The sequence below is a fragment of the Sorghum bicolor genome, chromosome 9 (assembly GCF_000003195.3).
Source record: "Sorghum bicolor cultivar BTx623 chromosome 9, Sorghum_bicolor_NCBIv3, whole genome shotgun sequence".
NCBI classification, from domain to species: Eukaryota; Viridiplantae; Streptophyta; class Magnoliopsida; order Poales; family Poaceae; genus Sorghum; species Sorghum bicolor.
The window spans coordinates 24,525,856-24,597,944 of NC_012878.2; the positions used below are offsets into that span (position 1 = coordinate 24,525,856).

At 46.6% G+C, this 72,089-nt stretch overlaps 1 protein-coding gene and 1 long non-coding RNA gene across 12 annotated transcripts in view; both read right to left on the minus strand.

Annotated features, from left to right (window-relative positions):
- Nucleotides 6,815–46,655, minus strand: LOC8066757. Of its 11 annotated transcripts, none has more exons than XR_002447621.1 (15): nt 46,357–46,654; nt 42,682–42,809; nt 42,459–42,591; nt 35,629–35,785; nt 35,384–35,462; nt 35,131–35,171; nt 27,465–27,581; nt 27,252–27,332; nt 21,979–22,041; nt 21,805–21,891; nt 21,566–21,640; nt 18,467–18,514; nt 14,370–14,405; nt 13,595–13,669; nt 6,815–7,254 (listed from the first exon to the last, which is right to left on the minus strand). XR_002447621.1 is itself a non-coding variant. In XM_021447705.1 (15 exons), exons 1-15 carry the CDS (start codon nt 46,514–46,516, stop codon nt 7,186–7,188), a joined length of 1,317 nt encoding a protein of 438 aa, XP_021303380.1. In that variant the 5' UTR covers nt 46,517–46,652; the 3' UTR covers nt 6,815–7,185. The 11 variants fall into 11 exon arrangements, 7 of the variants coding, with proteins under 7 accessions (XP_021303380.1, XP_021303379.1, XP_021303384.1 ...); XR_002447620.1 differs by having other exon boundaries at nt 21,560–21,640; XM_021447705.1 differs by having other exon boundaries at nt 21,805–21,859; nt 46,357–46,652.
- Nucleotides 71,738–72,089, minus strand: part of LOC110430099 — a 2,198-nt gene continuing 1,846 nt past the window's right edge. Inside the window, exon 3 of the long non-coding RNA XR_002447313.1 lies at nt 71,738–71,996. This is a non-coding gene — a long non-coding RNA (uncharacterized LOC110430099). The remainder of the gene's footprint in view (nt 71,997–72,089) is intronic.

Genomic DNA, 72,089 nt, shown 5'->3' on the forward strand with positions numbered 1-72,089 from the left:
GAAGCAGCTGGAGACAAGAGGAAGATGCAACTCTCTGAGCTAGAAGAGTGGAGAGAAAAAGCATATCACAATGCCAAGATTTATAAAGAGAGAGTAAAAAGATGGCATGACAAAAGGATCAATAAGAATGAGTACACCCCAGGCACATTGAATTTAAGCAAAGGTCTAGTTTTTGCTTGAAAACCAACAGTCTAGTTATCATATCATCATACAAGTTTTATAACTAGCACACACCACACAAGCATGCATATTGAATTTTAAACTTATGCGATGCAAGCAAGCACATGAATTTCCGCAACTCAAATGCAGACAACCAATGTTCATGAGCTTGCTCCCCCTACTTGTGTGCTTCTGTCCAAGAATTTTGATCCATCTCTTTTTCTTAATGTTGCTCCCTCTTTATCCATGTCTATGTCTATGTCCAAACCAACTTCCCATATTTCATGTCTTTGTACCAACTTCTCTCCCTTTGTCATCAATTTCCATAAAGAGTGTGATACCAACTAAAGTTGATACCAATTGAAAGAGTATGCATCTCATTGTGACAAAGGATTGCATTAGGGTAGATGGTTGAAGCTTGAATCCTACATTTTTTATGGACGTCGCCATATGTGTTGGAATGACATTACTTGACTAAGCCATCTAGCAGCTGTAAAAGTTAGAGCTTCATTGGACTTCTAGATTGCTACCAGATTTCAATTCTTCCACCACTGCTACATGCTGAAAACTACTGCACTATAGCTGATAAGATCCACTCCAAAACCGAAGTATCCCTTATTCAATTCTCATGAAGTTTTTATAGCATCTTATATGATAAGTGTACAGCATGCATACCAAATTTCAAGCCATTCCAAATAGATTCGACTACTCAAACTCAGACTTGATCTCAGCCAGCTCAGTTTTCAATATTGGATAGATTTCAAGCAATTGAGCTATACTTGTTCAAATTGAATCAAGGTTGAAATTAACTTGATTGAATACTTTCACAAGACATATATTTCACTTACTGAAAGTCGTCTTATGAATTTATCCAACTCAGATCAATCCAAACTTGATTACTATGCATTTAATCCATTCAAACATCTCATAGCAAGCAACATTGCATATATACCCAATTCAATAAACTTATATGCACCCAAATAAATTAGGTCAACAAAGATATACCTTGGTTAGCTCATGATCATCCATATAGCAAGCTTTTACATAAATATTTGCAAGCCATAAAATAATCTAATAAATCACCACAACTTGGATAAAACAATTGTATGTTGTAGCACATTTGGACTTCACTAACTTGTCATGGCATTAGGATAGGATATGCACTAAGCTTCAATACTTGACTCAATCATATGATGAACAACATGAGACCAATGGAATCAAGCCTCCAATGCTGACGGTACCTACAAACAATCATCCACTTTTTGATGGTACCCAAACTTATTTGGGTCCTCTCAAGTTAGGAGCAACATACTTAGGCAATGCCTTAGTATGAGTAGCGGGATGTTTTGCAATAGCAACGATAGAGGTACCATTATCATCCTTTCAAAGCACATTAGCATTATCAATTGAAATAGGCTTAGAAGTCTTACCTAGGGGACATGAATGAGCCATGTGTCCCCTTTTCCGGCATAAGTAGCACCTTCTCTTTGATTGAGCCTTATCTACCTTACTCACATATTGCTTCTCATTGCCTTGCCTCTCATGAGTTTCTTGAGCCTTCTTCTCAAAACACTTGATGTGGGTGAGGTCTTTTGATGATCTTGATTTTCTACCTCCCCTTCTTGTCTTCTTCATCATCCCCATGTCACCACCATCTTCATGGTAGATCTTGACTTGAGCTTGGGGTGTCTTTTCAAGCTCAACTTGTGGCTTTGGTTGAGACTTCACTTGATGCTTAACGAATTGCTTGGTTGGGCACATTGAGGTGAGATGACCACAAGTGCGACACTTGAAGCATTTAACATGCTTGAGTCTCTCTTCTTCTTTCATCTTCTAGAGCTTCTAAAAATTTGGGCAACCATTTGCATGGTGTCTCGCTTCATGGCACCGATAGCATATGGTATGAGAAAGCTTCTTTTGATGGAGCTTCTTTATCTTCTTTTCTTGCTTTCTCTCACCCTTTGTTATCTTCTTCTTGAAGCCAAGGCCACACTTGTCACCATAGTTTCTTTGAGTCTTTATTATATGCTCAAAGGTGACTTTTGAGTTGTAGCGCCTCTCTAACTTGTTGCTCAAATTCTTCACTTCATTTTTGAGCTCATTATTCTCCTTCAAAAGGTTAGTCTCACAAGACATAGAAGTAGAACAAGCATTATGAAAAACATGACATAGATAATAAATCATCACAGGAGGTGGATACATACTTCTCTCCTACATCACAAGGGTTAGTAAAAAAATATATGATTGATCATTTGACCCGAATGATGAGCTCTCACTAGTTTTAATTTCTTTATTGGAAAGCTTCTTAGTGAGAAAAGCAAGATCTTTTACCAAGTTTTTATGAGCAACACAAAGTTTCGCATGAGCCAATATATGCTCATGTGAACTAGTAGTAACATAGAGTAGATGTTTTTGTTGTTCACATGTGGTCTTTAGAAATGAGTTTTCATTTTCCAGTTTACTTATTTTTGCTAACTCATTTCTTAAAGCTTTTGGGAGTCTACATACAAGCTCAAAATTTGCATCATCACAATCAATAATTACACCACTAATCGATACCTTAGGTCACCATGTGACATGAAGCAATGTGGTGATGTAGTGGATTAGCTTGTAGAAGCATCACTCTCATAACCATCATCTTCACCATCAAGTGTGCATGGAGTAGCATCATTGGTTGCATCACTTGTGACATCATCATCGTCCTTGTCAAGTGATCTCATGGAATGATCATCATCACCATCACTTGACCATGAGGTGGAGCAATCCTCCACAACCACCATATTGTGGTCATGCTCAACATCCTCATGTGCATCCACCTTTGGCACATTATCTTCTTTGGAGATCGCCTCATATTTGTCAATGAGAAATACCCAAATCTCATGGGTGGACTTCATGTCCATGATCTTACCAAATATGCTATCATCCATAGATTGATAGAAAATGTTAGTAGCTTGGCAATCGAGATGTAGGAATTTCTTTTGCGCTTAAGTTGCAACCTTTTTATCAATTGCGGAAGAAAAGCCCACATATACGATCCACCATATTTGAGGAGAAATAAACTTCAAATTTCATACCATTCAATTTCTTCACTGTGCCAAGTGTGTGCCATCAAAAAAGTGTGGACACTCAACATCTAGCCCATAAGTCACCATCCTCTCGTGTCGGAGAAGACCACAAATGAGAGACCTCGGCTATAACACCACTTGAATGGTTGAGATGGCGGACTACAGGGGGTGAATAGACCTTTCTAAAAAACTTATTACGCCGGCTAACCGAAATAAATGCGGAATTAAAACTATCGGTCTAGCCAAGACTACACCCCTCTATCTAAGTTCCCTAGCACCTTGTAAAGATCATAAACAAGCAAACAAGGTGCTACCTTAGCAATAGCTCACCTAATCAATTCTAGAAGCAAGGTCACACAAACCTATGCCACTAGTCTTTGTAAAACAGGGAGCTCCTACACAACTAGTAACCGAAAGCACAAAGCTCCTAAGCTCACTAGCAATGATCAATAACAAGGCAACCAATGCGAAATTAGAGAGCGCAAATTACTTAGCTACATAAACTAAGCAATGTGACTAACAAGGTTACACAAACCAAATTAGTCACGCAAGGGGAACTACTTCTAGCTACACAAGCTAAGTAATTTCTAGAGCAACTACACAAGCACAACTATATGAAAGTAAATACAAGCTTGTGTTAGGGACTTGCAAACCAACGGAAAGAATAATATTGACATGATGATTTTCTCCCAAGGTTCACTTGGTTGCCACCAAGCTACGTCCCCGTTGAAACAGGCTCCAAGGTTGCCACCGATCCTCTTGCTAGTGGTGACCCGCAAGTCACACTCTCCCACTTGGAGTGCTTACCACAAGCTCTAGCACTTGATCCAGCCGGACCACTTGTCGCCCTTCACATCTCGCTCTACTAGAGTTGCTCTTCGCGATCCCTATGGGGACAGCATAGTACCCCTCACAAATCCTCCTCCAGAGCACCACGCAATCTTCGCGCGTGCTTCAAATGGAGTCATAATCCACCAAACCGTCTATGTGATGGTAATCACCAAGAGTAACAAGAAATCCCCAATCACAAAGATTTCCTAGTGCCACCAAATGCAAATCCCAAATGCACACACTACACTCTCACTCCCTCACTCGAAATAGCAGTAAGCATGACAGGGAGAGGAAGGGGAAATGGTGGATCTTCAACCTCTCATCCACACCCACAAAGGGCTCTCAATCTCTCTAAGAAATTTCAGCTCAAATCCATGGGAGAGAGTAAGAGTAGAGGAGGAGGAGAAAGAGTGTTATGTTCTTTCCAGCCAAGAAGCAAGAGGAAGGGGAGTCCCCTTGGTTTAGCCAAACCGAGCGGCCACCCACTCACACGGCCACTCACCAATGGCAGGAGCAACAGCAACAACGCACCCACGCGCGGCTTCTGACCGTTGGAGAAAAGTGGATCTGAGTTGTATGAGAATTTCTCATACATAAACGACAATTGCTTTTGAGGGTTTGGTTGCATGCGCAGCACATAGGACGGTGCGGAACAGACAGAGACTAGCCATATAAGAATTTCTCGTTCACAAGAGAGAATTGTCGAGAAGGGTCTTCGGTCTAGACAAAATAGATATCAGAATTTCTCATACAAAAATGAGAATTGCCAGGATGGTGTCTCTGTCTAGGAAATAGATATCATACAGAAATGAGAAATGCCTGGATGGTGTCTCTGTCCATGAAATAGATATCAGAATTTCTCATACAGAAATAAGAAATGCCAGGATGATCAATTTGAGCACCTCTTCAAGTATCTAATTTCACCAAAATATTCCAAAATAAATTGGACACTTAAGTTAGCTTCTCACTGATATTTTTCCATAACTTTCTCATGCATCTCACCACGTCACTAAGCTCTAGGTATATGCAAGTGAGACTCACACTTAGAGGCACTAGATAACCATTGCAATTAAAGATTTCCCCTCTTTATAGTACGGTTATCTATCCTAAATTGGGTCAAGCACTTCTCTACTCAACTTAGACCGGTGAAATTAAATGCCCTATAGGTTATACCTTTGCCTTGCGCTTTCCATTCCATCTCCTCCAATGTTGATGCAACAAATCCACCAACCAATCACCAAATGATATGATCCACTTCATATCATCACATGACCGTATTGGTTCATCGACCTTGACCCCACTTGCTCTTCACCGTTGCTTCGGTGCATCGACGCCAAGTCTTGCTCAAACTTCACTGTCACATGCGGTCCCTCGCTTCAAAGCCTCCGACTTGCCCTCTGTCTTTATATTTTGTTTTGTGTGTGTTTTTGTTTGAGTTTTTTTTTAAAAAAAAAATTGACTTGTTTGTTTTTTTGAGGTTTTTTGCTAGCTGTACTCTCTCTCTCTCTCTCTCTTTTGTGTGTGTTTGTGGTGTTTTTGTATTTTATTGGCTTTATTTTGGGGTTTTTTGTGTTTTTGTTTGAGTTTTTTTGTTTTTTTTTAAATTGACTTGTTTGTTTTTTTAGAGGTTTTTTGCTAGCTGTACTCTCTCTCTCTCTCTCTCTGTGTGTGTGTGTGTTTGTGGTGTTTTTGTATTTTATTGGCTTTATTTTGGGGTTTTTTGTGGGTCTTTCTTTAGGCTGTGCATGTTGTGTGTGTGTGTTTCTTTGTTTTTGTGTGTGCGTGTTTTTGTTTGTGTCTGATTTTGTGGGCCTTTTCTTTTTAGTTTTTTTCTTACTATCTCAGTTGTTTGTGGGTGTGTGTCTCTGCTTGTTGGTTTGTGTGTGTGGGGGGGTATTTTTGTGATTTTGTATTTGTAGTTGATTAGATTTCATCTAAGCCTGCGGTAGAGGGGTATAACTTCACCGGAGAAGACGGCCGACGGCTACGAACTACGTAGCCGAGGTCCGGCCAGTCAGGGGTTTGACACCCTTGACATCAATGGAGATATCATCTTTGTTTTCTAGCAACAGCATTGCAAGTTCAAGAGAAAAGTGCGATGACCTCTTCTACAAGCACAAACTGACCTTGACTGAATCTCTGTGTGGCTTCTAGTTTGTTCTGACTCACTTGGATAACATGTAGCTGCTGATCACATCAAACCCCAGTGAGGTTTGTGAAGCCTGGTGGGTGATCTAAACATGAAAAGATCAGCACATGATTCTGCCTTTGTTCATTTTGGCCAATGCTCACTGTTTATTACAAATTTGTGCAGAATCCTTCAGGGCGATTATGGTTGTCTCTGTGGTTGGTATGGTAGCAGTGGTTGGCTCTATTTTGATTGGATAGCTGTGCAGTAGTCTGTTTTTCTGCTACCCTGTACTTGCTAGATGATTATGGGGTTTTGGATCTTTGTGCTAACGCTAACGGGTTTTGGATATTTTGTTGATTTGTATGTGCTATTGAAATCTGACAGATAAAAGGTTAGCAAATCTGTCAGTTTTTTTTTTTGCTGATGTGTCAGTTTTTGATTTGCCAAAAATTTGACAGATTTTTGTTGTGAAAATCTGTTGACAGATATTTAGATAGTCCCATACTATATTTGGAAGAGGAAGGGGCTAGTCAACAGAAGACAAGAAAAATACCATACTATTGGATTTTCAATGGGAAAAGAAAGCTGAACTCTTGACATCCAAACGGAATCGACATCCGAGCCAAAATGAAGCACTAAATTTGGAGTTGCAGCTAATTTCATCATGAAATTCTACAATTGGTAGCCAAACTGGATGCTCTTTCCAGGGAACACGTCCTTCCAATCAGACATGCTTTTATTGGTCGATATAATACACTTATGTTATATTTAGGCATTCGTCAGTGGCAAGTGGCCACAGCCAAACATGCACACGAAATACATATCTTGCGCCCCGACAGCGAGCTGTATGTATCAGGGAATCCTGCGATCAGGACACCACAAAGCATTCGATGAATCAATTGGGAACAACACCGTGTGGGGCCTTCAGATACATTTTGTTCAGCTACTGCATGCATGCATCGGCCCTCGTTACATTACATCATATTAAGACAGACCTCTTCAGAGCACTATGGCTGGCAAGGCCGGCTCAACAACTGGTGGCACAGCATCCACCTTGTAACGTAGGATCTGTCAATAGGCAAAATTAGAAGAATCAATTACTTTGATAACCCCATTATGCAGTTGAAAGAGGAAACCAATATTTTGCCTATGGGTTCAATTCTGTGTGTACATTAAGGAAATGATTCAGTTCATTGGTCAATTTAGGTACAAGTTCAATTGGTTCTAACTGGGATGCTAATTTAACTAGTTAAGGCCGTGGATTTTCCAGTGGGGCATCAGAGCAGTGGATAAAAATTTCGTCAAGGGTATGTATGGCAAGATCGCAAGGAAGCGAAAGCTGACCATTGCCTTGTGGCATGGAGTACAGTTTGCCTGCCAATACAACTTCAAGGCCTTGGTATCTCTCGTCTCAAGAATATGATGTGGGATAAGAATGAGATGTGTATGGCTGCAAGAAAAGGAGCCTCATTGCCCGTGTGCAACTTTGCCTATACAACCACCAGCAGAGGTCAAGGCCTTTTTCTCAATCACCCTCAAAACAGAAATAGGTGATGGCTCACGAACTTTATTTTGGACTGACTGTTGGATTTCATGGGCAGTGCATTGTCGATTTGGCTCCTTGCTTATTTGCTATAATTCCAAAGAAAATAATTCAAAGACATACTGTGCAAGAAGGCTCACAAACCACATTTGGGTTTCAGATTTACAGGGACCACTTTCAGTGGGAGTTTTAATTGATTGCTGACATCTTTGGGATCTTTTATTTGATTTTGCACTGCAAGCTGATGTCAAAGGTAAACACATCTAACAATTCTTTTCGGGTGGGCAAGAACAAAGTGGTGGAAACTAGAAGGGGAGGCATCAAAGGTCTTCAATGAAAGAGTGGTTGAAGAGGGCCCTTGGAAGGACGAAGGGGATGCAAACAACATGTGGAAAAAGATGGCAACATGCATTCGGAAGGTTGCGGTAGAGGTAGTTGGAGTGACTAAAGAAAGTGGATGCCTCTTGAAGGACGTTTGGTGGTAGAATGAAGATGTGCGAAAGCCTATCAAGGAAAAGAAGGAATGCTACAAGCGCTTGTACCAGGACCGGTGTGCAGACAACATAGAGAAGTACAAGGTGGCAAAGAAGACTACAAAACGAGCGGTGGGAGAGGCAAAGGGGCGGGCTTACGAGGGTCTTTACCAATGTCTAAATACGAAGGACATCTATAGGATGGCTAGGGCTCGTGATAGAAAGACGAGGGATGTAATGTCTATCAAAATGGAGGCGGGACGTTACAAAATGGTATCAGAGACGACTCTCGCGGTTTCACGGGCGCGTGTGTCGCAGTTTTGCAGGCATCGTGTGCATGGCTGGTGTGGACCCGGAGTGGTCACACAACATGGCACATGCGCTGGCACTGGACACATGGATGTGGCCAAGAGGACGTTCCTCGTCAGACGTAGATGGCAAGAGTATTTTGATAAGCTTTTCAGTGGGGAGAATGAGAACTCCACCGGTCGGTTGGACAACTCGGTGGATGACACCAATACGTGCTTTGTGCATAGGTTCCAAGTGCAGGAGGTTCGGGAAGCTTTGAAAAGGATGAAAGTGGGTAAAGCGTTGGTCCCTAATGGTATTCCAATCAAGGTGTGGAGGTGTCTCGGGGATTAGCTATAGTATGGCTAACGAGGATGTTCAACAACATGTATCGATCGAACAAGATGCCTACGGAGTGGAGAAGCATATTGGTGCCAATCTACAAGAACAAGGGAGACATCCAATGTTGCACTAATTATAGGGGTATTAAGTTGATGAGCCACACAATGAAGCTATGGGAGAGAGTTATCGAGCATCGACTGAGAGGAATGACACGGGTGTCTACTAACCAATTCGGTTTCATGCATGGAAGGTCAACCATACAAACAATTTTCTTAATAAGACAAGTTATGGAGTGGTTAAGGGAACAGAAGGACCTACACATGGTTTTCATGGACATGGAGAAGGCTTATGATATGGGAACTGGACAAACATAAAGTCCCAACAAAGTATGTTACCCTTATCAGATAAGATACCAAGGAATGTTACGAGGTGGGCATTGGACAAACATAAAGTCCCAACAAAGTATGTTACCCTTATCAAGGACATGTACAACAATGCAGTGACTAGTGTCTGAACAAATGATAGTAACACAGATTACTTCACGATTAAAATAGGACTTCATCAAGGGTCAGCCTTGAGCTCGTATCTCTTTGCCTTAGTAATGGACGAAGTGACAAGGGACATTCAAGGGAATAACTCTTGGTGTATGCTTTTTGCAAATGATGTAGTGCTAGTTGATGAAAGCCAAGCAGGAGTAAATAGGAAACTAGAGTTGTGGCGGCAAGCCCTTGAGTCCAAAGGTTTTAGAGTAAGTCGAACTAAAACAGAATACATGAGATGCGACTTTGGCAACGCTACACGAGGAGGGAAAGGTGAGTTTGGAATGCTACAGAAGGATGGAGATATTGATGTAAACATTTGCCATACGATCAAAGTCGGGTGGATGAAGTGGCGCCAAGCATCTAGCATTCTTTGTGACATGAGGGTATCACAAAATCTTAAAGGCAAGTTTTATAGAATGGCAATTAGACCCGCTATGTTGTATGGAGCAGAATGTTGGACTACAAAAAGACGATACATCCAACAACTGAGTGTTGCGAAAATGCATATGTTGCGTTGGATTTGTGGTCACACAAGGATAGATCGAGTTCCGAACGATGATATACGCGACCGTCTAGGGGTAGCACCAATCGAAGAAAGCTTGCTCAACATAGGTTGAGGTGATTTGGCCATGTCCAAAGGAGACCATCTAAGGCACCAGTACATTGTGGAGTCCTAAGTTGAGATATCAATGTCAGAAAAGGTAGAGGAAGACCGAAGATGACATGGGAAGATGCAATAGAAAGAGATTTAAAGGGTTGGAGTATACCTAGAGATCTTTGTTTAGATATGAGTGCTTGGAAAGCAGCTATTGACGTACCTAAACCGTGACTAGGGGCTCATGTTGGGTTTCAACTCTAGCTTACCCCAACTTGCTCAGGACTAAAAGGCTTTGTTGTTGTTGTTGTTGTTGCTGGTGGCAGAAGAGAGGTCTGATTCGGTTCCCATGGGGAGGGGAGGAAGAGGGCGGCGCCCAGGGGGAGGGGGGGGGCTGAAGGGAGAGATCGCGAGATTAGATCGGGATCGGGACCTGAACTCGTGATACCATGTAGAAGATTAGAATTTGGGGCAATTGGCCACACCTCAATGGGAGGGGGCGCCTTCTATTATATAGGGCCGGCTGGCCTTGCTTTACAAGGCAAGGGTAATTCCCTTGATTTACATCTGCTAACTATAGCGACTAATCCCTGATTTATAGCTGCTAACTATAGCAACTGATCCCTGATTTACAGCTGCTATCCCTGATTTACATCTGCTAATTATAGCTATGATATGCCGCACCATATGGTAAGGAGCTGCGGCATATTCTATTGCCTAACACTGTACAATTGGATATTGAGCTGTGTCATAGGAGGGGATAGGTAATTCAAACAGTCCTTCGTTGTGTTCCTTGTTGATGATGCACTGAAGGAGGTCTGCAGCCAAAACGAAGAGAAGGGGAGAAAGAGGATCCCCCTGTCTCACCCCACGCCTGCATGGAAAGTGCTTTCCAGGCACTCCATTAAGAATGATGAAGTTCCTGTGGCAAGAATTCTTTGGATCCAGTTACACCAAATTTCATCAAATCCGAGATGTTCCATCGTCTTAATGATCACATTATGCTCAATAGTATCAAAAGCTTTCGTGAAGTCTAGCTTGAGAATAATGATTTCTTTCTTGGATTGCTGGCATTGATGAATATACTCCTAGGTCCATGCTAAGCAGTCCTGAATTGTCCTGCTCTTGATGAAGCCATACTGGTTGGTATGAATGAGAGATGTGATCTTGCCTTGGAGCCTGTTAGCTAGCAGTTTTGTGATAATTTTGAGGACACAGTTTAAAAGTGAAATGGGCCTAAAGTCATTCACAGTGGTAGGGTTGTTTGTCTTGGGAATCAGAGTGATGAAGGAGTTGTTTATAGATTGCAGGTCTATGGTTCCATTGAAAAAATCAAAGCAAAGGTTGTAGAAATCTATTTTAATTGTTTCCCAGCAGCTTTTGATGAAGTACCCATTAAACCCGTCTGGGCCTCGTGCTTTATCTGTTGCCATTTGCTTGATGACATTATCAATCTCCTCAATTGCAAAGGGTCTAGATAGTTGCCATAAATTATTGTTTGACTGAACCAGCTGATTCATATTGTATAGCATGTCAGGTCTAGTGGTACATCCCATTCTGCGTTTGTATTCTTCAAGTAGCAAAGCAGCCTTTTCACTGTGTTCGCAAATAGATCTTCCATCTTCAGTTTCTAGAGAAGTGATAGTGTTTATCCTATATCTTTCAGTTGCAGCAGCATGAAAAAATTTTGTGCTCTCATCTCCAAATTTAGTCCATCTGATGGTATATCTCTTTTTCCAGAATTCTTTTTGATGCTCAAGGAGCTTGAGGATGTGGTTCTTCAGGATCTTCCTAAAGTTGAACTCCTGAGGAAAGAGGGGCCTTTGTTCTTCTAGTGTATCTAGGATCTCCAGTGTAGAGTTGCAGTTCTTTATCAGGCATCTGAGATTAGAAAGCCCTTTGCTCCAATTTTTTAGGGCAGCCCTTAAAAGTTTAAATTTGGCAGTAATTTTAGTGGCACTGTTAGTTGCTGAAACATTGGAATTCCAAACGGAGTTTACTAGATCAAAGAAACCAGGGTGCTCTACCCAGAAATTTTCAAATCTGAAGACTTGAGCTTTTGGAATAGAGGTCCCAATTTGAATCTTGCAGGGAATGTGATCGGAGGTGGGTCTAGCCATTGGAAGGAGCAAAGTGTTAGGGAAATCACTGGTCCAGTTTGATATTATGAACACCCAGTCTATTTGCTCAAGGAGTGGAGCACTTTGCATATTGCTCCAGGTGAAATTTCTTCCTTTGAGAGGGATCTCAAGTAGGCCCAGATTGCTTATGATTTCATCAAAGATTATCATGTCGTTCATATTAGCACCATCTCTATTTCTGTCAGATATAGATCTGTAGAAGTTGAAATCCCCAGCAAACATCCAATTCTCATCTGTTCCCCAGGAATTGTTGTTCAACACGGAGCCAAGCAACCCGAGCAGTGACAACATCGTGTTCATGGATGATGTCGAGGACATCGGTGCAGATGATGTTGAAGATCCAGGAGATGACCACGCAGTCCATGCGGTACCAAGCCAGGTCCGACGGGGCGGGAATCGTCGCTGAGGACATGGTCCTTCAGGGAGTACCAGCCTAGAGCAAGGAGAAGGTAGTCGTGCCACTTGGAGTAGTGGGGGACTTGAGGTCGAGGACGATTGGAACCTGACACTTGATGTTCTGGACGGCGCAGGCCTGGCTGTGCAAGTACGCAATAGCAGCGGCCTCGGTGGAGACGGAGCGCTCGTCGTCGTCGATGGCGTCATCGTCCGGGATGGCCTCGCAACGGAGCCGCTCGTGGATGGCGGTCGGTTGCGCTACCAGGGCGTCGGCCTGCGCACGCTCGTGGGACAAGGCGTCGGCGGCGGCGGCGGCGCAGACGCGCTCCTAGGCAGCGACAACAGACTTGAGGAGGTCCGCCTCCTTTCGAAGCTAGTCCACGCGGGTCACGACGGCCTCGTCCTTGAGTCGGTGGGTGGCTGTGTTGGCGTTGTCGCACAGCTGGGCCGCGGTGGTGGCGGCAGACGAGCCGGCTGAGGCTGCCAATGACACGGGTGACGAGGACGCGCAGGGCGGATGCAGAGTGCCGCGCAAGCAGAAGCCGAGGAGTCGATGTCTAGGCGACTGATACCATGAAAGGCAGAATTGCCTGTTGTATTGATAATGATAGTGCAAAGAGATTACAGATAAATAGCTTGCCCACATAGGGTGGCGGATAGCAAAGTAATTAGGAGATTAACTAGCACAACAGCCTAGGAGATAATTAGAAGTAACTAGCACAATAACTCAGGGGACAATAGCACAATAATCTAACACATTCTGTCTTCTTTTTAATCGGTGCGATTGTAACTATTAAGTGTGGCGTTTGGGGTGTGTGTTGTAACTGGGTTCTTGTCCCATTTTCCTCTAAATATACTGAAGTGCAGATCTCTTGCGTTTTCTAGAAAGAAGAAACAGTAGGCAACCAACTACCATGGGAATAGAAATTAGAAAATGCTTCGACATCATGAAAGGTAGTTATTAACCTATAAGATTTGCAACACATTGAGGAAAATCCAAACAGCTTAATCTGTGAATACATTGTAAAAGAGACCTTGAACATGACATCAACTGTAATGATATGTGCCAGACATCATTTATGAATTACCTTTTTGAAGAATGAAGAATATGAGTTGTCCCATACAAGTTTGTATGATCCCGATGAAACAGTGCAAAAATTACCCTATGTATGGCAAACCAATGCATAAGAATCATTAGAAGGACAGAGGGGAAGTTATTAAAATAATACAATTTGTGGGCTAAGGGTTCAGATGTGAGATGAGTCAAACTATAATCTTGAGTACTCCCTTCGTCCCAAAAACAGTGTCGATATAGGATTCTTCAGGGTCAACACTTGTATTTTCAAATAAGTTTATTATAAAAATATGTTCAGCGATTCATCTAATGATACTAATTATGCACTACAAATATTAATATATTTTTATATATTTTGCCAAAGTTGAAAATGTTTGACTTCTCAGGAGGAGAGAGTGACACTCTATGAGACGGAGAGAGTAGAGATTTTAATTTAGAGAAAGTTAAAACCACACAATTTGTTCGAAGTTACTAGCAACTAGTGTAGGTATCAAGAATGAGAACATAGGCTAACCTCGTTGTATCCATCTTGACTATTGTCTACTGGAGAACATAGGTTAGTTTTATACTACCTCCGGTCATCTTTATTTAACATTTCTAACAATGATTCTGACTTGCACATAGATTTATTTTCTTGTATGAAACATGAACTAAAACTGACAGCGAGAGCATGTCTGCGAACATGTCACTCAATGTGAAGCCTTAATTCCAAAACCATTTTTGTACTTGACACAATGGAAATTCGTTTATCTGAACCAAGAAAAGCACAAGCATAAAAGAAAACTTACTTGGTCGGCTTCATACCGTCGGTGTGGAAGAATTAACTGCAATACATACAGTTCTATCAGATGACAATTAATACAATATGAGCAAATGAAATATTTATTGAGAAGCAACAATCAAGGACAATACACTTCCATAAAACCAGAGGTACAAAGGCAAGAAGGTAAAGAAAATGTTGTTACTCCAATTGAAGGCAACTGTCAGAACATTTTGTGTGTAAAAAACAAAGTTCTTCTTGAGCCTAGCCATGGCTTCTCTCGCTCCCAACCCTCCTCCTCCCGGCACCCTTCCATCCACCAGCCCCACGCCGGAACTAGCCCATGGTCCGTCGGCCACCACTGCAGACGTGAGCCCTATCCTTCTCCCCTCGGAAGTGCCGGCTTCCTCCCCCTCCTTGTCCCCCCTCGTCGAGCCTCTACCTCTCTCTGGGCGGTCCAAGGCGGCTAGGTGGAGCGACGCCAGCCCGTCGTCTTCCGCCGGTGCCTCTTCCACCGCCCCGTCGTTTCGTGACGTCCTGTTAGCACGCAGCTAGGTATTCGATCTTGCAGACCCAACACTGAAAATATTCGACACCAGAATTCTTGTGCCAAAACACAAGTGGTCAGGATATGTTGGATATTCTCCTCCTTCTGATCGCAGAAAGGACAGTGATTCGGCTGTGGAAGTCCTCTCCTAGCAAGTCTGTCAGCCGTCAGCTCCTATTCCTTATAGCAAACCAAATGAAGAGTTTAAATTTTGTTGGAGCCCAAGATTTCCAAACTTGCCGCTAAGGCTCAAAAGTAATTGATCCATTAAAGAAGGCTCGATATGCAGACTTGGAGGAAAAATGTCCAGACGTTTCAAACCTTCAAAGGTTTAGATCTGCATCCTGGGTTAGCACTCTCATGGAGTAAATCCCATAAATGAAAATACTCAAACAAACCGATCAAAGTCTCTGATGTCTGTGGTCAGTCAAGTCATGATCTTGCAAGGCATCTGCAACTGTACAAGCACGAGCATTCTGTGGTACCTCGGCCACCACACTCGGTGTGATATCTTGGAGCAAACAGCCCATAAGCCATTGATCTGACCAGAAAAGTGTCCTACTCCCATCTCCGACCCGAGTCTCCATCGCAGTAGTGAACATAGCCATGGCATTTGGGTGCACCTGTATGTCTAGGCCGGCCCAAGCTTTGTTGGGGCCTGCCTTTTTGAGCCACAGCCATCAGATTTGGACAGCCCAACCCATGAACTCCAACTTAAGAATACCAAGGCCACCATAATCAAGGGGTCGCTGTACCTTTTCCCAAGCAACCAGGCAAGACCCACCATTTACTTGTTTCTGTCCCTTCGATGTGAATGCTCTTTGTAATTTATCAATAGATCGAATGAACCACTTGGGAACCTTCATAGCGATGAGCACATAGATGGGAATAGCAGATAACACAAAACGTACACAAGTAACTCGACTAGCCATATTCATTAGGGAAGCCTGCCATGCCGGGAGTTTATCTCCAATTCTTTCTATCCACAACAACAAATCAGCCTTCCTGAATTGCTTGTTTGAGACCGATAACCCCAAATATGTGCATGGAAAGACGGCAGGCGCACAGGGTAAAGTTGAACCAGGGCCTTTTTTTTTTGAGCGAGAATACAGCAGGGGAAGCCCCCACTGTAAGAATTTTTTATTAAATAAAAAGAGGAAGAAAGAACAATCCTGTACAACTAAACAACAGACACCAAAACCAAAAGAAGCAACAGGTCTAAGGAAGACAGGAGAGAAAGAAACTAAGCTACGGAGTCTATACAAAGAGAGAAAGCCGGTCGTTTAACTCAGTGTTTGTGAGCTTGTGAACCAGTGTTTGATCTAGCTAATGAGTTAAAAGAGTTTAACTCAACATGGGCAAGATAATCAATGAAACACATATTTCTGCTTCACAGAAGTTACACAAGTACAAATGTAAGTTTTTACTGGAATCTCCAAATGCTTGCTGCGGTTACTCTCCGTGTGAGCAACTTTTGACAAGTTAATCCAACGGTACATATAGGGAGGGTGCCAAATCCATACTTTTCTGGTATTTAGCTGGGACTTGAGGAATTTCACATCTCCTCGCCCCTGTGTCCAACGTTAGTTTGTTGGTTGAGGTTGTTTGGTGTTTGTAGTCTTTGGCTAGTTTCCTTTTCTTTTTGTGTGCTATGTGTATGTGTGGTGGGGTTGTGTGATGTTGTTTGGGTTCAATACCTTTTTCTTCTTAATATATTGATACGCAAATCTCCTATGTATTCGATGTTGGAGTATGTGTGTATTAGGCCCATGAGGCCCATCTATGACTGCTATACAGCCACCCTTCTAGGGTTGGCCCAGTAATCCAATTGGCTAGTTCAGTATGGTATTGAGCTAGTTTCCCTCCCCTCCCCCTCCCCAGCCGCCGCCAGCTGTAGCCGCCGCCGCCGCCCTCAGCCATGGTTGGCCGTCCTCCCCCTCCTCCAACCTATTTCCATTACTTCCCCCCTCTCCCCTCCTACACGTGGGCATAGGCCGTCGTCGCTGCCTCTTATTCTTGCCGGCGGGCGGCCGTCCTTCTTCCCTACAGGCGGGCGGCCGTCCTCCCTCCACGGCCGCGGGCGGCCCCCCAGCGGGCGTCAGAGCAGGCGCGCTGGCTGCAGGCGCCGGCGGACTGACCCTGGGCATGAGCGGCCCCCCAGCGGGCGCGGCCACCGACGGCCTGGGAACGGCAACCCTGGCCGCGGCTGCGGGTTCTAAGGCCCCAACCGCGGGCGCGCCTCCCCCTAGCGCGGGCGCAGGTGCCCTGGGTGCAGGCGCCGGCGGCCTAACCAACGGCACCGAGGATGACAACTCCATGGCCGCCGCAGACGCCTTGGCTGCGGCTGTTGGGCCCACCGCCATGGCTGCCAGAACCGCTGCAGCCATGGCAGCAGGTCTGGGGATGCCGCTGAACACCGCCGTCGCAAAAGCAGGTCCCTCTATCTTCCCCGCACCGCCTCCTCCACCGCCTGCCTCCCACCTCCACACAGCGGGTCCTAACACTGCTCTCGCCGCCGCCCTCGACGCTGTTCGGGCCGCCGCTGCGGAGGGCTAGGCCCGTGTGCGTGCGGCTGGCCTCGCTTAGGAGCGCGAACGCGACGCGGCCGAGGCACTGGCACGCCAAATCGCTGAAGCGGAGCAGCTCCTCATCCTCCCTACCTCACCCGACGTCGGGGTCACTTCCTCCGGCTCAACGGGGCACCGCTCCAGTGTCGAGGCGGAGTACCACGCTGTCGCAAACGGCGTGGCTGAGGCCTCTTGGCTCCGACAGCTCGTTGCTGAGCTCCACGGCCCTCTCCCGGAGCACGCTGGTCTACTGCGACAACGTCAGTGCGGTGTACCTCTCCACCAACCCTGTGCAGCACCAGCGGACCAAACATGTGGACATCGATCTACACTTGGTCCATGATCGAGTCGCCATCGGCGATGTTTGGGTCCTGCACGTCCCGACCACCTCCCAATTTGCCGACATCTTCACCAAGGGCCTCCCGTCCTCGACCTTCACCAAGTTTCGCTCCAGCCATCACATCACCGGTGGCTATTTGCGGCTGTGGGGGGATCGTGTGTGTGCTTCTTTTCGTGACCAGTCTGTAACTCCATTGCGCCGGTAATTGAGCCTGCAGGGGGTGTTGGAGTATGTGTATTAGGCCCATGGGGCTCTATGAATTAGGCCCATGAGGCCCATGTATGACTGCTATACAACCACCCTTCTAGGGTTGGCCCAGTAATCCAATTGGCCAGTTCAGTATTCGAGAAAAAAAAATCCCCCCAACCACCACAAAAGTGCTTAGGCCATAGGGATACTTGGTCATGTTTGGTAGTCTCTTTTTGCTCCAGCCCATGGAGCTTTTGTGCATTTGTGTTTGGGGCATTTGGGAGTTGTACCCTCTCGAGTCAGGTTATGTTAATTCCACTCATTGTGCTCTCTTAATGAAATTTCATGCAGCTCTCCAGTGCCAATCAAGAAAAAAAGGACTGATCCTACAAATGTAAATGACCATGAACAATAATACATCTTTAGAAAATTCCAGCTTTATTTCTGAACACAATAATCATCCTAGTGAACAAGAGACTTACAGTTTTCTCCCCTGAAGGGCTAATGTGCTCCACATGAAACCCAATGTCCTGTCAACAACAAATCTATCTCTTAAGGGAATTGTGAACTTGATTAACTAATGCATTTCAAGAGCTTCAAACCCCTTTTTGAGGTTACAGGTCATGTGCATTTGTATTCATGAAACATGAAGCATTAGCAAGCACATTATTTACATATTAGCATTGCACATGTCTTTTTGATAGCAAAATACAAGATAATGTACTATCATCAAGATAAGAGTGATATTTGATATTAATGTTCCAACATTATCACTATTCTAGGCTTTAGCATTTCTTTACATGTCAGCTGAATATCTCATTTATTTTTGTAGAGAGATAGGGAAACACCACACAACCTCTTAGGGGGGTGACCTTTCATATCTATAGCCCAATGGGGCTTGGATTACATCATGTCCAGATACAACATATACAAGACTGTACATGTCTAATACCCGCCCGCAGTAAGAGCGAGAGGATCTCAGACGCAAAGACTAGACCTAAAAGTCATTAAATAGTTGTACTGGTAAGCCTTTGGTCATGATATCCGTGAACTAATGTGTCGTGCAGACATGGAGGACCTGAACTTGTCCCAAGGCAACCTTGTCGTAGACGAAGTGAATGTCAATCTCGATGTGCTTCATGCGACGATGGTGGACAAGATTACTAGTCATATAGACAATGCTAACATTGTCACAGTACATGATGGTCGCAGAAGCAATACGTGCATGGAGCTCTTAGAGAAGCCAACAGCACTTGGCGATGGCATGCACAACCGCGCAGTACTCAGCCTCAGCACCGGAATGGAACACTGTTGTCTAGTGCTCGGAGAACCAAGAGTCCAGATTGTCGACGAGGAAGAGACAATAGACGTAGAGTGCCTAGAATCTGGACAGCCTACCCAATCCACATCGGAATACACGGTGAGGGTTGAAGTTGTGCAGCTCCACCCCATAGTAGTGCACCAGCGCACGCATGAACCGACTAGCCGGAATCCCGAACCCCCGGTCGAGGAACGCTAGGAAGCAAACCACATAGCCCGCCGGCGGGTTTGGCTCCCTGTCGCTCACCGGGGAAACGATCCATTCCGGCGTCTTCTCGTCCGTAATAGGATGGAGAAGTCTACCCGACACCCGAGCCATGAGGGCGACCGCCGTGACGTTGGACGCGGGCCATGAGTTATCGGCAGCCATGGCGAAAAACGGGTGTTGGCGGGCTGAGGCGGGAGCTTGGTGACGACAAAGGTGATGCTGCGGGAGCTTGAAGGCGAGGGCGTTTGGAGGCAAGAGCAAAAGGGATGGAACCAAGATATCCCTCCCCTTGCTTTTATAGAAAGAACGGCCGCAGCTCGCCCACCACGGAGCAGACGAGGGAAGAGGAAACGAACCGCCATCTCATTAACTGCACACGGTAATCCAGGCGCCCACTCCTCCGATTCTCTCGCTAACCGCGCACGCGCGCATCAATTTCGGCAGGTGAACTGTCCCGTCCAAGCATGGTAAAACGGCGTGGCTGTTCCGACTCCCAATGTGAACCACCTCAAAAGGAGCACCCCGCCGACTCTGTCCGGGCGGTTCCTTCCAAGATAAGGAGCGCCCGACCCCCCTTACGCTCGGACAGACGCCTTCCGAGTTAAGAACCCCAGGCCTTCCTTGTGAAGATGTCTTGTTCGGTAATGCTAAGGACTTAAGTTCTAGGAATCGGTTCATAGGAATCCTTGCACCCCTCACCCTTACCATAGAAACAGGACGGATTTACAACCAGCTAGGGCGGTGCCACTACTACTAGGTTGTTGGTAGATAGTGTAGGGAGGTACGGGCATGACGACCCACACCCTTCTAAGACAGCGTAGTGACCTTTGGGGGCCCGATACTACGTCCCACAGCAGTCTCAACATGTCGATGGTACTCTGGCATGACATCGGGTTAGTTGGAAAGCAACCTAAAATCAGCCTAGACAGGGCCACTGTCGATGATGATGATCTAGTGGGTAGTGTACACCTCTATAGAGTTTCTGGTTGAATGATCGATACATATGCCATCTTTTTCGACTATGGATCTTTCCTATGTTTCCGCTTCACTTGACTAGTGAGAGGAGTCCTTTCTACCTCCCATGGGTTTGGTGTTGGTTTCTGGCTTTGGCTGTTGAGGCAAGGCACGAGCGGGAGTCATCCTTGCGCCTAGAGAGTGTGTGATGGAAGGATGGATGGATGTGTGGCTAAGATGAGTTAAAACTTAATGAATCATTATTATAAAAATATTGATGAACTTGCATTGGAAACCTACAGCCATATATAGACCTTTTGATCTACCTTTGAATTTCCACTTACCAGAAAGAATATGCAAAAGCATAGGGTGGGAGCCAGTGACCAATACAAATCGTAATATGACTTTAAAGGAGGTGAGGAAGATTAGGTGGTCTTGTTCTTTCTACGCCGACTCTGATGATTGCTCTTAAAGGAGGAGCCTTCACCGCTGACGTGCTACGTCGACTCTGATGAAGATTTGTGTACATAGGTGTGTTGACCAAGAGTTATAAACGTCTTGTAATCTTGTAATTCCATGATGTATGACTATGATATCAACTATTGTATGATAATGTGATGGCTCAATCTCTTGGATTATCACATTATAATTCGAATCTCTAGATTTTCCCTTTGTGAAAAAATCAAGATTGTTACAGTGGTATCAGAGATATACTTGACCCTAGGACGAGACCTTTAGGACCAGACACTAGTTTAGAAGACATCCAATCTTGTTTGTAGAAGTATAGGTGCTAACACTTGTTTCCCCCTATGCCTTGAATTCTGCTGCTAGCTGATTTACCCGTTTAAGAAAGTTGACCTGTAGGGCTTGGATTCCATCATGACCAGATACAACATATACAGGACTGTACATGTCTACAATACATGTCTAATAATTTTTTTATTTATATAGCCTCTTTTACATAAACGACATATTTCATAAGAACTCACCGAAGCCTTCTCAACAATATAAATGTGCCATGTATAGTTAAAGATAATATAAAATACACAATAAGAATCATGATCTGTTTCAGAGTAGGGAATCAGCATAGTACCAATACCATGTTGAGGGCCCCTTGTTGCAAGGAGAAGTCCCATGCAATGTATGAGTTTACAGCTTCAACACTCAAAATGACCTGAACAATGTAGATGACAATTGTTAAGCAAATCAAGACCATCCAAGGAATAAAACATCAACTACCTATAATTCCATATCACTGCATCAAGAGACAAGAAGCCATAAGCCTCATATATTACCAATAAATAAAGAAAATAACTCAGATCAACTACACTTGTGTACCTCATGTGTCTTTCCAGCTGGAATAATAATTTCTTTGTACTCATCACTTTTCGTACTAAAAGAGGAGGACGAAAATATATTTCAGTTCTGCAAGCTTGTTTGTATATATTAGCACTATAAGCTAAAGAGCTTAGTGGCAAAGCACATCAGATTGCTGCTAAAAGGAGAAAGTACCTTGCATCCATGGCACCTGCATCCTCAGCAGATATAAAGAATGGCGCATTCACAAAGACCTCACTGCATAGTGTTGACTCATCAGTTGAAAAAGAATAATCATGAAAATATTTTATAAGCAACTTTCCTTCGTATAGAGCACTAATGAACAGAACTGAGGATTGGTGATGTTTAAGTATGTCATGACCTCTGTGGTGATTTCTAGCTAATGCTATGGACCTTCTCCATGGGCTCAAAGAAATTGACAAAAATTTATAAGAAACTTTTTTTTGGGGGAGGGGGGGGGGAGGGAGGAAAGAAGCTAATGACAGCCATTGCTTAATCATGTTACCAAAGGTTTGTCATTTAAAATAACTTGGAGGACTTGGCATTCACGACCTCAATTCATTGGGTTGAGCTTTGACCTCAAATCATCGTCCAGTCTTCTAGCTTGTCATCATGATAATTCATCTCTTTGTGATGCTTGTCAGTTAGGCTGCCATGTGCATCTTCCATTTCATATGTCAGCATCTAGAGCATCCAATAATTTTGATCTTATACATTGTGATCTATAGGACATCCCCTGTTCTTAGTGTATCAGTGTATCAGGCTATAAATTCTATTTGGTCATACTTGATGATTCATCTCATTATACATGGATGTTTCCTTTGAAACTAAAGTCTAACGCTTTTTCAACGCTAGTTTCCTTTTTTGCCTATGCTTCTACCCGTTCAGCACCACTGTCAAGGCAGAGTGCGACAACACACATGAGTTCAACAACTCTAGTTCTCGCACATTCTTCCTCACACATGGTGTTCATCTTTGAATGTCATGCCCCTACACTTCACCACAGAACAGTGAGGCTGAGCGCATCATTCGTTCATCCTCATCAACATTTTGCCTACCAAGATGTTTCGATCATCCACCCCGCACTTTGGCCCACTTCGATACTATGCCTTCCTATGACCACCTTTGCTTCTTTGGTTGCAAATGTTATCCCAACATGTCTGCCACAGCTCATCACAAAGGATACCACTGCCTTGATCTCTCTTCCAACAAATTGATCATCTCGTCATGTTGTTTTTTTACGTCGTCCTTTCCCTATGCAGACGGATCCGATGATCATATGGCCGGGCTGGCGGCAATCCCCGTGGCTCGTCGAACACCGCGCTGTGCTGGGACAAGAGCTGGTCCAACAAGGGGTGTGGAGCCAAGGCGGAGGCCGCGGCCAGGCGGTGTTGGGGACCGGGGACATCGGGTCGCCGGAGCCTCCCCAGGTGATCCGACGGTCACCATGGGAGAACGTCATGGTCATGGCCTCAAAGTCCCACAATATGGGGCCCAAGGTCCGAAGGAAGTCGACCCCGATGATGAAGTCGAAGCAGCCGAGGTCGAGGCCGACGCACGTGATGGAGAACGTGTCAGTACCGACCATCATGGGCACGTGGCGAGAGATGCCCTCGCAGGGGAGACGGTCACCGTTAGCAACGGTAACCCGCAGCTGCTCACCGCTAGTAGCAGTAAGGCCCAAACATCGCATGGCAGCCCCCTGGAGGTATGTGTGCGTGGAGCCCTTATCCAGTAGGGCCAGGAAGCGCTGCCCCTTGATCGTGACCGGCACCAGCGTGGTGTTGTCGGCGCGAATGCCGGCCACGGCATGCAAGGAGACAACCAGGGCATTGGCGGCCACGGGGTCCTCCAGGGTGGCGGCGTCCTCTGGCGGCGCACCAGCTGCGTCCGCAAGCAGGAGGTCGTCGTCGATGTAGTCGTCAGCCTCCAGGAAGAAGAGCCGCGGACAAACGTGCCCTCGGACGTAGGGCTCGTCGCAGTTGAAGCACAACCCTTGACGCCGACGTTCCGCCACCTCCATCGGCAAAAGGCGATGGAAGGGACGCGCAGCCACTGCCGGTGCAGCGGCGTTCGCGCCCGGTAATGCAGCACCCCCGCCCTGCACAGGCGCGGCTGCTGGAGCGCGCAGTTGGGCCTGAATCGGCAGGCACTGGGGAGGCCGATTCCCTCGCTGCTAAGGAGGCGCAGGAGCAGTGGCCGCTACGCAACGCTCAAACGCCCTGGCCATGTACAGCGCCGTCTGCAGGGTCTGCGGCTCGCGGAGCTCGACGTCCACCTTGATGTGTTCCGGTAGGCCACCCACAAAAAGCTCCGCTTTCTGGGCAGCGGACAAATTGCGGGAGTGGCACAGCACCGCGTTGAAGCGTTCGGCGTAGTACTGGACCGCGGAGACGAAAGGCAGCCGGGCGAGCTCGGACAGACAGGAGTTGCGTACGACCGGTCCAAACTGGAGATTGCAGAGGGCCTTGAAACGATCCCTGTGGGCTGCTCCGCAGATGAGTAGGTCAAAGCGAGGGTGGACTAGGTGTATGGGGAGGGGTGCGGCGGTGGGGGGTACAGCGGCGGTGCTGGTGCCTGCTGCTGGGCGAGAACTAGGGCTTGCAACGTGCGCTGCACTTGCCCCACGGCATGACTGAGATCGACGACCGCCCCTGTCACCTGTTCAGGCATGAACACGGCGGCGGTGGGGGCTGCAGCGGTGGTGAGCGTCAGCTAGGAGGGAGAGATCAGCGCCGACGTGGTCGTTGGGAGGGAGGGGGCAGGGGGCGGCGGTGGTGGAAGGGTAGAGCTGGGCGGCGGCGGTGGCAGGGAGGTGGGCGGAGAGCTGGACATCGAACCTGACATCTCCGATACCAAATTGATAAGATTTCGGATCCTACCAGGCTTGTTGCGCAGATTGTAGGGATGGGAAGGAGGAGGACGGAGGCGATCACGGCGCAAGGGCGCCGTGCTTGCTTGTTGGGTGTGGTGAGAGAGAGAGAGAGGTCGGCTAGGGTTTCCTGGCTCCCTCAGGGAAGCCGAGCAGAATATGCTCTTGCTTAATTCCAAATAGGTTCAGCAGGTTTGCCTCTTCATGCACGACCCGCGAGAGCCTCACCTTGCGATGCTCAAGCGTGTTCTGCGGTATGTCAAGGGCACCCTGTCCACCGGGCTTCACATCGGCACAGGCAGCATCACCAGCTTGACCGCCTACTCCGATGCTGATTGGGCTGGTTGTCCAAACTCTCGGCGCTCCACTTCAGGCTATTGTGTCTTCCTCGGCGACAACTTAGTCTCTTGGTCCTCCAAATGATAGACTACGATCTCTTGTTCGAGTGCGGAGGCTGAGTATCGTGTTGTTGCGCACGCTATAGCGGAGACTTGTTGGCTTCGTCAGTTACTTCAGGAGCTCCATGCACCCATCTCATCGGCGACGATCGTCTACTGTGATAATGTTAGCGCTACCTACACTGCCCAGAATCCAGTTCATCATCGTCGCACAAAGCATATTGAGATAGATATTCACTTCGTCCGTGAGAAGGTTGCTTTGGGATAGGTTCAGGTGCTCCATGTTCCATCGTCTCATCAGTTCGTAGACATTATGACCAAAGGGTTACCTGTACAGTTATTCACTGACTTTAGATTTAGTCTTTGTGTTCGTGACACTCCCGCTTAGACTGAGGGAGGGTGTTAGAATATAATTATAACAGCCCATATTAGGCTTACGGCCCATTGGCCTTGTACTCCTACCCTGACTTGTATTAGTACCACACTGTAACTTGTAGATGTACTGCAAGCCTTCCTGGCTATATAATGAAGGTCACCCCCTTGTTAGGGTGTGCGGTGTTTTTCTACAAAACCAAACGTGCACCATGTGCGTCCTAAAGCCAGCGAGGGGACGAGGATGGATCGCAGAATAGTTATTAGTTCTCTAAACTCAATGTTGTTGATACACCGGCACGAATGTATTCCTTGAAAGTGTCTTGGGGCGTGAGTGTGTGTGGTGTGTGCTGTGTTGTTTGGGCTCTTGCCCTTTATTCTCTTCTTAATACAATGAAGCGCAGCTCTCCTGCGTTTTTGCTAAAAAAAAGATGTATATATGCTTGTGTATTTTACCTAAACTATAGAGTGCTTTGTGCACTTTGTGCATCTCCATATTTCCCCCTTTAGGGTATTGCAATACAGTTTGGTTATCATTTCCATCAATTACTAGGCTGAAAGCATAAATATCCCTATTCAATATCATTGCATAAATCCAGCAAAAGCCAAGATTTAGATACATAATAATGAATTAACCAAAAAAACATCTAATTACTCTCCTCAAAATGGCGTCAAGGTATTAAGTTAAATAACAACTCAAATTGAAAACAAAATTAAACTATGATAAATAATTGATTACAAGCACATGTCAACCCATGGCCAGAAAGAAAAATGCAAGAACTTCACTTTGTCTTGAACCATATGGGTGAATTGCTTCCGTCACTGAAAATTTTAAGGCACGATTTGACTTGTTTACTGCAGAATATAAATATAGAATACAATGGTTTGTCACTACTTTGGGATTTATTTTGAGTTCTTAAACTAATACTCCCACCGTCAAAATATAAGGCACGATTTGACTTGGTACGTTCTCCATAATCATGATTTGACCACCAATTACTCTTATAATATATCAGTTCTGGCAACAATTAATCCTTAGGGAGTATTTCTAAGTACAAATCTAATGCAACTACATTTGTAGCACAAACTTTTCATATAACTAGTCTAGTTGTCAAAGATAACGAACTTTGAATTTTAAAATACGTGTGCGCTTTATATTTTAAGACGGAGGGAGTAATTGTCTTTTATAATGAGAATCATATTTGGCCACTACTTTAAGATCTTCTTCCAGAGATTACAAAATGCCCATTCACAAAAATAAATTTTGGTTAAAGCAAATTTCCAAAAACTGGAAAGATATCAAATGAAAGTTTGTGGTTATCTTCGAAATATAGATGTAAATTTTTCTCAATATATAAACTGGATAAGGAAAGTACATAGAAAAATATTCAAATCTTAGATAAGTTTCTATACAACATTTGCACAATTTGAGCAAAACTTCAACTGAATTTGTACTAGTTTTATGCAATTTTCTTTACTACTTCAAAGATATGTTGACTGTTAGATTTTCTGTTGATTTGTCTCAAATCTCAACAATAATGCAGTTTTGAGATAACAAAGTGGTAAAGAAATAAGCAGTGACAAAATAGTTGCAAATGAGATAAGGGATATTTTGCAATTGTAGGAGGGGTGGGGGTGGGGACAATGGAGATAGCGGTTGGGAGACGCTAGTGGGAAATAGAGGTCAGGAAGTGGAAAAAGAAAAACTAATTCATGAAGCCTTAGAGCATCCATCAGGGAACATTGGTTATCAATATGCTATAAATGTTGAACAAATTATACAATTAATGACGAATTATAATTACCCAATGAATACAGTGAACTTCAAAAACTCCTTGGTGTAGATAACTACAGCTTGCTGCAACACATCAATGTCATCCTTCTCTCTGTTCATTTTAGTGGCAGATAATTAAGAATTAGAAGGATCACATTGCAGCTAAAAAACAGAGTTAGTCTATATAATGTTTTCTATAGCTCTAAGAGAAACTGTCTAAATGGTTGCAAGCAGAACTTCTCACATTTTCCTGTGTCCATATCGTGCCAAAGAGACATGCAGATACAACCGAATTGCAAGCACCAGTTTTGTAAGGGTGTAAAGGGCTGGACCATAACGTTCTCTTTGTTCTTCCATAGGTCTGAAAGAAATTTCAGATTGTAAGATAAAGTACTCACATCATGAGCATTATGCATTATGCATCAGTTACTTCACCTACACCATTTTAAAGATGATGAAGGGCACTATTTGCTACTCCCTCCATTCCAAAATGTAGGTGTTTGGATTTTGTCCTAAGTCAAACACTCAAAACTAAAGTACCACCAACTCAGCATCAAGCCTCCTTTTATGCCAACAATGTAGTGCAGTACATCCATCCAACATGTGCTGATCTCTGTGTCATCATGGAGATTCTAGAGATATTTGGTCATGCTTCTGGGCTGAAGACTTATTTACAAAAAAGTTCAATAACTCCTATTGGGTGCTTTGATGCTGAGCCAGCAGTCATCTATGAAGTTATGCTTTCTGATAGAGGATGAACTAGCTATATTATTCATTGGTAAAGTCTAAAGGACAGGTTTACATATATATAGAGGAGAGAGTTCAGAACAGTAGTAAAGAGGGGAGGAGGCCTGGCCGACAGCCAGGGGGAGTTCCCATGCGTTGGCCAGGGCAAGGCCCAAGGCTTCCAGCCATTGAGCAACCAGGCATTAAGCCACTAAGCAGTAAAGGCATTTAAGCCACTGAGAAGTAAAGGCATTTAAGCCACTAATACCCAACTACCACCGGTACACATGGGCGGATCTATATAGAGGGTTGTGGGTGCGGGTGCACCCACAAAAATATCAAAAAATAGTGATTATGATCAAATTTTCACCATATTTGCACCCACATAGAAAAATCCTACGCACCCACAAGGCAAGCGCACCCCCGTCATATTTGCTCTAGCTCCGCCACTGCCAGTACATAGTGAATACGCTAACACTCCCCCGCAGTCGAATCTAGAGCTTCGCGGATATGAAGACTGGAGCGAAATTCTTGAAACACAGAGGTCGGAAGGCCCTTGGTGAAGATGTCAGCAAACTGAGAGGTGGTGGGAACATGGAGAACTCGAACATCACCAATGGCAACCAGCTCATGGACGAAATGGAGATCGATCTCAACGTGCTTCGTGCGTTGGTGTTGAACTGGATTGGTGGACACTAACGTTGTCACAGTAGACCAGTGTGCTCCGAGGCAACGGAGCATGCAGTTCCTGTAGAAGTTGGCGGAGCCAACAGGTTTCAGCAACTCCATTTGCGACAGCCCGGTATTCCGCTTCGGCACTTGAACGGGAGACTGTGTTTTGTCGTTTGGAAGACCAAGAAATCAGATTGGTGCCAAGAAACACAGCATAGCCCGAAGTAGAGCAACGAGTGTCAGGACACCCAGCCCAATCAGCATCAGTATAGACCACTAGTTCTGAAGGAGTAGAGGGCTGAAGGTGGAGACCATGACTGACGGTTCCTTGAAGATACCGAAGAATCCTCTTAACAGCAACCAAGTGAGGTTCTCGAGGATCATGCATGTGAAGGCACACTTGTTGAACAGCATAAGCAATGTCTGGCCGGGTAAAAGTAAGATACTGGAGGGCTCCAGTAAGACTGCGATAGTGTGTAGGATCAGTGACAAGGGTACCATCAGTAGCAGAAACTTTGGCATGAGTGTCAACTGATGTGCTACATGGTTTGCAATCAGTCATACCAGCCCTTTTGAGTATGTCCATGGTGTACTGTTGCTGTGATAAGAAGAGACCACCTGAGTGCTGCTTTACTGAAATTCCCAGAAAGTGATGCAAAGGACCAAGGTCTTTCATGGAGAATTCTTGTTGCAAGGCAGTGATTGTGCGGCGAAGAAGAGAGGCATTGGAAGCCGTCAGGACAATGTCATCAACATAGAGCAGCAAATAAACAATCTCAGTGCCTCGGTGGTAGATGAACAAAGAAGTGTCAGACTTGGCTTCAACAAATCCGAGAGGCAAGAGGTAGGTGGCAAACCGACTGTACCAAGCTCGAGGGGCCTGTTCAGACCATACAGAGATTTGTTGAGGCGGCAAACATGGTCAGAAAGTGCAGTGTCAGCAAATCCAGTGGGTTGGCAGCAATAAACAGTCTCGGAAAGGGTCCCATGGAGGAAAGCATAGACCACTGCTGTGAGAGAGCCAAAGAGAGTACTGTGCGAACTGTTGCTGGTTTTACCATAGGACTAAAAGTCTCATCATAATCAACACCTGGACGTTGGGTAAAGCCACGGAGAACCCAACGGGCCTTGTACCGATCAAAGGAGCCATCAGCATTGAACTTCTGACAAAAAATCCACTTGCCGGTTACCACATTCACACCAGACGGTCGGGGAACAAGATCCCACGTGTTGTTGGACAGAAGAGCAGCATACTCCTCTTCCATTGCAGTTCGCCAGTTGGGATCAGCAAGAGCACTTCGATATGTCTTCGGAATGGGAGAGATGGCTGCTGCATGATAGACAGCTGGTTGACGGAAGCCAAGTTTCCCTCTGGTGGTCATGGAGTGAAAGTTCACCACTTGAGGAACTGGGACAGCGCCTTAGGGCAGTGTAGCAGGAGCAGCAGTGATCGACGGACCATGTGACAGACCTGAATTTGCAGCACCCGGAGCAACCTGTGACAGCTCAGAATCTGCAGCAGCGGAAGTACCCTGTGTCAACCCAGAATTTGCAGCAGCTTGAACAGATGGACGTGCCGGAGAGCTGACAGGAACACGGGCTGGGTGACGCCAGGTGTAGACATGAGTGATGGTGCGCGCAGGGGGCGCCGGTGGAGCTGGAGGAGCAGGAGGGGTGCCATGACGCTCCAACAAGGGAGCCAACACCATGCGTGGCGCGGGAGGAGGCTGGCAGGGGCTGTCCATGGCCAGGGGCGCAGCCAGCACTGGTGGACTAGGAGTTCCAGCAGCAGGTGACTTGACGCCAAGTGGGCCAGGAAGGGTGATTCCACCAGGAGTACCTGAAAGGGAGGAGCCAGCAGGGAGGCCATGGAGGCTCACTGGAGGCTCAAACTCATCAACCAAAAAATCAAAATCGTTAGTGGCAGGAGGAGACGATGTCGTGGCAAAGGGAAACTTTGTCTCGTCAAAGGTGACATGACGAGAGATGATGATGCGGTTGGAGGAGAGGTCGAGACATCGAAATCCCTTATGATTGGAAGAGTATCCCAGGAAAACACAAAGAGTGGAACGAGGGGTAAGTTTGTGAGGGGCAATGGCGGACATGTTAGGATAACAAGCACAGCCAGAGACCCGGAGATGAGAGTAGGAAGGATGAGAGCCAAACAGGGCGAAGTGAGGAGTGGCAAACTTCAGAGTTTTGGTGGGAAGGCGGTTTAGTAAGTAAGTGGCAGTGTGAAGGCCTTCAACCCAGCAGGAAACATGCAAGGAAGCTTGGAAGAGAAGGGAACGTACGATATTGTTAATGGAGCGAAGAATGCGTTCGGCCTTGCCATTTTGGGAGGAGGTGTACGGACAGGACATTCGTAGAAGAACGCCATGAGTGAGGAAGAAAGAGCGAGCAGAAGAATTGTCAAATTCACATCCATTATCACACTGGACGCTTTTGATGGTGCAACCAAATTGAGTCCTTACATAGGAAAAGAAATTTGCCAAAGTGGAAAAGGTCTCAGACTTGAGCCGCAAAGGGAAAGTCCAGAGAAAATGAGAATGATCATCAAGAATAACAAGATAATATTTATACCCAGACACACTATGAATAGGAGAGGTCCACAGATCACAGTGAATTAAATCGAAATTCTTGAGAGCACGAGATGAAGAGTTGCCAAATGGTAAGAGAATATGGCGACTAAGTTGACAAGCATGACATAGTTGATCACCACTAGAGTGACGAGTACATGAAATAGCAGAAACACTAGATAGTTTGAAGAGCGCTTCATGGCCAGGATGCCCAAGACGACGATGCCAAACAGCAGTGGTGAGGGCACATGAAGAGGAGGAAGTTGTCGGCTGGATCAAGGAGTAAAGGGGTCCGGAGCTATTGCACCTGATGATCTCGTTCCTGGAATGAAGATCCTTCACAGAGAGACCAAAGGGATCAAACTCAACAGAACAGTTGTTATCGGTAGTGAATTGACGAACAGAAATGAGGTTCTTAATAATATTGGGAGCAACAAGAACATTATTAAGACGAAAGGTTCCTGGAAGAACAGCATCACCAGTAGCTGTCACAGGAAGAGTGGAACCGTTTCCAACAACAATGGAGGAAGGACAAGTAAAGTGGGGTGGTCGGAAAAGAGAAATATTACCAACATCAGGCGTCATATGATTTGAGGCACCGGAATCCATGACCCAGTCAGTGACAGCAGGTGGAGTGAGGCTCATGGTGTTGAAGGAGTTGGCCAGAGACCGCGGATCCCATGAACCTGTCCACGGAGACTGGGAAGGTGCTTGGTACACCTGCTGTTGCAGCTGCTGCTGATGGTACTGCTGCTGGTTCATGGAAAAAACCGGTGCAGTCAGCATGGGTGGAAATCCCGGTGGTGGAGGGACGTCGTAGGGATTGGATGCTGCCATGAATGCCTGGTGAGGTGCAGGGTGACCAGAGCGCCCGTCTGGAGGAGGACCACGGGGCTGCTGCTGCTGCTGCTGGCCACGAGTAGGCCACACGGTGAAGGAGCCCGTCCAGGGGTTGTAGAAGGAAGGCCAAGGGAGCTACCCTGGCTGCCATTGCCACCTTTGCCGCCGTTCCCACGGCGACGATGCCGCTTGCCACCATTGCTACCAGAACCGGCACCAGCACCATGGTGGCTGGGACCGGTGCCAGGAGCCCGATTGGAGGCACCGTGGATGGAGGGGCCGCCAGGTTGCAGCACCTGGGAGGTGTTGGTGGAGCTGGACTTCGGCTGCGAGGTGAGGAGAGCCCTTGGTGGCTGGGACGCAGGGGGGTCCAGCATGAGCTCCTCAAGTTGGAGATCGTTGCAGACTTCACTGAACGTTGCGAATGGACGGGTCCGCTTCAAGAGGGCCTTCATGTGGTCATACTTGGCGTTGAGACCACGAAGGACATTGAGGACGAGGGTGCAGTCAGTGATGACCTCGCCAAGATCACCTAGAGCATCTGCCATACCTTTCATCTTGCGGCAGTAGTCGCAGATGGGCAAGTCACCTTGGACGAACGCGCGGAACTCTGCGTCGAGGTAGAGAGCGCGAGTTTCACGGTTGCCCAAGAATTGTTCCTCGATGCCAACCCAAGCGTCGCGAGCAAAGCCGCCGCGTTCGCGAACAGTGTCCTGAAGTTCGACAGTGAGGGTGCCAAGACAGCACAACGCAGTCCATCCGCTGCCAAGAAGGACGGGCAAGGCGGGGTGCGGTGGAGAGGACATAATCGGCGAGGGCGTACCGCTCAAGAGTGAGCAGCACTAAGTCGTGCCATCGGTTGTAGTGGGGGGACAGGAAATCGAGGACAACTGGCACGAGAGAGCGGATGTTCTGGACACCCGCAGCCTGAGCGTGGAGGCGGGCAACAAGGCCAGCTTCTTTGTGGAGAGGAGTGTCCTCGTCGCTGAGGTTGGAGCCGTCGTCTTCAAGGGCCGGCAGGGCAGCACGGTCCCGAGCTGCGGCAGCCTCACGTTCAAGGGCGGCGGCCGCAGCGCGCTCGTCCTCCAAGGCAGCGAGAGCGGCTTGGACACGGGCCTGTGCTGCGGCGGCGGCATTGGTAGCAGCCATGGCGGCCGTCTCCAGGGCGGCCTGCCCGTTAGCTGCAGCAGCATCCGCTGCGCGTTGGTGGGCGGCTGCGGCATCTGCACGCTGGCGAGTGACAGCCTGCTCGTGCTCAGCCTGCGCGGTGAGGGTGGCAGCATCAGAGGGAGGCTGTGGCTCAGGGGCCATGGAGATAGAGAGAGAGGGAGCGGAAGGAGACTGCAGGATCTTAAGAGTCTCGTGATACCATGATAGAGGATGAACTAGCTATATTATTCATTGGTAAAGTCCAGAGGACAGGTTTACATATATATAGAGGAGAGAGTTCAGAACAGTAGTAAAGAGGGGAGGAGGCCTGGCCGACAGCCAGGGGGAGTTCCCATGCGTTGGCCAGGGCAAGGCCCAAGGCTTCCAGCCATTAAGCAACCAGGCATTAAGCCACTAAGCAGTAAAGGCATTTAAGCCACTGAGCAGTAAAGGCATTTAAGCCACTAATACCCAACTACCACCAGTACATAGTGAATACGCTAACACTTTGTCATCTTAAAGAATTCCCATGCACCTACCTTGGTCTTCCCCTAACAATCCACAAACCCACCAAGACTGAGCTCCAACCTGTCATTGACAAGGTGGCTAACAGCCTCCCCTAGGTTCTACTCCAACACACATGGATTGAGGTGGATACAAGTGCATCCATACAATCCCGAAGTAGCTTATCAAAGCTATTGTCTTGTTTCCTGGGAGCACGTTGGGCATCCCCTCCAGTATGGTGGTTTAGGCTTAGGCAAATAAATTTTAGAGATCATGGGATGATCTTTGTGCATACATTGGCTGTGGCTACAGAAAGCTGAAGCCAACAGGCCATTTGCTGCTTTACCAATTAATGTGCCACATAATGCTCAAGTACTGTTTGGAGTGTAGTTTGAGACAGTCATTGGCAATGGAGAAGATACCAGGTTCTGAATTGATCGCTGGTAGCAGGGGAAAGCAGTGGCAGAAGTTGCTCCAAATCTAAAAATTAAGATAATCCCCAAGCAGCAGTTATACAGCAGACAGTCACCCAAGCTCTTGATGGCAGACGATGGGTAGCAGACATTAGGGGTGCATTGTCTGTACAAGTTCTTGCTGAATCCCACAAACAAGCAGTGAAACAAAGTACGGCGGCTCAAGCCTTGGATAACAGGCGCTGGGGATATTAGAGGGGCTTTAGCTGTGCAAATGCTATGAGAATATTTGTACATCTGGGATGTCAAGGGCCTGGACGCCCAAGGTAAGAGGCCCTTGGCTTCTCAACTGTGTGTGACTGTGTGTTGTAAGTTCTATATTTAGTTGGCAATCAAACATAGGTGCTGGACTTCAGATCGTTTGGCTAAAAGAGAGCTGCAACATCCCAATGCTTGTCCTCTTTGTGATCAAGAAGATGAGACAATTCAGCATGTTCTAGTTTCTTGTGTCTTCACAAAGCAAGTGTGGCTGGTTATCCTCCAAAAATTGGGCCTGGCTGCCCTTGTTCCTCAATCTTCTACCACTCCATTCTGTAGCTGGTGGCATGACGTGATCAGAAATATTGCAAATGACAGAAAGAAAGGGCAGAATTCCCTCATCATCCTTGTGGCTTGGGAGACCTCGAAACATCGTAATGCTTGTGTTTGAGGTGTTAGGCACTGTGGCAAATTGGTGCATTAGCTCTCCATGAACTCTTGTGAGGTCACTTAACCTTGGCACCTAGGGTCAAGGTTTCTTTGGTTTGTTGTCAAAAAAAAAGGTTTGTTTGGTCGAGTTTTAGTCTTTTGCAAGTGGTGCGTACTTAGGAGTTGGTCTCTGGCCTCTCGCACACTCCTTGCTTTTCTCTTCTTAATGAAATGACACACAGCTCTCCTATGTGGTTTGAGAAAAAAAAATACCTTACATTTTGGAACAAACGGAGTAACATTCATTTAAATTTTTCAATTAAAAGGCATCCATACATACCCATTATCATCATTTATTTGTCGAATAAAATCCAATAAAACCTGAGGTAGAGAAAAACTAAATGTCACATTATATCATTGTTTAACAAAAGAATGATGAAAGGCATAATAAATATTTAAGAAATTATCTTATTTTGATAAAGATATATAAAAATAGAGATGTCTTTCAGCAATCTAAAGTATCTAACCTAATACAAAAACATTAACATAAATAAAATGATTGAGATGGTGAAGATGACTCTAATTTCACTAACCTGTGGAACACCAACCAAATACCTAACAAGAGTCTTGTATACACCTGTTGCAGAACCAAGCTGTGCTAATTGCACCCTCCTACATATTAAATATCAAAATTAGGGAAAAGAAAATTATCAAAACTCAATCAAGTCAAGGATAACAAATGTACTTCTTTTTTCTTAATGCAACGACACAGCTTCCCTGTGCATTCGAAGAAAAAAAACAATGTAGTCATGGAAACAAAAAGATACACATAAGCAACCTTTCCATTTGCTGTTTCCATAACAATGCATATCGATCATGAATGCTTCCACCAGCACTAACCAGAGCATCTACCTCTGCTTGCTTATTTCTCTCTGAGCGTTCTCGCTGTTGCCTGATTAAAGTACCTCGAAAATCTTGGGGCATGTATGTCATAACTGCAAAATATTATAAATGATTGAATATCAATTACTAAGAATGCATCTGTACTCAACTGTAGAACTAAGGGATGAACCATCCAAGGTTATGCAAAACGTTGTTCTTAATATCAAATTTTCAGTCATTTTTATTGTAGAATATGCAGGAGGGCTGCGTATCATTGCATTAAGGGGATAAAAAAACACATTACAACGCACCCACCATGCTCACACATATGCACACTCTTACAAACTCGTACGGAAACAAACACGCCCTATACAGTGTCATGTGGGGAAATACTTACACTAGGCGTCGCAGGCTGCGCGATGTGCGCAGGGCCGCTGAGCGCGCCCAGAGCCTGGCCAAGGGGGCTGGCGCCGTTAGTGGCTAGCCAGGCGCCCAGGCGGCTTGGACAGATTAGGAGAGTCCTGGTTTGGTAAGATAGGGATTGTTTAGAAAGAGATTATCAGGTTTCCTTAAGTTTAGAGGATTAGTTTCCTTTCTTGTTGGGAGTCCAGGCTATAAAGCCTTGTAATTGGAGACCTTTTGAAATCAAGCAAGATTAAACCTATCTCTCTTCTTCTTCCTCTCAAGCCGCCGGCCAGGGGGTATAACCCGACCAGCGAGGATAGGCGAGGGGGCATAACCCCGCCAGTTATCACGGACCAAGGCTACGAGCTACGTAGCCGAGGGCCGCCGTCGCTGGGCAATAACGCCCTTGACAACCTGGTATCACGGTCACGCCGATCCTCGTCCACCTCTCAAACCTCCACTGCCGCAGCCCACCCTGCCCTGCCGCCAACCCCTACGTCCTCCACTGCGTCCACCTGTCCCCCACCCACCATGGCTGATCCCACCATCGCCGATGTCGTCGAGATGCTGAAGTCCTTCAAGGAGGAGATGTTCTCCATGAAGGCCGACATGCTGGCACTGAAGGAGAAGTCGGCTTCGACGTCCGAGAGCACGGGCGGCGGCCAGCGCGACTTGGATCGTCCCCCCAAGTTCCAGAAGCTTGATTTCCCGCGCTTCGACGGCAAGTCCGATCCGCTGCTCTTCACCAACAAGTGCGAATCGTACTTTCGGCAGCAGCGCACTTTGGCAGAGGAGCGCATCTGGATGGCGTCCTACAACCTCGAAGATGTCGCACAGCTCTGGTTCATCCAGTTGCAAGAGGACGAGGGCACTCCTTCCTGGGGTCGCTTCAAAGACCTTCTCCACCTGCGGTTTGGGCCGCCCCTGAGGTCGGCTCCGCTCTTCGAGCTCGCGGAGTGTCGCCGCACAGGTACTGTCGAAGATTACTCTAATCGTTTTCAGGCCCTGTTACCACGCGCCGGGAGATTGGAGGAGACCCAGCGCGTTCAGCTCTACACAGGGGGACTGCTCCCACCCCTGAGTCACGCAGTTCGCATCCACAACCCGGAGACCCTCGCTGCCGCGATGAGTCTGGCGCGCCAGGTCGAGCTGATGGAGTTGGATCGCGCCCAGGCCGCGCTCCCGCCACCAGCCCCGCGCGCTGGTCCAGCACCCCGGCCGGCGGTCAGACCGGCTCCAGCACCCCTGGCGCTCCCGGCCCCGGCGCCGGCCCTGCCAGCACTCCCAGCACCGCCACCCAGGGGCGCGCCCAACCAGGTCAAGCGGCTGTCGACCGAGGAACAAGCCGAACGACGACGCCTCGGTCTTTGCTACAATTGCAACGAGCCGTATTCCAGGGGTCACAACCGGGTCTGCCGCCGTATCTTCTTCATTGATGGGGTCGAGCTCGCAGACGACGAGGCCGTTCCTGACGATGCCGAGCCAGCCGCCCCAGTGTTCTCCCTCCGCGCCGTCACGGGTATGCCCATCTGTGATACGATGCAGGTACGAGTGGCCGTGGGCGACGTCACCCTCACGGCGCTCCTCGACACGGGCTCTACCCACAACTTCATCGCGGAGACGGCTGCGACGCGCACCGGCCTCCCTGTCCTCGCCGACCCGCGCCTCACCGCCACCGTCGCCAATGGCGAACGCATCGCGTGTCCAGGCGTGCTGCGACAGGCGCCGATCATCATCGACGGCGAGGGTTTCTGCGTCGACCTCTACGTTCTGCCCCTCGCCGGTTATGATCTGGTCCTGGGCACCCAATGGCTGGTGACCCTGGGCCGGATTGAGTGGGACTTCACCGCGCGCACGCTGTCCTTTACCCGCCACGACAGGCGCGTGTGCTGGTCCGACGTGGCCACACCCACGCCAGCCCTCACCGCCGCCGTGACTGCACCGACGACCCTCCTGGACGAGCTGCTGCTCGCCTTTGGGAGTCTCTTCGCGGAGCCGGTTGGTCTGCCCCCTCAGCGCACCCGCGACCACAGCATCGTCCTCAAGCCCGGCGCGCTGCCGGTGGCTGTCCGGCCCTACCGCTACCCCGCTGCGCACAAAGACGAACTCGAGCGGCAGTGCGCCGCCATGATGGAGCAAGGCATCGTACGACGCAGCGACTCCGCGTTCTCGTCCCCGGTCCTCCTCGTCAAGAAGCCGGACGGGTCGTGGCGCTTCTGCGTCGACTACAGAGCGCTCAACGCGCTCACCATCAAAGACGCGTTCCCCATACCGGTGGTCGACGAGCTCTTGGATGAGCTCCACGGGGCCTGCTACTTCACCAAGCTCGACCTCCGCTCGGGGTATCATCAAGTCCGCATGCGGCCGGCAGACATCCACAAGACGGCGTTCCGCACGCACGATGGCCTCTATGAGTTCCTGGTCATGGCCTTTGGGCTATGCAATGCTCCGGCCACGTTCCAGGCTTTGATGAATGATGTTCTTCGTCCGTTCCTCCGTCGTTTTGTGCTGGTGTTCTTTGACGATATTTTGATTTACAGCAGCACTTGGGCCGATCACCTACGCCATCTTCGTGCGGTCTTCAACGAGCTGCAGCGCCACAAGCTCTTCCTCAAGCGCTCCAAGTGCGCGTTCGCTGCAGCGTCGGTCGCGTACCTGGGCCGTCTCTGCTGCTGGCGTCGCCATGGACCCCGCCAAGCTCCAAGCCGTGCGGGACTGGCCGCAGCCACGGTCCGCCCGGGCAGTGCGTGGGTTCCTGGGGCTAGCCGGCTACTACCGCAAGTTCGTCCACAATTATGGGACCATCGCAGCACCTCTCACCGCCCTGCTGAAGGACGGCTTCTCGTGGTCCGCCGAGGCCGCTGCTGCGTTCGATGCCCTCAAGGACGCGGTAACCTCGGCGCCGGTGCTCGCCATGCCGGACTTCTCCAAGCAGTTCGTCGTCGAATGCGACGCATCGTCGCATGGCTTCGGGGCGGTACTGGTCCAGGAGGGCCACCCCATCGCCTTCTTCAGCCGTCCCGTGGCGCCACGTCACCAAGCTCTCGCCGCCTACGAACGCGAGCTCATCGGCCTTGTGCACGCAGTTCGCCATTGGCGGCCGTATTTATGGGGGCGCCGCTTCACTGTCAAGACCGACCACTATAGCCTCAAGTACCTGCTGGACCAACGCTTGTCAACCATCCCTCAGCATCACTGGGTTGGCAAGCTGCTGGGCTTCGACTTCACCGTGGAGTACAAGCCGGGGCACTCGAACGCCGTGGCTGATGCTCTCTCACGGCGGGATACTGTCGAGGAGGGCACGATTCTAGTGCTGTCCGCGCCCCGCTTCGAGTTCGTGCAGCGTCTGCGCCAGGCTCACGCAACCGATCCGGCACTCGTCGCCCTCCAGCAGGAGATCAGTGCGGGCACACGGGCGCTCCCCTGGGCCCTGTCCGACGGGCTGGTCACGTACAGCGGGCGGCTGTACCTCCCACCGGCCTCCCCCTTGCTGCAGGAGGCTCTGCGCGCCGTCCACGAGGAGGGCCATGAGGGGGTCCAGCGCACGCTGCACCGACTTCGTCGCGATTTTCACTTCCCTCACATGAAGACGGTGGTGCAGGACTTTGTGCGGGGCTGCTCCATTTGCCAGCGCCACAAGTCAGAGCATCTTCACCCAGCGGGGCTCCTACTACCACTACCCGTGCCGCAGGGGGTGTGGTCCGACATCGCCATGGACTTCGTCGAGGCCCTTCCCCGCGTTAAGGGCAAGTCCGTCATCCTCACCGTCGTCGACAGATTCAGCAAGTATTGCCACTTCATTCCTTTGGCGCATCCGTACTCGGCGGAGGGGGTGGCCCAAGCATTCTTCGCAGACGTCGTCCGGCTCCACGGCATCCCGCAGTCCATCGTGTCCGACCGCGACACGGTGTTCACCTCCAACTTTTGGCGCGAGTTGATGCGCCTGAGTGGCACAAAACTGCAGATGTCGACAGCTTTTCACCCCAGACGGACGGGCAGTCCGAATCCGCTAACAAAGTCATCATCATGTATTTGCGTTGCCTGACAGGAGACAGACCTCGCGACTGGCTGCGTTGGCTTCCATGGGCAGAGTACGTCTTCAACACCGCGTTCCAGTCCTCGCTCCAGGACACTCCATTCCGTGTTGTGTACGGCCGGGATCCGCCGTCCATTCGCTCCTACGAGCCGGGCGAGACCCGGGTCGCTGCAGTGGCTCAGACCATGGAGGAACGCGCTGAGTTCATCGCCGACGTCAAGCACCGCCTTGAGCAGGCCCAGGCAGTTCAAAAACGCCACTACGACCGGGGTCATCGGCCGGTCTCGTACCTGGTGGGAGACTGGGTGCTCCTTCGCCTTCGACAGAGGCCTGCTGCGTCCCTGTCCAGGGCTCCTGCCGGCAAGCTGAAGCCCAAGTTCTACGGCCCATATCGGGTGGTGGAGCTCATCAACGACGTCGCCGTCCGCCTCGACCTGCCGCCCCAAGCTCGCATCCACGACGTGTTCCACGTGGGCCTTCTCAAGAAGTTCCACGGCGAGCCTCCAGCCGCTCCACCGCCCCTCCCTCCGCTCCGCCATGGCGCTGTGGTGCCCGAGCCTGAGCAAGTGGTCAAGTCACGCTTGGCCAGGGGCGTGCGTCAAGTCCTCATCAAGTGGAAGGGGTCATCACCGGCTTCAGCTACATGGGAAGATGTTGACGTCTTCCGCGCTTCGTACCCACAGTTCCAGCTCGAGGACGAGCTGCCTCTCGAGGAGGGGAGAGATGTCATGTGGGGAAATACTTACACTAGGCGTCGCAGGCTGCGCGATGTGCGCAGGGCCGCTGAGCGCGCCCAGAGCCTGGCCAAGGGGGCTGGCGCCGTTAGTGGCTAGCCAGGCGCCCAGGCGGCTTGGACAGATTAGGAGAGTCCTGGTTTGGTAAGATAGGGATTGTTTAGAAAGAGATTATCAGGTTTCCTTAAGTTTAGAGGATTAGTTTCCTTTCTTGTTGGGAGTCCAGGCTATAAAGCCTTGTAATTGGAGACCTTTTGAAATCAAGCAAGATTAAACCTATCTCTCTTCTTCTTCCTCTCAAGCCGCCGGCCAGGGGGTATAACCCGACCAGCGAGGATAGGCGAGGGGGCATAACCCCGCCAGTTATCACGGACCAAGGCTACGAGCTACGTAGCCGAGGGCCGTCGTCGCTCGGCAATAACGCCCTTGACATACAGCCATGAGATCACAAATAACCAAAACTTCCAAATAATCAGCAAAAGTGATATAATAACGACTCATTTAATGTTTTTATGATGTATTTAGTATGTAATGGAAGTATGAAACATATTATAGCATGAATTGCATTGAACAGCATCTAGAAACATCAAGCATAAGAATCACTCCCTCCGTCCACAAAAGAATGCAATTCTAACATTTCGAGAAGTCGAATAGTTTCAACTTTGACTAAATTTATAGGAAAATGTTTCCGAGGTTTGTCCTTTCTGTGATCAAGAGGAAGAAACCATACAGCACATCCTTGTGGGGTGTGTTTTCACCAGGCAGATATGGTTTTCAATTCTTCAAGCCCTTAACCTACCTGCTCTAGTGCCCTCAACATCGGACACCAAATTCTCTAGCTGGTGGAGGAAAGGTCTTCGGCTCATTCCAAAGGAATTGCAAAAGGGGCTCAATTCTTTAGTTATCCTAGTAGCTTGGGAAACTTGGAAACACAGAAACTCTTGTATTTTCGAGCATGCTAGGCCTAGCATTCCAGACCTGCTCCCGGTGATAGCTGATGACTGCAGTTTTTGGGGGCTGGCTGGAGCTTCTAAACTCCAAGAGCTTCTTGCTCGGTCGCTGTCCCTAGCCGCTTAGGTGGTGTCTAGGTTGGCCAGGGGAGTTTTTTGTACTTGGGCTGGTTCCTACCGGTTTTTCCGTCTTCTTAATGAAATGACACGCAGCTCTCCTGCGTTGTTCGAGAAAAAAAAATGTACTAACACTCATGAGACAAAATAGGTATCATTAGATTAGTTATAGAATATACTTTCATAATAAATTTATTTTGAGACATAAATGCTAATACAGTAATACTATTTACTATAAACTTAGTCAAAGTTGGGTTAGTTTGACTGCCATGTTTTCCATAATTGCATTCTTTTCTGGACGGAGGGAGTAAAATGCATTGCAGAAATAATTTGCCAGATCAGGAATTTATCAGAAGATACCCAAATCATGTATACTGTAACTCAAATGAAAATCAGCACAAAAATATCGAGTGCTTAATAGTATGCAGTATTCAGTGGCTTGGTCACAATGTAAGTATTAAGATTCATCAATGGAAATTCAAATTTGTTGCTATTAATGAAATGCATCACTGGAAAAGAAAAAACAAAGTAACAAAAAATCAACCTGTATTGAAAACACTGTCAGCATTTTCCAATTGAAATTGTTCTAACTTCTTCAACATATCCTTCAATTTAGCTTCTATATCATCAAGTGTGCAAACTATCTGAGCATCTTCTGGGGTGGACTTCTGTTGTAGCTGGTTGCATGCAGATGACAAATGTTGATCTCCAACAAATAAAAGTCAAAACTCGTACTCAGATATATATAGATACAAAGCTAAACTTACTGCCACAGGACGACGGGATGTGTTAATCAAGAACAGAATTTCTTCCATTTGTTCTCGGTTCTTCCACAAATTCTCATCGATTTTGTGGGCAGGTATGCCAGCCGCTTCTTGTTCTAAGAGTTCCTCATCTTTCAATGCAAGATGGATGAAACAATTATATCAAAAACATGTTTTCCTCAAACAACTTGGCACATTATTTAAATAGTGAAACATACAAGCGGCCCCTAAACCTGTCAGAGGAACTATTAGTATGCAGTTTTAATGAGTTGCATGCACCAACCATTTCAACCCGAAAGCTTAAGCTGATGGAGAGAGGTGGGCAATTCACTTATACTCCAACAAGTTTCACGTTCCTAAACTTGTTATGTGGCTCACCGAAGGTCCAAACCTTTATGATTAGTGTTAATCTACAAACATATCATCTCTTAACAGCATCTCCTTACCTGTTCTCTTTCCAGTTCATGTCTTGTGAGCATCCACATCAGCAGCCAAGGCCCAATCTTAGGTTTTGGAGCTCGTGTGAGCTTAGTAAGTTTAGGGACATTAAACTGCAGGTTAATAGTCCAGGGCCTCGATGACACCCCTATACAAGTTTACGGGCCACTGGTGTATTTTACCAGCTTGAGAGTTGCCTTTGCTTACTTATACTGCCAGAAGTGTACTATTTAAAAATGTAGGTCAAAGAGTGTTTGCGGAATTCCTACTCCCAGCAGTCTACTTATTTTTCATGAAATAAGTATTTGTCTTCAGCTTTTCTTGTCATGCATTTTCTTCATTTGTTTGTTTTGTCAAAATTGAAAAGCATATGAGCACTTTCCCTTGTATCTTCTGGCAAACCTTACTTTCCCTTGTATCTTCTTTTTTCCCTTCTAGAATCCGACTGTCCAGATTGTACTGTGATTTCAAATTGTGAGATCCATTATGTCGAGGTCCCTAACACTCTACTTCTTACATTTTCCAAATCAAAGATCAACTCACTTCTATGGAACGCTCTGCCATATTCTCACAGAGTTTCCTACGTAGTCCACCAAATCTTCTTAATTGATGTGCAGCAGGAGTAAGGCACACTAACCCCATGTTTTCAGATCGTATTATCGAATCTAGTTGTTTGACCACCGATTAGACGACTAATCGCGATTAGTCGTCGATCAGGGTCGATTAGTCGGTCTAATCGGTCTGATCGGGCTGATCGGACATTTAGTCGTCCTTATGCCTAGATAACCTGATCGACCATGTATATACTATATATATATATATATATGATGTAAATATATGAATTCATGGCATAATGAATCATTATCATGGTGATTTGGCCACTTACATGTAATTGCAGCTTGTTGATGCCTGATTTGGCCACAAACATGAGCTCCTGCCTCCTGGACACTCACTCACTCTTGTTCTTTTCTTACCCTAATTGGCCGGCTTAAGGTGGGCCTAATTCTTCCTACAGGCCTAAATACAATATTCCTGTACTGGCCCAACTTATCGTCCTGCTACACTTATCGGACGACTAATCACGACTAATCGCATCTAATCGGACGATAAGGTTTCTGATCGACCTGATCGAATCGACGAAACTTATCGAGCACGCAGTTACGATAAGGACGACTAATCACGATTAATCGCGATTAGTTACGATAAGGACGACTAATCACGATTAATCGTGACTAACCTCCACTCTTTTTTTTTGCAATTGGACCTGTTAAATATTGTCCCCTGATTCCTTTCCCTGAATCAAATAGATCTGCAAGGATGCACATCAAGTTCTCGAGAAAATGCCTCACTGGAATTAATTAAATATGAATGTCAAGCCTCATGAGATTCAGATTTTTTTTATTTCTTCTTATTTTCTTTTTACGTGTTGTGGACAAGCACACCAGGGTGAGGGAGCCTTGGTGGTGTGGACAAGCACTAGCTGCTGCTTCCCTCACTTGCACAAGACAAGATCAGGGGCACGGGAGTGGCCGCTGCTGGGAGCCGGAAAGCTTGGAACAGAAGAGTGCAGAGTAGAGAGATAGTGCGATCATCTTTCTCATGTAAAGGGCGCAGAAGGGGAGTTCTTGTTGCGTGTTGATGGTGCATGGTGCGTTAATGATCTTGTGTAATGCAGATCCAGGTAAGGAAGTTACCTCTTCTCTATATGCATACAAGCACTTATCCATATCTCTTTAGAAACTGAATGTGTGATCAATTAACTACTGTGCTTTTCAGTACATGTTATTTTTTGCTTCAGAAGGCCATGCTTTCAATTAGAGCTTTTGGCTTGTGAGAAATGGACGAAGTCTACATGCTAACTCTTCATGCTTCTCTTTCGAACAAAGGTCAGCTCATAAGTCATAACATAGTTTCTTCAACAATGGAATGTTCAATCCAGTGTGGAAATTATGCATGCTGACAGTAGTCAACTGCCAGATTCAAGCAGCATGGAATTCTTTTTACGTTGTATGATGTCTAAACTATGTTTTCATCCTTGGAGATCTGGTTCATCTGCAAAGTCTACATGTGCCAACCTAGGAGGAACTAGGTGGTATTTTATTAAGAAGAAAATAGGCACCCAAATTCACCATGATGAGGATTTGAACCTAGGTGGCCTGGGTATACACAGTTGATTTAGTTCAGCTTTTGGCAGAACAGAGGGTTTACGGGCCTAGAATGCCGAAATTGGACATTTTTTTTTTTACCCATGAGAAGGCTGGACTGGTTTTTTTTTTTTCCCCCCCCCCCCCCCCCCCCATGTATCTTCTTCATCATTTTAGTGGCTTATTGTTGAAGATAAGGTCACCCTCATCTGCGGTTTGCTATCACAACACTACTCGACTTCTATCAGGTAACTATGTAAGCACTTGTTTTTTGTCACTTTGCTTTGAATGTTCATGGTGACCTATTCTTCTTTTTCCTTTCTGCATATAGATCATACTTTTTCCAGACATAGTTTTGTTAATCAAATGCACAAGTCAATTATTCGATTTATCTGTAAGCATTTCTTCGCCACATAAAACACTAAGTTTTCCCTTACAATTAGCAGATTCATTTGGTCCCCAGTGGCAGCTTTGATTTTCAGAAAAACATCAAATGGTTTTTCCTACAGATTAAGTCCAAGAATATATGTTCTCTGTGCAAATGTGTCCCATAGTCCCGTGTGGGATTCAACATTGATCTTCCTACTTTTGGATGTTAGTGTTTTTGCAGTGCCGCTAATGAGGAATAGCAAAGTGTATGATATGCATAAGGCCTGTCATGGATGTTCTTTGTTAAATGCCATCATGTCATGCAGTGCTCCTCAAAGTATTTTAGGTGCTATATAACAAAAGTTATTTATCTAGAAAAACCAAAGCATCATATATTGCAATTGAGGAAGTAATTTTCTGTAGATTTATTGGTCCACATGAATTAGTTAGAAACACTTTGACAACGAGAAATTATCTGCTCAGTAAACCACAAATTCAAGTTTCCCCTTTATAACACAAAGGTTTTTAAATTTACTTCACAAAGTCAATCGTCAACTCTTCATTGAGGTGTGATGGCTGTCAGTTTTACTAGTCACTCAACTGGTTATTATTAAGAAAAAGTAATATTTAGCTGCTTTTAGCAATCCGAGCAAACGAATCGAACTAATTGCCAGATCGACACTATGCGAAGCGGATCACGGGTGAAATTTAGCGAGGGCAGGCTCACCAGGGGTGATGGGAGCAACGGCGGCGAGGTCGGCGGAGAGGGCGCGAAGCCGCGCGGCGAGGTCCGTGGTGGCGTCGGGCAGTGGGGGCAGCGGGTAGTTGTCGTAGTAGCGCGCGAGGTAGGTCCGCGTAATGGGCACAAGCCCCTCCGTCGTCGCCATCGCCGGCGCGGCCGAGCGGCAGCGAACGGAGGTAGCGTGGGAACAGGGGAAAGGGAGGGAGGAGGGGGCACGTGAAATGGACGTGCTGCTGCGGTTGCAGACTTGCAGCAGAGAGTGGAGAGTGGAGACCGGACGACAATGGGCTGCGGCGCTGTGCCGTCACCTTGTTTAGTTCCCAAAAATTAAAAAAATTCTCCATCACATATAGACAAAAATAAAAACTAATTCTACAGTTTGCATGTAAATCACGAGATAATCTTTTGAGCCTAGTTAGTCTATGATTGGATAATATTTGTCAAATAAAAACGAAAATGCTACAGTGCCTAAACAAGGCCTTAGGCCTTCTTAAGAGCAACTCCAGCCGAAGTCCCTAAATTAAGCTCTTAAATTTTTATTTACATGCTATGATAAAAAAAGTAGGGGCTCAAATTAAGACCCAACTCCAACCCACCTCCTAAACAAGTAGGATAGGGGGTTCTGGATATGAGGGGCTGAAACTATAATTTAGGAGGGCATGAAAAATGGGAGCCTAAGTAGGAGGTTGGTTGGAGTTGATTTTTTTTGAATCAAGTCCCTAGATTTAGAATAAGGACTTGTTTAGGAGGTGGGTTGGAGTTGCTCTTAGGCCTTATTTATTTCTAAAAAAAATTGCAAAAAAAAAGAGTAGCACTTTCGTTTGTATTTGATAAATATTATTCAATCATAGTCTAACTAGGCTTAAATGATTCGTCTCGCAAATTATAGATAAATTGTGCATTTATTTATTATTATTTATCTATATTTAATACTCCATGCATGTGCCGCAAGATTCAATGTGATGGGGAATAAACTTTTTACACAATTTTTTAGAACTAAACAAGCCTTAGTTCACCCCAAAAACCAAAAACTTTTCAAGATTCATCGTCACATCGAATCTTGCGGCACATGTATAGAGTATTAAATATAGATAAAAACAAAAACTAATTACATAGTATGTCTCTAGATCGCGAGACGAATCTTTTAAGTCTAGTTACTCTATGATTGATAATTTTTTCAAATACAAATGAAAGTGCTACAGTATCAAAATTCAAAAAAAAATCGGATCTAAACTTAGTCCAAAAATTTTTCCATCGTATCAAGGCCTTGTTTAACTCAAATCCCTCTCAACCTAGGAAGTCCACATCCTTTGCAAATGTGCTAACACCACCAAGTGACCACCACCATTGTGCATGTGTGTTAGCATTTCACAAACATTTTCATCAAAGGAGTTAGGTTAGCACTTTACTAGATCCTAATGCATAAGCTCAAGATATGGACCTAGTAGCACTTGATTCGAGAGATGACCGTGATTTTCCCTCTTGATAGTCGGCTATCTATCCTAAATCTGGTTAATCACTTCTCTACTCAACTTACACCGGCAAAAGCAACACCCTATGTTTATACCTTTGCCTTGATCACTTTACTCCTTGTCTATCACCATGATCTCTACTCTATACTTCATCTCTTTATAATCATGTGGCCACTTTTCCATGCCACCTTGCACCTTCATCGCATGTGTTGCTATGCCTAATTCAAATCACTTAAACACAAGACATTAGCAACTTGGTGTCATTAATTACCAAAACCACACTTAGGCTTTCTCAAGACCATATACAGTCCGAACTAACATGGCATCCAACAGGTTGAAATCCAACCTCAAATGGTGGGAGGCCTCACTAAGAAAAGCCAAAGCAAAAGAAAAAGGCAGCTCCTAAAAAGAGGCTGGAGTAGGAAGAGAAGGAAAAAAATTCAAAGGTTGTTCTCGCACCTCCTGAAAAGAAAAAGGTGTGGAAACATAAAAAAAAGGCTCCAATATCCAAAACCACACCACCAAAGACAAATAAGATGGTGTGGAGACCAAAAACACCCACACCTACTTCCTCGGGTACGGACATTCCTTCATCGAACAAAAATTTTAAGGGAAGAAGTCATGTTCATTAGACTCTAAACCATGAACCCTCGCCAAAAGTTAATGAGTAGTTATCCTTTTATATTTACATTCCATATAAAATAAACAAATAAACAAATAATAATAATAATAATAATAATAATAATAATAATAATAATAATAATAATAATAATAATAATAATAATAATAATAATAATAATAATAATAATAATATGATAAAATCTTGGTGTATTTTTAAAGTCCTAGGTAGAGCATGTTTTGGTTTGAAGCATAGTTACGATCTCAGCATGTCTTCATAGGCTTTTTAAACAAGCATCATGCTTTGATGAACTAGCCTATCTTGATAAAATTTTACATTTGATCATTGTTCCAAAAGCTTGCTAAATGTAGATTTTGAAAAATAAAATAAGACCTCAAAATATTTATCTTTGAATTAAACCTAGTATGCTTTAGTTTGTGTATGATCTTTGTTGCCAGATCATATTTCCATAGACTTTTTAAATTAAGCATGGTGCTTAGGTTGAATAGTCTACCTTAATCAAATTGAACACTGTTTAGTTTGATCATTGTTCCAAAGTTGCTAAATATAAAAATAAAATAAAGTACCGACGTTAGTGTCTTCATCAAGCAAACCTTGGACCATGGGCTTAGAGATAGCTTGGGGGACGACCCCCTCAGAGGTATCTTGCACTACATATTTATTTCCCTTTATTTGTTTTTATTTGTTTGTTTTTCTGCATGTTTAAATTAACCTCCATGTATATAAAAATGAAAAGAAATAAACCTCTTCCTATCCACAACAGCCCAATACCATTGTTGTTCATCCTAGTCCCCCACAAAAACTACACTCATCTCTCATGTTACAATTGTGGAAAGATTGGGCACTTGTCTCATGACTATCGTCTTCCCAAGCAAAACAATGGTCCTAGACCTCCATATAACTAGCATAATGCAACCCAACAGCAAGGCAATGTTTAGAACACGCAGAAGAAGGGGCCTAAAGCGAAAATGGCCTGAGTACATTATATCCAGGGTGAATTGATTCTGGAAGGTGAACTCGTCACGATAAGTATGTATCTTTTTACCAATCCCTATAATTATTTCAACATGCTACCACTAATAGGTACCAAGAATGGAGAGACTTTATCCTATTGAGTCATAGTTACCTCCCTTATCTAAGTTACTTCCTCCACTATAGTGGTAACTTTTCCACCAAATAAAGCCTCGTGGCCATACCATCGCATAGAGAACCCTCTAATAAAGGTTCTTGACACATTTCCTTTTCTATTACAAAACCCTAGGTTTTTTAGGAGATAGCTAATCTCGAGATGAGATTTCTATAAGTGGCTAGGAGCTATATACACCCTAGGTGTTAAGCAACACTAAAATTTGGGTATGTCATCATTTAGCACAATGCATCATCCATGGTAGCTCACCATGCTTTGCATCCACTAAAAACAATGTTTATATATTGGTTATTATTGACTATGGCCGTACTGACCACATGATTGGTTGTTGAGATATATAGCTACAAAGTTTTGCCATCTTTTGACACAATTAGGACTAGGGAGAACTGAGGAACTGCTTGAGCTCTACAAAGCAATGTCAGCTTCCTCTGACCAAATGAATTTCTTCTTAGCCTCTAGGAGCTTGAAGAAGAGCAAGCCCATTTCATCGAGCCTAGATATGAAATGGCTCAGAGCAACCATGCATCCTGTTAGCTTTTAGATGTCTTAGACATTCTTGGAGGCTTCATCCTTAGGATGACATGGATTTTATCTAGATTTGGCTTTATACCATCATGGCTGACTATATTGTTGAGTAGAATACCAAATGGAACGCCAAATATGCACTTCTTGGGATTCAGCTTCCATTAGAAACTGTTGAGGGCCTTGAAGGTCTAGTCGAGGTCATTGACCAGACTAGAGGCCACTTTAGTCTTTACCACTATATCATCAACATATGCCTTAATGAGTTGATCTCTGATCTGGTCTTTGAGGCATTGTTGGATGGCTCTTTGATAGGTCGCCCTGGTGTTCTTAAACCCGAACGACATGGTCGTGTAGCAGTAAGTGTCGAAGGGCATGACGAATGAGGTCTTGATCTAGTCTTCCTCTCTCTAAGAGATTTGGTGATAACCAGAATAACTGTCGAGAAAAGACAAGAGCTCGCAGTCGACCGTAGAGTCTACCACCTTGTCTATGCAAGGCAAGTCGAAGGGGTCTTTAGGGCAGTGTTTGTTGAGATCGATGTAATCAATGCACATTCTTGACTTATTTTGGTAGTATAATAATTGTCGTGCTAGCACTCCATCAACGAACATGATGTCCTCTAGCTTGTTAACTTATTTTGGCCCTTCAAATCTGTAGAACTCAAATAGACAACAAAACTAGTGGAACTTGATTAAGTGTTAGTGGTTGTCTATCTAGCCATGTCTTGTCTAGAGTTCTTGATTTAGGCATAATTATAGAAGGATTTTTTTCTCTATTATTGAATTTTATTATGCAGAAGAAAATGTTAAGCAAATTAATATTTATTTTTGTGCCTCCATAGTGAATACTTCTGAGGGGTTGCCACAGGGTTGTTTCACATGGGGCTTAAGGCTTTTATAAATGCAAAAGACAATCCTATTTGATATGCTACATTGCAACTATATGTATATACATATATTTATTTTTCATAACAAATATGCAATAACGTAAATGTGTACTAGCTATATTAATGTGTGAAATTAAACATTCTAAAGAAAATTATATAATGTTAAAAAAGGAAATATTGATAACTACCAGATTACCTTCCGGCGAGGGTTCGGATTTTTAAGTCCTCCAAACAGGACTCCTTGTCTTATTCATTCCTCCCATGGTGCATCATTAGGCGAAAATGGCAACTCCAGCGGCACCTCTTGTTCATCAGTTTCATACCAGGGTGGTGACTCTGGTTGTTCCTCTTGTGGCTGTGTAGTGGACTTTGATCCCTTGATCTTCCATACCTGTTTGGTTGGTAGGCTCAATGTTGATGTAGGAGACTCGTCTCTTTCTGGTTCTTCTTCTTTGTACTTCTCTTGTTCTTCTTGAAATCATTCCTCCTCCTTGGTCATCAGAAACTAGTTCTGATGGTATTGTTGTGCATGGCATCTCCTCCTTCATCTATTCTTTTTAGGTTGTTCATGGTTGTTGGCAAATTTTAGTGTCACTACTAAGAATAGAGTTTTAGATCTCTTAGCAACGACACCAAAAATGCCTATATGAGTGTTGATACCTCTAACACCATTTAAGCTAAGTTGTCATTCCCAGCATGATGTAGAGACTTTTTAACGCAATTACTAAAAATAGACTTTTCAACCTATCCCTAGCAACGACGTCAAAATTACTTTACATCACTTAAACCAGGTTGTCATCCCTAACATGATGTAGAAGTGCTGATATTAAATCTATATGCTTTTCTAGGAATGGATAAATAAAGAATCCGCAAGCGCACAGATAATACCGATGTAACATTTTAACCAGAAGTATTCCAGGTATCGTTATTTATATTTTTACCACTAGGAAGGGACTTCAAATGGATAATGAGCAATGAGCACTGCATGTTAGTCATGGAGATCTTAACCATGTCTTTATCTATTGATGAGGACATCGCCACGTTGGATACACCTACACCATCATTTTTCCCAAGTTACAATTCGTCCTCAACTCAGCTGCCACGTCACCCTCAGATTCAGCAAACATGTCGTCAGTGTTTCGATCATAACTTCTTCATACGACATCAAAATAGGGTGATCCTGAACTCGTTGAAAAGGAGACAACAACACCGTCATTTTGGATCTAGTCCCAACTCCAGATCAGTTGTGGATTATTCTGTGTGACCACAGCAAGATGCTACGTCACCTATTTTGGGCCAACTTGGCCATGTATCGAGTTCGGGCCTTAAACCCAAGTTGTGGGCGCTTCTCTCTGGTCGCCTCCAACCCTAGGATGCCTCTCTTTATTATTCCATGCAGCCACCACTATTGGACTGTGGTTTTGATTAGAGTTTAGTTTTCTCTCAAGAAACTGAATCGTTCATTGTAACTGTGGTGACAAATCCTTTTGTACTAGTTAAGATTTGGATCACCCAAGGATAACTATATTTATAATTCTATAGGGTAGAGAGGAATTTTCCTAAGAGTTCTATAGGTTGATCTAAGAATTAGGATTTACTCTAAGGTTACTTATCTTGGGACATCCAAACACTAACCACAAAAAGGGATGGGAAGCTTTGACTACAGTCCTACAACACCAACCCGAACGTGATGGAATACATAGACCGTCAGGACTGTCACGATCTTGGGGCTACCACAATAATACGCTGGATTGGGTGCAATTCTAGGTAATTGCAAGACTAAGCACCACGCTTAACCTATTAATTACTACTCTAGCGCTGCAAGAACTAGAGCACTCGATGCAAGTGGGAATCCAATAAATAACTTAAAAGTAAATATGTAATTAAATAAGAACTCAGGAATTATAGAATTGAAGTACCTAGAGATTAACCAAAGATGAAGTGGTTGCTACAAATATACAATGTTGAGGAAGATCTGACAGATCTAGCTCCTCCTTGGCTCTCTCCTCTTCTCTCTCCCTCTAATCTAGATACAACTACACAACTAGAACTAGAACTAGGTGAACTAGAGGAACCTCTACTTCTCTACTTGATGAAACCCTAGTTTTTGCTCCGGAGATAGCTAATGAAGAAGATGAAGGAGATGCCGTGAGGGGCGGGTCAGGCTTGTATTTATAGCCCCCTAGGGAGCACCATAGCCCTTGGATCAAACCATCTTAAACGTGCGCTTAAAATTACTCCACAAAGGCGGTGGATCAGGAATCTGTGAGGTTGGCTGTGATTGGTGGAGATCTTCGGGCGCCCCTACTCCTCTGGGTGTCCGCCGGCTACCGGACCCGATTTGCTTCCCGTTTGATCTAGAGCCTCCTAGAACCTTCTAGATTAAAGAAAAGTTGATGTTCATAGTATTCTCTCTATGTAAACCTAACATGTGGACCATCTTTGGTTATTTTCAACTGACACCCTGCAGAAATAGATATTCACCAAAACTTGTGAAATTCGGTTAGTGATAACCCCTATAGCTAGATGATATTCTAATTTTAGTCCTTTCTCATGCTATGTTGACGGTTAAAAAGAGTACTTATCTACCATCAACAGTCATACTCCATGCAGATTGCAGTGACCAGCTGTGTTGTCTCAGTCTTCTGGACCTTCTGCTTGCCCTTATTCTTGGTCTTAGCCTTATTCTGAGTGTTGCTCTTGTTACCACAGAAAGTTTCCTTCTGAGCAGGGAATGACAATGTCCTATTCTTGAAAGAAAAGGCTTCCCTGTTGCCCTTGATGTTAAAAGTAATCTTGGCATTGCTGGTGTAGATCATGGCTCCGACAGTGTTCAAGAATGGCCGCCCCAGAATGATAGGTGACCTCTCATTAGTGCCTGTGTTCACTACTGTAAAGTCTGTAGGTACATACGAGTTGCCTACTCGTACACATATCTCTTCCATGATTCCAATGGGGTAGCAGAGTGACTGATCTGCAAGCTGCAAGCACATGGTTGTGTGTGATAAAGGATAATTGAAGAGTTTTTCATATATCACCTTAGGCATATTGTTGATGCTTGCACTAAAGTCACAGATCGTCTCATCAAAGTTTGCACTTCCAATTGAAATCGGAATAACCGGCATCCCTAGATCATCCTTCTTGGTTGGTAGAGACTAGTCTAACCATGTTCCTTTTAAAGGACCACTCTAGTAGCTTCCTGCATTAAAGATGTCTACAAGATTTGCACTTTCTAATTCTCCTAGTTGTCCAAGAATCTTACCTTGGTCGTTGGCGGTAGCAAAGGGAGCAAGTTGTTGTAACTAAGATTCTAGCATCTTATTAAGGCTAAGCTGATTCTTGATAGCATTAGAAAAACTTTCTATTCTAATGTTAATTGATTCTAAAGTTTTATCATTAGATGCTAGCTTCTTAGATAGACTATCCATTAACTTGCCTTGATCAAGCACTAACTCTCTTAAAGGTGGTTGATTGGTATTATTGTAAGAATTATTACCTTGGTAATTACCTAAGTAATTAGGCCATTGTTGCTAGTTCTAGCCTTGATTATGCTAAGGATGGTTGTAGTAGTTGTTGATGATGTAATTCACGTCCTTCATCAGCTCTGGACAATTGGTACATGTATGCCAAGTTTCTTTACACTCTTCACAAGTCATGCTAGAATCATGTGTGCATGACCTCCTTCTTTTCAATGGCTCTCTCATCAAGTCTTTTCATCAGCAGGCCCATCTTAGCAGCTAGCATGTCTACCTCCTTGATCTAGTGCATTCCTCCACCTCTCTTGCGGGTTTGGGTTCTTTCTTCACTCAAACCTTGGTTGGAGGCCATCTTTTCCACAAGAGTAGTGACTTGAGAGATAGTAAATGATAAGAATGCTCCTCCAGCGGCAACATCCATGGTTTCACGAGTGCTGTTGGTGAGCCCATGATAGAATGTCTACATGAGAAACCAATTCTCCATCCCATGATGAGGACACTCGAGTATGTGTTGACACCTTTAACACCACTTAAACTAGGTTGTCATCCCTAGCATGGTGCAGAGGTCCTGGTATTAAATCTATATGCTTTTCTAGGAATAAATAAATAAATAAAGGATCCACAAGTTCACAGATAATACCGATGTAGCATTTTAATCAGGAGTATTTCAGGTATTGTTATTTATAATTTTACTACTGGGAAGGGACTTGCAATGGATAATGAGCAATGAGCACTGCATGTAATTGTTGACGGTTGTTAACCATCAAAATTATATGTCAACTAAGGAGAAGAAAGGGGATAAGAGGAGAACATCACCATAGACTTAGGTTTTCACTGACAATTTCCATGAGTTTGGGTGAATGTCTATTTTTGTAGGGGTTATCGGAATAAGAACAAAAGGAGGTCCATATATCGGATTTACATAGAGAGAAGACCGAAACATCAACTCTAGAAGACTCTAAAAGACTTGGGAAGGCGTGCCTTGAAACTTGGGGCAAATCTCAAATGCATATCAGTGTAATCAACGCACATTCTCCATTCATTGTTCTTTTTTCTTACAAGAACCGGGTTGTCAAGCCAATCAGGATGACACACTTCTTTAATGAATCCGGCTGCTAGAAGCCATGTTATTTCTGTCCTAATAGCCTCCTTTTTGTCACGAGCGAACCGTTGTAGTTTTTGCTTGATGGGTCTTGCGGTCTTCGAGACGTTTAAGCCGGCCCCCGGCAACTTCAAGTTCGTCTTCGTACTAATCGACAAATTCTCGAAGTGGATCGAGTACATGCCACTGGTCAAAGCAACCTCCATGAAGGCTGTGGAGTTCCTCAATCAAGTCATACACAGATTCGGGATTCCCAATAGAATAATCATTGACCTGGGCACTCAGTTCACTGGCACTACATTCTGGGATTTCTGTGATGACAGGGGCATAGTCATAAAGTACGTGTCAGTAGCTCACCCACGGGCCAACGGTCAAGTAGAGCGAGCAAATGGAATGATTATCGATGCTCTAAAGAAAAGGCTATACACCGAGAACGACAGAGCACCAGGACGATGGATGAAAGAGTTACCGGCTGTGGTCTGGGGTCTCCGAACACAGGCTAGTCGCAATACGGGTGTATCACCCTACTTCATGGTTTACGGCACCGAAGCAGTGCTTCCGTCCGACGTAACCTTTGGATCTCCAAGAGTCGAAAATTTTGACCAGTCTTCGGCTGACATCACCAGGGAGCTCGAAATCAACTGCATGGAAGAAAAGCGCCTAATCTCATGCCTTCGAACAACAAAGTATCTCGAAGCCATTAGGCGGTATCACAACAGGAACGTCAATGACCGTTCCTTCGTGGTCGGTGATCTAGTACTCAAGTGGAAAACAAGCCAAGAAGGAACGCACAAGTTATCCACACCTTGGGAAGGACCCTTTGTGGTCGCCGAAGTCACACGCCCTACATCTTACAGACTGGCGTACCCAGACGGAACACGCCTGCCTAATTCTTGGCATATAGACAAACTGCGCCGTTTTTATCCATAAGTTGCAGTACTTTTTGTTTGTAAATTCCTTATGATTAGCAATAATAAAATCTTTTCTTTTTCGCTATATACTTTTTTACATGCAGAACTTTTGACAAGTGCAACAATCTCCTTCTAGGACCAAGATCCTTAAGGATTATTAACCCAAATCAGTGATACATCACTCAGACAACATTGCAGCGCTCAAAACCATAGTTATGACAAATCAATCTTTATTACGAACTTTATATACAAAGTTTACAATAAACACCCCTCTGGGCGGTCCCTAGTCTATTCCTACAGACTACTCTATAGGCCTATTGCTCGGGCTGATCACCCGCTCGGCCTTGCAGCCCAGTCGAAGGGGTCGGGGCCATCGGCGCCTGGCTGGTCGAGACCGCAGGCATCGACCGCCCATCTCCGGCAATGGACGCTCCCGACAACTCCCTGGCCGACCTATCTGACCCGGGCTGGTCGGGGGGAGTTGCTGTCCCGCAGAGGTTGATGTCACCGATCACTGTCGACGACAGATCAAGCAGACCAACACGAAGACCGTCTACCTCTTGCGGACCAACCTCCTTGGGGTACCCCCTCTCCAGTCGGGACAGGTCGACCAGAGGATAGTGGGCGCGCACCATGCTGAGGACGTGCGCACCGGCGAATTCCCCGGCGTCCTTGATAAACTGCTGGAGCCAGTCCCATGCCCGTTGCGCCTTCTCGACCGGAGTCAGCTTCGGTGCATGGGGCTGGTCTTCAGGGAGCTCGAGGCTGATCAAATCAAGAACCGGGGCCACTCCTTTCCAAAGCTTGATGCAGTTGGCCTTCCAGGAGTCCCGGTCCTTGATCAGCTCGTCGAGGTGCTTCTTGGTATTTACTTTGAGCACTGTGAACCAAGCAGGAAGTCAGTGCACACACAAGACAAGGAACGTTGAGCAATCAAAGAAGAGGGTAACACGGTTCTTACCAGTCATCTCCCGACTCTTGTTGCTTAACTCTTCACCAGCTCGGCGCCCGGCCTCCAGCGCGCCGGCACGCTCCTGGTCGAGCCTCTCCTTTTCTTGTCGGAGGCGCGCAACCTCCTCTTCCAAGTCTGCAGGAGCAATTTCTTGTGAGCAAAAACGACTGCATGGTTATATACAACTACTCGGAATACATGACTGACCTTTCCTTTCCCGATCCTTGTAGGCCAACCGCTGATTGAGATCGAGCAGGCGCTCTTCCTGAGCACCCATCTCGGCCGTCTTCTCCTCGGCCTCCGACTGAAGACGGTCTACCTCCGCAGACAGGGCCTTGTTCTCGGCCACGATCCCCTCGATCTGGTCGAAGCACCTTTTCCGGTACTTCGCCGTTTTCATTGCGTCCTACAAGAATTACGCATTAAAGTAGGCAACAGTGCACATACATCTCGAGCAGAGTGCAAGACCACTTACCTTAACCTCGTCAACAAGACGCTTGGCTATGCGCTCCACTCTCGCGGCCTCCTCCGTCTCCGCGAGTTCTTCATGACCAATGAAATGGTCCCCACGTTGGCGCCACACGTAAACGTGTTGGCGACCATCATGGGGACGGCCTTGGATTTCTTCTACTTCGTCGTCGGAGGCCGCCCGGGTCTCTTCGCCCTCTGCGCTACCCCCAACCGCGGTCACAGGTATTACCGGACCCTGATCTCGGCTAGGGGAGCCCTTTGGTGAAGAGGCCTCTACTCGGGGTGGAGTCGGGACCCTCCTCCCTTCAGAAGGCAGGGTAGTCGGAGCTCTGTTTTCCTCCTCCGCGACACTGCTTGGGGGAGGCGTCCTCGCAGTCTCATCACCCCTTACAAGGGTGCTCGCTCGGGTCCTCGTCGGAGCCGGGTGCTCCTCGGCACTATGAGCCGCGGTCACCGCCGCGGGTTGCTCCTCGGGTTGCTCCTGGGCGGCCTGCTGCGCTACGTCCTCGACGACAGCCGCCGGCTCGACTGACCTCTGGCCAGCGACGTTGTCGGGATCAACGTCAGATGCCGCACTAACAGAAATATGGCATTTTACCAATCTGAAAATGCTGCAGTAACAAATGCAAAAACAATAATAATGATAGGAGAATGTGTCAAGACAAGATTGTTCTACTTACAGACCGGAGCGCCTATGCGTCGCTGTAAAGACCCTCCTCCTGGTCCTACCGGCCGCCGCTGCCGCCTCTGTCGCCCCAAGACGCGTCGGCTCGGTGTGAGGGGCAGGGGGGTCACTAGTCGCCCGATCGCTAGTGGTCGGCGCGATGTCCGGACGACTGCGCGACCTTCGAACCAAAGAGGGCGCGGCCTCCTCTTCCTCCTCGTGGTCATCGACGATCCTGACGAGCCGACGACGCTTTGGAGCTTGGCTGCTCTCTGCCGGCAGCGCCTCTGCAGGGGACGGATCCACCGCCAGTGGCCTTTTCCCCGCTACCCTGTCCTCGGTGGTCGGGGCAGGGCGGTTCTGTTCCTCCTCACTACTGGTGTATTGAGGACACCGAGCAGCATCGCCTTCTGGCGGGTCCATCCTTGCAGGATTTTCCATACCAGGTGCTAGTGACACGTACACTGCGCACCGGTCAACGTCTCCAATCTGCGATAGGATCAACGACAAGTCATCAACTAGGAATAAACAGTATTTACATGGTAGTACTAGCCAATAACAATATCTATTTACCTTGGGGACTGGTCGTCCCAACTTGAAGGCGTGCATCCGATCACTGCTTCGAATGAAGTTGTCGTCTGTTAAGTTGAACAACTCGTTCATCAGCTGCTGCACCTCCATCTTCTCCAGACCTTCAGGGCTCATCCTGGTCGGATCCTGGCTCCCCGCATACTCATACGCCGAGTGTACCCTCCTCTGGCAGGGCATCACCCGACGCACAATGAAATTCCCGACCACTCCTGGCCCGTCTAGGCGGGACCAGTCGATCAGGCCCATTAGGTCTGCCACATGCCCAGTGAATTCCAGGCGATCTGTCCAGCTGACCCTCTTCTCGGGGATGTAGCCCACGTCACAGAACGTGGCGCTGCCCGACTCCTCCCTGATGTAGAACCACTTCTTGTACCATTCGGTCAAAGAGGTGTTCCATGGGCAGCTGAGATACCGGTTGTTCATCCCATCACACAGACTGAGGTACACTCCACCTACAATCTTGGAGCCTCCAACTGCCCCCTTCTTCATCAGACAAAAAAGATAACGAAAAAGGTCGAAGTGCGGCTCTATTCCAACATAAGCCTCGCACAAATGAATGAAGGTGGAGATGAGAAGAATAGAGTTCTGGTGCAGGTTGCAGATCCCGATCCCATAGTAAAGAAGAAGGCCCTGGAGGAAAGGATGGACGGGAACCCCAAAACCCCGCTTGAAGAAATCTTCCAAAACGACAATCTCACCGGCGCGGGGGTCGGGGTAGCTTTCTCCCTCCGGCGCCCTCCAGCCGCCTAGCTCTTGGTTATGCAGCAGCCCCATCCCGACGAGGTCGTTGAGGGACCTCGTGCTGCTCTGGGACTTCTTCCACTCCTTCGCCATCAAATCGGCCCTTTTCTTTGAGTCACTCTTCGCCATTAACGACTTCGAGCTGGACGATTAAAGATGGAGGTTGCAGAAAGCAGGAAAGGCAAGAGTAGAAGGTTTGTAGGCAAAGGCAGGGTAAAAGATATGGGCGCTACATTGAGCCTTTTATAACAACAGCTCCACCCCTTCCACTTCCCGCATTCTAGGGAAGTGGGCGGGCCCTGCGGCGGATGTGGCGTTTCGGTTTTCAATAATTACCGGCAGTTAATGTGGTGGCTTTTTTGCATAATTGGCGATTCCTTTTTCTTGAACCACGTAAAGAGCGGCTGCACAGTTAACAGGCGCACCTTTTTATGCAACCGTCTGACAATACACCAGGTTGCCTTGTCACATCACATATTAATGTGGCAAGATACTTTTTCCAAAAGACAAATAGAATTGGTGGAGGATTGTGCGTGACATACCTGGGGACTGTACCGGCCACCGAGCACTGAATGCTCGGAGACTGGTCGACCAGCCCACCAGTTTGAGATTTTGGGGACTGTACCGACCACCGAGCACTCTATGCTCGGGGACTGGTCGACTAGTCCGCCAATTTGAGATTTTGGGGACTGTACCGACCACCGAGCACTGTATGCTCAGGGACTGGTCGACCAGCCCACCAATTTGAGATTTTGGGGACTGTACTGACCACCGAGCACTGTATGCTCGGGGAATGGTCGACCAGCCCGCCAATTTGAGGTTTTTGGGACTGTACCGACCACCGAGCACTGTATGCTTGGGGACTGGTCGACCAGCCCACAAATTTGAAGAGCTCAGGGACTGGTCGATTAGTCTATTTGCAGATGTGCATAATATGCTCGGGGACTGGTAAATTCAATTTTTTAGACCTTGCTACAAGGCTCATACTTCGCCTTCCAGCAAGCTCGGGGACTACATCTGTATGATGCATCTGGCGATGCATCTCAGTTTTGGAATTTTTATGAAGACTTTTTTGACCCTGGCACCACGTGCCTACGTCACCTACTACTAGGCTCAGGGACTAAGTGGGCACACTTCACCTTGTGGTGAATATGCTTGCTTTTTTAAGGTCTATACTATTCGGAAGAGTAAAGTGGGCACACTTCACCAGGAAAGAAATCTTTTTTGGTTTAGAGCACCGTGCATTCTTCGAACAACCTGCTTCTTCGATGTCAACGTTGATCAGCTGTCTTCTGAGTTGGTCAAAATATCGTTGCAACTGTTTGGGCGACTTTCCTGCTTATTGAAGATGTCAAGCCTCACTGATCGAAGAAGCTCAAGACGGCGTGTTACATCACAATACATGGTGCTCGGGGACTAGCTGTGGCGGCATAAACCCCTATACCCTTACGGCTGGGCTTGGGCCAAGAGGTTTGGCCCATCATGAAGACAGTCCGAGGCTTGATCCAACTGCTCGGAGTTTCGCGCAAGGAAACAAGACGTGGAGATCAAGCCGGATTCTAGTCGGTTAGAATAGGAATTGATATCATACTATCTATGGCGATTGTAACTGACTAGAATTAGTTTCCAGATCTGTAACCCTGCCCTCTGGACTATATAAGGAGGGGCAAGGGACCCCCCTAAGGGACACATTATCTCTCAACACAATACAATCAAATGCAGGACGTAGGTATTACGCCCACTCGGCGGCCGAACCTGGATAAAAACCTTGTCTGCGTCTTGCGTCACCATCGAGTTCGTAGCTTGCGCACCGTCAACCGATAAACTACTACCGTGGGTATACCCCAAGGTAGACTGCCGACTAGCTTTCGTCAACAGTGGCGCGCCAGGTAGGGGGTGTGCGTACAGCTCTCTCAACGAACAAGATGGTCATCGTTCCACCTTCCGCGGCCGTGCCCGAAGGCCTCACGTTCACCGTCGACCAGATCACGTGGACGACTCTTGGCGGCGGCCTCACGACCACGACTTCAGAAGAAACCCAGATCCGATCTGGGACGACAGAGGTGTCGATTCCGATCACGCCGACACCGAGCGCTCGACCTCCGCTCCCTCATTACAGGGGAAAAAAGGTCGACGACTCGGATCTTTTTCAAGCCCTTGATCGCATCGATCTCAGGCTCCTTGAAGCTTCCCGACTGGTAGATGGGATCTCGCGCCAATCTGATCAAGTTGCGCTGACAGACTCTTTCGACTCCTGCCGGCCAACTCGTGTCGTCACACACGAACAGCTGGGGACGTCTCTGACAATAACGTCCACCCCCACGGGGCGGTCCGTCGAGCTCAAGGCAGACCCAGACCAGAGTCTTCCCTATGGACTAAACAACTCGGCCGTTCTCTACTCACGGCACATCCAACACCTTTTCAACAGGGCGGGTTGGTCGCCGAGACAGAGCAGTCGACCAGCTCGCCATTACGTCAACATGGTGTCGATCAAAGTACTACCGAACGACCAGGCTTCCAGCACAAACTCCAGCACAGGGTCCATCCCCACCGAGGTTATAAACTCTGAGAACGAAGATTACGACCTGGATTTACCACCGTATCCTCCGGGTTTCTCTCGCTTCCCAGTCTTTCCGCCCCGGCGGGGAGATCTTATCTTCAATGTCAGCAACGATGAATCGGTCGTCGATGGAGAAACAGACGAGCAGAAGCAGCTCTGCGAACAGCGCAATGCCGACCGTGCTTGGCGACGCGCGGATGAGGAACGGCAATTTGCGCCGCATAACCTCAGTGACGCTTTTGACATGGTCGGAGATCAGTAAGTCTACAAAATGCCAAGTGCTAACGTGGCTGTTGCTATGGCAAACCTGGACCGACTCCCTGATACTCTTGAGTGCCAGGGTCTCCGATCCAGTGTACGCGCACACCTGATCGCCGCGATAGGACAAACAACCACCTTACTCAAAAGGGTCCAAGCTATCTCCTACACAGAGGTCTCTTCCGACCAGACTCATCGCAGTCGGACTTCACCACAACCCAGCGAGCGCCACCGTAGCCGCTCCCCCAATAATCGCAGGAAGGATGTGGGGCGTGGCAACCGTGGTCGGGACGCCGGCGGCTACCGCGAGCAGAAGCGTGGGCGTGGTCAGGAAGTAAACCAGGACAGGGATCTACGATACAACATCCCTCCCAAGGACGCCCGAGACCGCATCAACAGGCGCGCCACGGAAAGAGCGGTGCACGAAAACTTGCGGCGCATTGAGTACGATGTCGCGCACGGCCCCCTGGCCTGAGACAGTTTTCTTCACACCTTCGCTAAGTCATATGGTCCCGCAACTTTAAACTCGAGAAGCTTAAAAAATATGACGGCAAGGAAAACCCAGAAAACTGGATCACTCTCTACGAGATTGCAGTCCATTCAGCAGCAGGAGATGAGCATGTCATGGCTAACTACTTCCCAGTTGTCCTCGACCAAGCTGGTCATCAGTGTCGGCTTCCTCTGTCCAGGAGAATTTTTCCGACGCCTTTAGAAGTTTGAAGAAGGGGAGGCCTTTTTCTCCCAGTCTAGAGATAAAACGGCTGAGAGCAGCCATACATCCAGTGAGCTTTTGAATATCCTTGACATTCTTGGGTGGTCGCATATCGAGCACTGCTTTTACTTTTGAGGGATTCGGTCGTATGCCGTCGCGGCTGACGACGTTGCCGAGTAGTAGACCAGAGGGGACCCCAAAGATACACTTTTTGGGGTTAAGCTTCCACTTGTATTTATTTAGTGCCTTAAAGGTTCGGTCTAGGTTGTGGATTAGAGTGCTTGCGTCCCTTGTTTTGACGAGGACGTCGTCTACGTAAGCCTCGACGAGGTCATTGCGAATCTTGTCGTGGAGGCATTGCTGAATATCCCGTTGATAAGTGGCTCCAGCATTTTTGAGTCCGAAGGACATGGTCGTGTAGCAGTATGCACCGAAAGGAGTGATAAAAGATGTTTTAATTTGGTCGTCTTCCTTTAGTGAGATCTGGTGATAACGAGAGTAGCAATCTAGAAAGGAGAGGAGTTCGCATCCGGCCGTTGAGTCGACCACCTCGTCGATGCGAGGGAGACCAACAGGATCTTTAGGACAGTGTTTATTGAGATTAGTGTAATCAACGCACATTCTCCATTTATTGTTCTTTTTTCTTACAAGAACCGGATTGGCAAGCCAATCGGGATGATACACTTCTTTAATGAATCCGGCTGCTAGAAGCCGTGTTATTTCTGTCCTAATAGCCTCCTTTTTGTCACGAGCGAACCGTCGTAGTTTTTGCTTGATGGGTCTTGCGGTCTTCGAGACGTTTAAGAAGTGCTCGATCAGGTTTCGTGGGACGCCGAGCATGTCTGCGGGTTTCCATGCGAAAACGCTCACGTTGTCCCTTAGAAACCCGACAAGCGCGTCTTCCTATTTAGGGTCCAGGTTGGCCCCGATGAGGGCCGTCTTCTCAGGGCTACCGTCGACCAGCTGTACCTCCTTATGCTCTTTGGACTTTGAATTTTTCCTTGGAGTCTCCTGCTCGGGTAGTCGAAGCTGGTCGGGTGGAAGCTGCGCGGCTTGGGCTGCGGTTTCTGCTATGCGGATCGAGAGGTTGATTGCTTCGGTGATCTTGAAGCTTTCCTCCTCGCAAGTGTATGCGGTATAGACATTGCCTTTGACAGTTAGGACGCCCTTTTCTGTTGGCATTTTGAGGACTAGGTATGAGTAGTGTGGGACTGCCATGAACTTTGTCAGCGATGGTCGGCCTAGAATTGCATGGTAAGTGTCGTCAAAGTCGGCGACCACAAATTTGACAAATTCTGTTCGAAAGTGGTCAGGTGTTCCAAATTAGACAGGCAATGTTATCTGTCCAAGCGGTACTGAACTTTGACCCGGCAGAACTCCCTAGAATTGAGCGTCATACGGCTTTAGCTGTGCCGGGGTTATCTTGAGGGCAGGCAAGCTGTTGCGAAAGAGGATGTCGATGGAGCTTTCCCCGTCAACGAGCACGCGCTCGAATCTGACGCTGTTGATGCAAGGGTCCAGGATTAGTGGGAAACGTCCTAGCTCCGGGATGGTGGCCCATTGATCCTTCCTGCTGAAGGAGATCTCCCTGTGCGACCAGGGAGGAAATTTTGGATCGGTGATTAGACCGTCTGTGCTGTCCACATTGAGGCAGGCTCTCTTCAGGAGATTTCTTTCTCGCTTAGACTCGATGGAAACTTTGCCTCCGAAGATGGAGTGGACCACATCGGTGGGACTGACATACTGGTGTCGTGGGTCCCTATCCTGGTCGTCGTCTTCGTCTTCGTGACCACGCCCGTCCTGCTTCCCGTTTTTCTTGGCAGAATCGTCTTGAGCAGCCCGCTGCGTGTAGATGCTTTTGAGGACACGGCATTCTTCCATCGTGTGATTGGACTTGGGGTGGAGTTGGCACGGTCCCTTCAACGTCTTGTTGTAATCTTCCTGGTAGTCTCGCCGCCCATTGGGGCGCTTGACCGTATTCACCTCGTGGTCGTGGTCGCGAGGGCGCTTGCCCCTGAAGTCATCGCGATTGTCGCGCCGCCTATCCCAACCTTCTCTATGGTCGCGGTTGTCAGGGCGACGATGGTTCCTGTTGTCAAAACGACTACGACTGTCGTCCCGTCGAGGAGGCTGGTCGGGACCTCTCGCATCCTCTCAGATGAGCTTTTCTGCGTCATTGGCGTCAGCGTAGTTTTTTGCCATGGCAAAGAGCTCGGCCATCGTGGTCTGCCTTTTGCGCAGTAGCTTGTTCCTCACTACTTCGTGGAAGCGTAGCCCTTTGATGAAAGCGGATATGGCCTCGTCGTGAGAAATTTTCGGAATTTTAAGACACATATCCGAGAATCGTCGGATGTAATCGCGCAGAGGCTCGTTTTTCCTGTCCATTATTCTCTCGAGGTCGTACTTGTTCCCAGGCTACTTGTAGGTAGCGATGAAATTGTCGATAAACACCTGGCGCAGTTCTTCTCAAGAGTCAAAAGAGTCCTCGGGCAGGCCAAGGAGCCACTGATGACCAGCCTAGTCGAGGACAACTGGGAAGTAGTTAGCCATGACATGCTCATCTCCTGCTGCTGAACGGACTGCAATCTCGTAGAGAGTGATCCAGTTTTCTAGGTTTTCCTTGCCGTCGTATTTTTTAAGCTTCTCGAGTTTAAAGTTGCGGGGCCATACGACTTGGCGAAGGTGTGAAGAAAACTGTCTTAGGCCGGGGGGGCCGTGCGAGGCATCGTACTCAATGCGCCGCAAGTTTTCGTGCACCGCTCTTTCCGTGGCACGCCTGTTGATGCGGTCCCGGGCATCCTTGGGAGGGATGTTGTATCGTAGATCCCTGTCCTGGTTTACTTCCTGACCACGCCCACGCTTTTGCTCGCGGTAGCCGCCGGTGTCCCGACCACGGTTGCCACGCCCCCACATCCTTCCTGCGATTATTGGGGGAGCGGCTACGGTGGCGCTCGCTGGGTTGTGGTGAAGTCCGACTGCGATGAGTCTGGTCGGAAGAGACCTCTGTGTAGGAGATAGCTTGGACCCTTTTGAGTAAGGTGCTTGTTTGTCCTATCGCGGCGATCAGGTGTGCGCGTACGCTGGATCAGACACCCTGGCACTCGGGAGTATCAGGGAGTCGGTCCAGGTTTGCCATAGCAACAGCCACGTTAGCACTTGGCGTTTTGTAGACTTGCTGATCTCCGACCATGTCGAAAGCGTCACTGAGGTTATGCGGCGCAAATTGCCGTTCCTCATCCGCGCGTCGCCGAGCACGGTCGGCATTGCGCTGTTCGCGGAGCTGCTTCTGCTCGTCTGTTTCTCCATCGACGACCGGTTCGTCGTTGCTGACATTGAAGATAAGATCTCCCCGCCGGGGCGGAAAGACTGGGAAGCGAGAGAAACCCGGAGGATACGGTGGTAAATCCAGGTCGTAATCTTTGTTCTCAGAGTTTATAACCTCGGTGGGGATGGACCCTGTGCTGGAGTTTGTGCTGGAAGCCTGGTCGTTCGGTAGTACTTTGATCGACACCATGTTGACGTAATGGCGAGCTGGTCGACTGCTCTGTCTCGGCGACCAACCCGCCCTTTTGAAAAGGGGTTGGATGTGCCGTGAGTAGAGAATGGCCGAGTTGTTTAGTCCATAGGGAAGACTCTGGTCTGGGTCTGCCTTGAGCTCGACGGACCGCCCCGTGGGGGTGGACGTTATTGTCAGAGACATCCCCAGCTGTTCATGTGTGACGACACGAGTTGGCCGGAAGGAGTCGAAAGAGTCTGTCAGCGCGACTTGATCAGATCGGCGCGAGATCCCATCTACCAGTCGGGAAGCTTCAAGGAGCCTGAGATCGGCGCGATCAAGGGCTTGGAAAAGATCCGAGTCGTCGACCTTTTTTCCCCTGTAACGAGGGAGCGGAGGTCGAGTGCTCGGTGTCGGCGTGATCGGAATCGATGCTGCTGTCGTCCTAGATCGGATCTGGGTTTCTTCCGAAGTCGTGGTCGTGAGGCCGCCGCCAAGAGTCGTCCACGTGATCTTGCCGACGGTGAACGTGAGGCCTTCGGGCACGGCCGCGGAAGCTGGAACGATGACCATCTTGTTCGTTGAGAGAGCTGTACGCACACCCCCTACCTGGCGCGCCACTGTCGACGAAAGCTAGTCGGCAGTCTACCTTGGGGTATACCCACGGTAGTAGTTTATCGGTTGACGGTGCGCAAGCTACGAAATCGATGGTGACGCAAGACGCAAACAAGGTTTTTATCCAGGTTCGGCCGCCGAGTGGGCGTAATACCTACGTCCTGCGTTTGATTGTATTGTGTTGAGAGATAATGTGTCCCTTAGGGGGGTCCCTTGCCCCTCCTTATATAGTCCAGAGGGCAGGGTTACAGATCTGGAAACTAATCCTAGTCGATTACAATCGCCATAGATAGTATGATATCAATTCCTATTCTAACCGACTAGAATCCGGCTTGATCTCCACGTCTTGTTTCCTTGCGCGAAACTCCGAGCAGTTGGATCAAGCCTCGGACTGTCTTCGTGATGGGCCAAACCTCTTGGCCCAAGCCCAGCCGTAAGGGTATAGGGGTTTATACCCCCACACCTGCCATATTGCAGGGGCAGGCACCCAGGGGAGCAGGGGCAGCCGCCCGCGAGGTTTGGCCAATCAGAGCCAACCTCGCGGATCCTGCCTCCACCGACTTTGAGGATTAATCTTAAGCGCACGCTTAAGTTGGTTTGATCCAAGGGCTGTAGTGCTTCCTAGGGGGCTATAAATACAAGCCTACCCCCTATAATCAAGCTCGAAATTTAGAAAGAAAAACAAAATTATATTTTTATTCTCATCAGAGAATTAGAGGGAGCCATTAGAGCCAAGGATTAGAGATAGATTAGCTACTCCTAATCTTCATCTTCCACATAGGATTAGATTAGATAGAGGAAGAGTCAGGCGCCTGTGCTCAGAAATTCCAGATCTTCGTCACCAGAGATTGGTATTATCCTTTATCTCTCTTTTGACTTTATTCTAAATATCATTATGTTTCTATTTATTATGTTCCTAGTTTATTCTAGTTCTACATTTGATATGGTTATGATTGATAATGAGTTTATGTATATGTTGCAAAGCGCTTAGCCCACTTCGCGGGAGAGTTAGGTGATAAATGTCATGTAAGCATGGTGCTTAGATGTCATTTATGTGCAATTACACCCTATTGGCCGGGTTGCGTGGTAGATCGTGGAAGTGACAGTTCCATTGAGTCCTTTATGTTCCATCCCCCATTGGTAGGACAGGTAGAATTGTAGTTGCGTAGGAAGTCCAGCTCTGTCTTGGCTTTTTATAGCAATGTTCCTTATACATAAATGAAGAGTCTTTTGTGCTATATATGATAGTGTAGCATTAGAGTAGATGAATGACTTGATAAATTAGAACTACATAGGATTTTCTATCTCTTGAACTAATCGGACATCTGCCTAATATTAAGCTGAGTAGTCTAAGTCTAGTCTCTATATTCCGTGAGCTTCTATATTTTATACATCATATATCTATGGTTTACTCTCCTGCCAATTTTGTGACTATGCAACCCAATCACTCATAAGTAGTCATGTTTTGCAAGTTGATCTCATTGTTTAAGTCCTTAGTTCTTTTCCTTGAGCTAAATATAAATAACGATACCTGGAATACTTCCCGGTGAAGTGCTACAACGGTATTTAATCTTTACGCTTGCGGATCCTATATTTATATTATTAGTGGACATTTTTCATGCCACACTTCTAGCACCATACTAGGGATGACAACTTAGCTTAAGTAGTGTTAGAAGTGTCAACAAGCATTTCTGGCGCCGTTGTCAGGGAAGGAATAAACTTCTAGAGAAAAATTGCCTAAACAGATACTTAATAAAATGAGTAGGTAGCTTGCTAGTCACCTCTACTTGGCAGGTTTACCCTGTTTGTTTTTCTGTTTATATTTTTATACAGGGTAATAGCAGGATTGAATCTGAGTCACTCAATTCTTTATCTGAATCAGATCAATCAAGAAGGAAGCTCATCACTAGTATTTGAAGCTATGGCTAAAAAGACCTTGTTGGAGTTTTCTGCTCCAACAGTGGAGAAAATCCACACTAGTCCAGTACTAAGAACAGAAAATCTTGAGTTTGAGCTCAAGCCAAGCCTCATTTGGATGGTGCAAGCTATCTAATATAGTGGCAAGGCGAATGAAGACGCAAGTACACATCTGCTAGACTTCATAGAGATTGGAAGCACCATCGCCATAGAAAGAGTTAATCAAGATATCATACTACTTCACCTCTTCCCATTTTCACTAGTGGAAAGAGCGAAGCAATGGTTCTATGCCAACAAAGAAGACATCAACACATTGGCAAAGTGTTTTAAGGCCTTTCTAGCAAAATTCTTCCCAATAGGCAAGACAAATGCCTTAAGAGGAAAGATTACCAATTTCCAACAGCAGAAGATAGAACCATTTCAGAAGCATGGGAACGTTTGCAAGGATACATTCAAGATTGTCCTCATCATGGAATGGAAGAATGGTTACTCATGCAAGGCTTTTATCATGGATTAAACCAAAAGACACGTGAGCACCTAGATGCCACTGTTGAAGGATCATTCTTATCACTCACTCTTGGGAAAGCTAAGGAGCTTATAGAGAAGATATCAGATAATCAAAGCTGGTCCCAAGACAAAGGTGAAGAAGCAATTGAAGAAGTAAATGCACTGTCCACTAAGATGGATGACTTGCTCCACTGGTTAGACCAGAGGGCCAAATACAAGGAAGACCAGAGGGCGATTGAAGCAATATCTAAATCAAATTCAAGTCCTGCAGTCAGAAAAGTTCCACATCAACCAAATTGGAGACATCATCAAGATAGCCAAGGTATGAATTTAGGTAATTTTACAAAGCAACCTTTTTTAAGAGAGTTAATTATGCAGCAATCTAAAATCAACCTAGACATTAAAGCTAGGCTTGCTAATAATGATAAAACCTTGGAAGATATAAATGTTAAAATGGATAGTTTCTCATCTGCCATTAATGACCAACTTGAATATAATAAAAAGATAGAAGCAAAAATAGCACAATTGGCTGCTGCGTTGCCTGTTGCCACTAACCTTGAGCAGATAAAGAATATCACTACAAGGAGAGGGAGTTCTACCAAAGATCCTCCCTACCCAAAAGGTACCAAAAGACTCGTGGCAATACCATCAACATTACCAACAATGGTGGAGAACAAGAACAATATTCCTAAAGACATACTACTAGAACCGGTTCAAGACCACGAGATGAGACAAGATTTTCAAGACACAAATTACCTACCATTTCCTTGTCGAAATAAAAGACCACAACAAGTAGATGAGCAGTTTGGTAAGTTCATGCATGGAGGTACTTCAAAAATTATATATCAATATACCTCTGCTAGATGCCATACGTCCCTACATCCACCAAGTACATCAGAGACATTCTTAACAAGAAGAGACCACTGCCATCCACTGAAGTAATCAAGCTCACAGAAGAGTACAGTGCGGCCATCCTCAACAAGTTACCAGAAAAGAAAAAGGATCTAGGATGTCCGACCATCGAATGTACAATTGGAGATCAACATTTCAACCACTACAAGGTTTTGACCCATTAGCACCGGCAAAAATACGTTGTAATATGCCTGTTTTGGTTGCAATATGTGCAATTGCAACCAAACAATTTCGTCAGACGGTGATGCGTAAAGCCTGGTGGTATTAACCTTCTGCCACGACTGTCTTTTGGTGGTTGCAGGAGTTTAGGTATTGCAACACATGTTGAAGTTGGAACAATTACACATTGCCACGCTCGAGTTGGTTGCCATGTATCCTATCGCAACACATCAGGTGATGCCAGAGATTCCAATTGCATCATCTATAAAGCGTTGCAATGTGTAAAATGAGGCGTTGCAAAATATTGTATTGCTACACCCTAGTTGTGGTTGCTACAAGGGCAACCCCTCTATTGCCATCAATGTGAATTGGTTGCTATATGTGGTGTCCTATGTTGCCACGAAATGGATCTCGATGCAATAAGGTGTCCTCTCTATTGCTACCAGGTGCGTTTGGAGGCAAGAGACTGGACACTCTATTGCCACACAATGTGATCGGTTGTTAGATGTGATCTCCTCTATTGCGTCCAAAACGTTTTGGTTGAGTAAAGTTCTTGTCTCTATTACCACCATAGATTTTTGGGCCAAAATATTATGTTTTATGGGCCAAACTAATAGACAGGCCAAACAGATTTAGCCCAATAACTATCACATTTTAGCCCATAAAAGTTTAGCACAATAATTATCACATGACGATATTCACACGTTGCAGATTTTGTAATTTACACATTCTTGCGCATCATAGCTCACATTATCCAACAAAATAAAATCCATCAATCTAAGAATTATAAAAAGTAATCTCCTAAAATGACCAAACTTGCTATATTTTCTTGCTGCACATGCATTAGTGTTACGGTCAGAGTAGACTGCTTCTAGGAAGTTGTCCATCACTCCAACGGCACCTTTAAGTTCCTGAAAAACAGTGATAGAAATATAACCAAGTTACAAACTAAAACTTTTAACTTATAGTGAGAATAAGAATGTCCTAGTTTTACAAATATATCT

Excerpts from the sequence above, each read along its gene's own strand:
- LOC8066757 (XM_021447704.1), bottom strand. The coding sequence starts at position 46,516 with ATGGCGACGACGGAGGGGCTTGTGCCCATTACGCGGACCTACCTCGCG. Across the intron at positions 27,333-27,464 it reads CGATATGGACACAGGAAAAT|AGAGAAGGATGACATTGATG; the intron begins GTGAGAAGTTCT and ends TAAAATGAACAG. Across the intron at positions 7,255-13,594 it reads ATTCTTCATTCTTCAAAAAG|ATCCTACGTTACAAGGTGGA; the intron begins GTAATTCATAAA and ends GCCTATTGACAG.